This window comes from Nuphar pumila, chromosome 4, assembly GCF_984573655.1.
Source record: "Nuphar pumila chromosome 4, dmNupPumi1.hap1.1, whole genome shotgun sequence".
Taxonomy (NCBI): domain Eukaryota; kingdom Viridiplantae; phylum Streptophyta; class Magnoliopsida; order Nymphaeales; family Nymphaeaceae; genus Nuphar; species Nuphar pumila.
In genome coordinates this window covers 125,966,864-126,038,952 of record NC_143252.1, presented here as the reverse complement: position 1 = coordinate 126,038,952, position 72,089 = coordinate 125,966,864, and positions in this window count along the sequence as shown.

The window sequence follows — 72,089 nt, the reverse complement described above, 5'->3', positions numbered from 1 at the left end:
AGTGGTTCATACGGGTATAGGTCTGCATAGTCTGCGTTAAAAAAATTTCTTTTGTTTGCTGCGTTTTTAATTCTGTTAGTAACCTAAACTTCAAACGGTGCCAAACATGCTATTCAGCATGATTAACTCTATTTGATGCCCAAGCCATCATTTATTTCATAAGTTGTGCATTGTATTAGTTGTTTTAATTTACACGTTAGTTCATATTAATGAGTCAATTGATTTCACATAGGTTAGTTAATGTTTTTACACAAGTTAGTCGATTAACATTTGGTAAGTTAGATGCAGATGATATGCTGACGTTGAGTTAGTTAGCTAGATGTGTTAAGAATAGGGTAAAGTTGTTTTCTTTATCTGCGTGAATTACTAGTTCTTATTGATGTTTTTTTTTTTCTTTCTCTTTTGATAGCCGATCTTTCCTTTACTTGGGTTACTATACAAGCATCCATCAGCAAAATATTTTATTAAGTGTGCTCTACCGTGTATAGTTGCATTTTTAGTTAGTTCTTTCATTAGCCTAGATTTCATTAGTGGTTATTTGCTTTTGTTTGTTTGTTTTGTGTATTTATTTCATGGTTGCATTAGTTTAATTAACGTATTTTTGTTTTAGGTAGTTTATCATGTGTTGCAGTTTGAAATAGTGGTGTTACATGTGATTTATTATTTTTTTCTTGTCAATTTTAGCTAATTAACAATTTACTAATCGGTTTCTCAATTGATGTCTTTCATTTTATTTTCCTAGTTGCCATTCAATTAACATATTATCCCATTAGAATGTTAGTTCATAACTGTACCTTATGAGTTGATTATTCATGGCTAAACACATATACCAGTAGCTAGACGTTTGTTTCAAGTTAAGGAATTAGAGTATTAATTAGGTTTAGATTCATATTATTATTTTTTATTTAGTATACTTAGCTTGCTTTAATTTATAGTATGTTTAGTTAGTGTGTCGTTAATTCTAAATTCACATTTTTCTAGAGATTAATTATTTGCCTTCTAGTTTTACTTTCATTAACCTAAGTTCATAGTATTATTGTTAATTCAGTTAGTCATCTTACGTCTTCACATGTTGGTAGTCAGTTTCATCCTTCTTTGATTTGAATTCATTAGTTGCCTAATTGATTTAAATAGTTAGTTTCGTCAATTGTTACTAGTTTGTTAGTTAGTTTTCCTATTTCATCGTCTAGTGCTTTAGTTCCTGTTTAGCTTTTTTTTGTTTTGTTTTGTCATTTGTGCTTCATCCTGCTGTGTTTTATTTTATGATTTTTGCAAGAAAGCGTTTGGACGTGCAGTGAGCCCTTTTCGTGCCCTCTGAGGTCCCTTCAGACCCTCAGAAAGGCTCTTCAAGCCCCTTAGGGGAGAGCTCTCTCTCTCTGATTTATCAAACCATACAAAAATATACAAAGAGGGAAGGCAATGAGGGAAGCAGATCAATTCAAGCAGGGACTAAAAGACTCAAGCACTAAAGACCTTTTTTCTTTATTTTTAGATTAGGATTTTATTTCTTTTATTTATTCATTCAATTGGATTTGTAATAAGGCCGTTAATTATTGTTAAAGTCCTCCGCAGCGGGTTGTACTCTATTCCTTATTTTACTCAATTAATTATTTTTTTTTTCATTTTTTGGCAATAAAGCGTAGTTAAATTGTGTGATTGAATACAAAGTATTTTTTGTTCCCTGAGATCGACTCAGACTCCACCACTCGTGCAAGCCAGTTTTTATTATTTGGAGTCTGGCTTTCATACTTGTTTTCATTAAAAATATTGTTTTAAAAACCATTTTTATAAAACTCACACCACTAACTCAACAATTAAAACACACTTTTGGGGGTTCATAATGAGCTTGTATTTTTTAAAACATTCAAAAACTCTTCTTAGTGACTCTAGGTGATCTTTCATAGTCTTAGATTTGGCCAAGATATCATCCACATAGACCTCTATGCAGTCATAGATTTGGTCATTAAAGATAACAATTGAGAGATGGGAAACCTAGTTTGGGCATCCTTTATATCACTGACCCAACATTCAGTTAGTCCAACCAGTGTGGGCCCTAGGACGGTATCCTGATTTTTTTAATAGGGTGAGCTCTTGTCATGAGTGAGTTTTGATTGTTCCCTAATGACTCGAGCTTCAACCACTTTCACCATGTAATCAGCTACGACCGATGGCTGATCAGGTCAAGCAAGAAAAGACTCAGTTCGAGTGTTAGGTGCACTCGATAGTGTGCTTATCACGATTGGTAGGGAACCCTAGTCTATTGCTGCACACAAGGGTGTTTCCCTACTGCGCACGGGGGCATCGTCCACAGGTGCAGTGCTGCTGAAATCTTGGTTGTTGTCATCATGACTGCAACCATGTGTTGTGGGCTGGTTGAGCTGCTAGCCTAACTAGACATGCTCTCGGCCCATGGTGCATGGCTAGGACATCAGTGTTAGTGACGTTGGGGGAGGAATAACCACCGGTAAAAAATCTAGTGGCAGGATATTCGACTCCATAAAACTGTTGTGCTAGGATTGGGGCCTCTAAAGGCCACTACCGCGGGAGGCACACGAGCTGCACACAGACTGAGTATCGATCATTTGGTTAGCAAGACATCACCCACAAATGATCAATACTCATTCATCATCCTTCTCCATTCAAATTCTCTTTGTTCAAACAGACACAGTAAGGATTCAAAGTGCATCTTGGGCACCTTATTATGGAGTGTACACAATAAGTTTCTCAAAGACTGATCTATGCTTCACACATGTATTCCCTCCATTGGATCAACTATGCTTGCAATACAGTCTTTTGTATAGTGTTTAAGCTTCTTGACCATTTTTATCAGTGCATATCTCATCCTTTCATTTGAACTGAATCCCATATCATGCATTTATTTCACGATTGCAACTATATTTTCATGTAATGTTTGGAACAAGTCATGAAATTCATACTTGTCCTTAATTCAGGTCTTGCGACTTAATGAAAACCATGGTCTAGGTCACCTAAACTCCATCGTGACATTTTGGGGTACCCTGAGAGGCTATGAACACAACTTTTGAAACATTGTGCTAGGTTTACATGGGTTTAGGAGGTAAAAAATGGAAACTTGTCAGGTCTAACAGATTTAGGCTTACTTGATTTTGGAATCAATAGGTTTTATTAAAACAATTTATATCTCAACATAAGGACCACAAAAAATCAAGTTAACTGACCAAAATTCTGGTTTAGACTCTCAAGGACTTGGGAGTAATGATTTTTTAGCCTTTGACCTTTTTTACAGGGTGAGGTGCATGCTAGGGTGTGGACAAGACAATCAAACAGTATGTTCTAGAATTTTTATCTCTCAGTAGATATGTTCAAAAATTCTAAAATTTGAATAGTAGGTAGTGGATGGGTGTAAGAAGGGATGATACATATTTCAGGGCTAAACTCCATAAATTTTATGAGATGTGGATTTGTCCACATGGATGAAAGAAGTAGGCTCAAATTCTGTTTGGTACAGAATGGGATAGCAGGGTCTGGGTAAAAAATAATTATCTTTCAATTGGGAACTCAATAAATTCCAAAAAATTGCCAAGACAAGGAAACATGTGAGGCTAAGTACATACCAAAAATCATTGATTACCTACTCACAAATTAGAAGAACCAGATTTTTGAATCTTGGCTAAAATTCAGGACTAACAATATATAGCTCAATGGATCCAATGAATACACATGGATTCAATCTTTGAGAAGCAATCACTTGATCTTGCTCTGCTCTCATTTGCTTTGATGGGTGAGGAATGTTCACTCTTATACAAATTTATTAAACCCTTTATAATTTGGATTTGAGTTGGTGTTGGATGCACCAAAGTCAGATTCAAAATTGGGCCCAATGGGTAGATCCAGATTTGCAACTAACATAGACTTTAATCAAATAGCGTGGATGTGAGCAGATCGAACCGGCTAGACTATCCATGGGCATGTGGGTTATGGGAATTATGGTATGCATCCTTGTATATACGGTGGTTAGGAGCCCGATGAATTCTTAGGGTTATGGAAGAAGAAGTACTTATAGGTTTAGGACAAATCGACTAGCCAGATAAGGGTGGATTAGGCTCAATGAGTAGCTTAGGTATGAGTTTCAATTCAAAATGGATAAGGTCTAGTCTAGGTGTTTTTAGGCTGCCTAGAAACATGTGTAGAGATCTAGTACATGTTCTAGAGGTCTGGGGTACTAGGGTTGGCTTTAGAGAGGGTTTGTAAAGTCGAATGGTCAAAACTGCATAGGGTTTCCTAATCAGTAAGGCTATTTTTTGGGAGATCTGCTCTAAGGGTCGTTATTGGGGTTCAATAGAACTTCCTGAGGTTAGGTGATACTATCTAGGATGTGAGGGAAGGTTTGGACAATGCTTGGATTGCTGGAGAGGCCGTTGGCAATCCAGGATTGTTAGAACTGTCTAAACGGGTAGGACAGGTTATCGACTGGATGCAGTTTCAGACTTTCAGTTTTGAAAAATAAGTAAATGCTTAACTAAGGCTAGGATCAGGGGTTGAAGACTATTTATAAGTATGCAGCAGGTTGGGGAGAGCTCTCCCACATTCTGGAATGCTAGTTCTTGATATGCAATAATGAAATATTGTTTGGATCGCTAGAAAAATAGGGTTGCACTCGTCAAGCACTAGAAATGCTTGGGCTCTTCATAAGGGATGACTAACCAACCTATGGATAACTGATCTTCATGTGAATCAGGGGGTAAAGGGGAAGAGAGGGATCAACAAAACCATGGCTGAGAATCCTCTCTATGGAGACCTTTGAAGACTAGGTGGCGTTAGGGAAGCACCAGGTACGAATTTGGTTGTGGGGCAACCTAGACCAACTTGGGCTAGGTCCTCTGGCTTGGCTAGGATGGATCCTAGGAGAATGAAAAGAAAATGAGAGGATGTCAAAGAGGTAGGGATATCATAGGAAGAGAAGAGAATAGAAAGAAACTCAACTCATAACTTCATTCCATAAAATGTCATAAACCAAAACAAGGGGACCCTATGCCTTTATTTATAGTGCTTGGTCTGGGTTTGGGTCCAGCTTCAATCCAAAAACTAAACCTATCCCATTTAACCCATACACCCTCTAACTGTCAAAACTGGGTCCTAACAGACAATTAAACTACACTAAGAAAGTGGTCAATTGCACTGACTGAAGTCCCTCCCCAACTAAATCCTAACTAGATATAAGACTTACCAAAAAGAAATAATTAAAAAATAGAATGTTTGACTTTTTTGACCCTAGATACTAATTTAGAAAGTAGGAAAAGAGGGAAAAGTGATCGGAGGTGTTTGCTGCAAAAGTGCATAATTAGGTTCACTAAAAGATATGTAGAACTGATGTTGCACTAAATGGTGGGAGGTGTCAGTGGTGAAAAACCAAGTTCACACATGAGATAGCCAACCAAGTTACTTCAACAACAGCGTTGGTCAGAGCATAGTATTTTGCTTCCATGCTAGACTGAGCAACAACTGATTGCTTCTAAGAGCTCCAAGAAACTAAATTGCACCTAATGAAGATAGTATAGGCGCCAATTGATTTGTGATCATTAGGGCACCCAGCCCAATCAACATCAGTGCAGACTGTAGGAACAAGAGAAGAAGAAGCCAATAGAACTCCATAATGAATGGTACCATTCAAATACCATAGAATTTGCTCGACAACAAGCCAATGGTCATAAGTGAGACGATGCATAAATTGGCAGATCTTATTTACCACAAAGGCCAAGTCAGGATGAGTGAGTCAAGTATTGAAGAGAACCAACAACACTACAATACAAAGTAGGATCTTTAAAGGTGTAGCTCATAAGTGTTGACAACCATGAATTAATGGCTAGAGGAGTCAACACCACTTTGGTGCCTAGCATATTTGTATAAGATAGCAAGTCCAAGGTATATTTCTTCTGAGTAAGAAGTAACTTAATGGAGTGAAACAATGGTTTAATGCCTAAAAAGAAATGAAAGCAACTTAAATCCTTTAAAGCAAAGAATGCAAAGGCTTTATTGAGGCAATCAATTAAGGAATGAAGTCATTGGGATGAAATTTTGGTAACAAAGATATCATGAACATAAACAAGTATAAACATGACAAGAGAGCCATTATTAAAGATAGAGAGGAGTCTGACTTGGATCCTTGAAATCCCATACAGAGAAGGCAAGAACTAAGTTGTTGGAATAAGGCACATGGAGTGTTTATAAAGCTATATAGGCCTTGAGCATGCGACAAACATAGTGAGAGCACTGAGGATCTTGAAAGCCTGGTGGTTGATCCATATAACTTTTTCTTCAAGTGGCCCATTCAAGAAAACATTATGAATATAAAGTTGATGAACTTCCCACCCAAAACTGATAGCAAGAGACATGACTAACTAAATGGTAGTGGGTTTGACGATATGACTAAATGTTTTAAAGTAGTCAATGCCCTCTTATTGATGAAAATTCTTTGCAATTAAGCACACTTTGTAGCGTTTAAGAGAGCCATCAACCTTCTTTTTTGCTTTATAAATCCATTTGCAACCAATCACATTTTGGGCAGAATGCGGAGGCACAAGAGACCATGTTTTATTCTTGAGCATGCCAGCATATTCGTCAGCCATGGCATTGCACCAGTTGGGATCTTTATTGGCAATTGAGAATGTGGTAGGTTCAGTATCAATGCAAAGTTTGGTCAGAAGGGTCTATGGAAGTGGGTACTTAGTGGAAGGAAAGCATTTAGGTTTTAATGTGTCATCCTGAAGGCAAGTTATCATATGGTGAGTACGACAGGGATAAGGGGAACAAGTGCAGCAAACTGGGTCCACTAGGCTCTCCTGTAGGGAACACGATAGAAGGAGAGGAGGGTTCAAATAGAGTTGTGGGAATCTCATCGGTAGGTAAGTCCAGTGGTTGGTTAGCAGTTAGACTAGAACTAGGAGGGAAGCTTACCGGTCCAGTCACAAAAATGGGAAACATTAGGCGATCAACAATGCTAGGAGGTTTACCTGAGTGTGTGGGTTGTTTGCATGAGAAGTAGGATTGAACAAACACAACATGCTAGGAAATAAAAAATTTCTTAGTTTACGGGTCAAGGCGGTAATATCCCTTATGTCGATTACTATATCCCATGAACACGTAGTGGACTTCAAATCCAATTTATGAATTTTATATAGGCATAGACATGGATCACAACCACATCCATTTTTTTTAGAAATTTGTAATAAGAAGGATTCTTTAATAACACCTCAAGAGGACACTTTTTACCTGTGGTTGGTGATGGGAGTCTATTTGTAAGACCCATAAATTTTATGAAATTTTAATACAATGAAGAAAAAATTTAATGTAGAAAATCAAAGTTATGAAAATATTTATTTAATGTTTAACTTAGCCAATTAATGTTGTTTATATTTTTAGAATATATAATTTTTGTATTAATTGACCAAACAGATTAAACCAATGATTATTTATTAAATAATCTTAATTGATTAGAAACAATGTCTAATTAACCTTAGAGTAGCTAATTACTTTTGAATTATTCCTTAAGCTATGATTTTAATTAAGGAAAAATATATTAAGGTACGAATGTAGAGTTCGGACCTAATTGGATCGGATCCAACTAGAAGATCCAAAGTAAAAAAGAAAAAGTAGTGAAATAGAATTTTAAGAAAAAAATAAGGACTAAAATAGAATTTTAATAAAAATAAAGACTAATATGGAATTTCAAGAAAAATAAAGACTAATATGGAATTTTAAGAAAATTAAAGACTAATATAGAATTTCAAGAAGAATAGGAACTAATATGGAATTTTCATAAATTGAGGTTCCTAAAAGGAATATCAATAAATAATAAAAATAATAAATAATAAAATATGATAAAAAGGTAACTAGGTAGTTAAGATAGTTGAATTAGAACTAAACTTGAGGACAAACAAGGGGAGGGGGCGGGGGGCAATTTTTGCTAATCATGACCTTGGGATTTGCAATCTAAGTGAGATCTACTAAATTCCAAGTATAATCTCTACAAAATACATGAGAAATTTTTTTTGGGAGTTGGGTTAGACAAATCCCAACCTTCCAAGTCCTCCAAATAATCTAAGCCACACATCTTTGTTGTAATCATTATCTCTTGCCTATAAATACTACCCTAAATTGAGAAGGAGAGGCATCCAAGAGTTCTTCAACTCTTATCTCTCTGTTGTTCTCTTCCTCTCTAACGATTTTAGTATTTTTCTCATCTTCTCCACTTTAGTGTAGTATAGGGTGTCATTGAGGAACTCTACTCTACACCATTAGTGAGTTGAAGGTCCAAAGGTGAAGTAGTTTAAGCTACTTGCAACCACAAGATAAGGTAAGTAGATTTATGTTTTATGCACTTTGATATTTATTCAAACTCTTCTCTCTCTTATTCTTTCTCTCCTCAACCATATAAACATGTGTTTTCATAATACATGTGGATATAGTGAAAGGATTCTCATAATATGAACCATGAATATTTTCTTATGAGTATTGTTTTTAATGGATAATGATTTTCTTGATGTCTCGACATTAGGTGACGATTTTTAATGTCTCGATAGATGGTGATGAATCCTGATATCAGTAAGGAAACAAGTATAAAACTCAGTAATTAAAATACAAATTATGTGTTAAGCTATGACTGAGAACTGCCTTGAACCTCATAAACTCTATTCGTTTTGAGTATTCGCGGGTTTATAAGAAAGTAAAAATTAAATTTGTGTGCATTTAAATAGGAACATACATGTAAAAGTAATTCTGATAATTAGCTTAAAAAGTTATTCATAAATGTTGAATTTACTCATGCATCCTTAAATGTTTAGTATTAATTTTATGCATCCTTGAATGTTTGATCTAGCATGAAATTGTTGAATGCTTGCTTGAATTGCTTAGATGGTAGGTTGTTATGATATTATGTTACTTATGATTCCACTTAAGTCTATGTGTGATTTACCTTATGCTATTTTTCCTACTGTTGAAAAGTTAGAGGATTTTGTAGGAGAACTTTGGTTTTTACCTGTTTTCTAAAAATGTTTTTTAGGCACTAAGGCCCATAATGAGAGGGACTGGCTGGCTAGAGGACTCAAGGTTTATGGTTTGGTGGTCCGGGTTCTGATGTGCATAGGATTGGCTAGAGTGGATGTTTGAATTTATGAACTTTATTGACATATTTGATTTAATAAATAAAGTTCAGTTCATGGTTTAAATTTACTCTGTATCTGATATGGTTGATGAGTTGTGAATATTTAATCAGTAATGCGCCCCTAGTCCTTCAGAGATTTTTTCATAATTGTTTTAAAACAAAAAATTCTGCATTTTTTGAGAGTCAGTTTGGGGTCATTACACTATGTACCTTGATTTATCGCATGTCTTGGACCTTTTTCATTGTCAGCCTATCACGTGTTCAAGAAATTAAGTTGAGCTTGTGTTACTCTAAGAAATAAGTTGATGCAAAGGTCGACCTGTTCAGATTTATTTTTTCCTGAAATCTGCCATCTTTAGTATGATTCAAACCTTAATTATATATATATATATATATAAAGTATTGCAGATAATACATGAAAAAAAACTTTTTGATGTATAATTCTTTTTATCTAATGATTTTGTTATGCATATTTTGTTTTACTTTCTATTTTAGTCCAGGCATGCATAAACTCAATTAAGTGAATTACTATGTTGCAAATCTGTTTTCAATATTTTTGTCTGTCATGCCTTTAGAAATATGACTATAGTAATCTTGGCATTGCATATATGATGATTTGTTTGCTTTCTTAAATATGAGTATTGTTTTGTTAAATAAATTAGAAATCAGAGTTTGAAATGGGTTTTTAAATAACTGAAATTTACTTATGTTATATCTAAAATCTGAATTCTTTTAGAATCAAGAAATCTGGTTGGTCATGAATATTTTATTGAATCTGAACCTAATGAGTGCCGAAATTGGTCGGTCTCAAAAAGTTTGGATTCGAGACCAACATGATTGATCTAATTGTGCTTTATAAAGTTTGTATTCACTCACTGGCCTTGTATATTTTTTTGATATCATGTTCTAAACTATGAACAATAAATTGTTCTCGTCTATGGATGCTTGATGTTATTGTGAGATGTGCAATGCTATTTAATTCACGTAGTGGTTATGTGTGAACCACTGATAGGCCTTTGAAGGCCAGAAGCATGTGTTGCTCATGAGATAGTAAACTGTAAATGCATTGCAAACTAATTTTGTTTGAAATTGTTTTTGAATTAATTACACTATTAAATTGATAGGGCAAAGACCCGAATTTGCTATTGCATGTTGATTTCTGTAAGTGTTTTTGTATAAATAACTCTTAATTAATTAAGATGGTAAATGTGACCAAACAATATAATAATTTTCTTCCCTGATGTCTCTCTAAAAGGGTGAGAACCTTGGATGGCGGTCATGAGGGACTGTGAGGATACTAAACACCGTGTGCATTTGTTGTTCCCAAGAACCCGATGTGTGGTTCATGTTCTTAGCCACGGTTGTAGGAAACTTTCAGTTACTTTGCAAGGGGTGCTGTTGTTGACTCAATAATAGTTATTGGTATACCAAGAAAGTGGCATCAATGGATAATAATGTTTTTGATGTTTCGACATTAGGTGATGATTCTTAATATTTTAATTGATAGTGATGATTCCTGATATTGGTCCGAGAATAGTGTAGAACCCAATAATTAAAATAAAATTATGTGTTAAGTTACGGTTGAGAACTGCCTTGAACCTCAGAAACCTTGCCCATTTTGAGTATCCGTAGGTTTATAAAAAAATGAAAATTAAATTTGTGTGCATTAAATAGGGATATGCATGCAAAAGCAATTCTGATAATTTAACTTAAAAAGTAATTCATGCATGTTGCATTAATTCATACATCTCTAAATGTTTAGCATTGATTTTATGCATCCCTAAATGTTTGATTTAGCATGAAATTGTTGAGCGTTTGCTTGAACTGCTTAGATGATAAGTTTGTTATCATGATATATTACCTATGATTCCTCTTAAACTTACATTTGATTTGATCTATGCTAAATTCTTTACTATTGGATTTTAAGAGGTTCTCATACAAGAAGTTCATTCTTACCCATTTTCTAAAAATATTTTTTAGGTAATGAGGCTCCGTGATGATGGGACTGTCTAGATGGAGGACTCAAGGTTTATGGTCTAGTGGCCTGGGTTCTGACGTACACGGGATTTGATTTGAACATTTATTTGGAATCTTATTGACATTATTTAATTAAATAAATAAATTTCAGTTCATGGTTTAAATTTATGCTATGTCTGAAATGGTTGATGGGTTGTGAATATTAAATCTGTAATGTGCCCTTGGTCCTTGGGAGGTTTTCTATAATTGTATAAAAAATTTATATTTTTCGAGGGTCAGTTTGGGGTCATTATAGAGTTGGTATCAGAGCTAGTCAGAACCACCACAAAGATCATAAACTCGCACTCTAGAAGCAGTCTCTACATCATTTATAAGGGGTATCTTGTGAATTTTTATTTCCTTACTGTCTTGAAATTATAAAAAAACTCATTTCTAACTGTATGGAAAGTTATGTTTAAACCAATGTGTGATGATTTAAATTGCATGCTTGATATGATTATATTGTTTAAATGAGATCAATCCTAAGGGGTTAGGGTTGGTCTAGGGGTATAAATTTACCGATAATTTTTTGTTGATTTTTTTTTATAGATGTATACTCATGGTCATGCTAGTACTCTTACAAATTGGCAAGAGCAGAGACATTTTCTAACGAATGCTCTCAATAGTCTGGCTGAGACTATGACAATACATATTCAGACGTAGACTTTTCAACCTATGACTTGTGTACACCCTACATCGGTTGTGATCGAGAACATTGATGCAGTGACCTACAAGAAGTTTCTGAAGTTGGATCCACCAATTTTCTTCAGAAAGACCAACCCTGAAGTTGTTGAGAGTTGGGTTGAGGAGATCGAACACACTTTTCATGTTCTGCCTATACCAGAGGATAGAGTGACTGATTTTGTCACGTACCGACTAAAGGGCGATGCTAAGAAATGATGGGACATAATACGGAGGGTGAAGTATGGCACTGAGGAGATCATTCCTTGGGAGATCTTTTAAGAGGAGTTTTTGGAGACCTACTTCCCTTCCTTCACCAGGGAAAGAATGCAACAATAGTTCCTCGAGCAGACACAAGGGAACATGAGTTTGGTGGACTACACCACCAAATTTAGGAGCCTGGAGAGATATTGTCCCACCTTGTTTGCTGACGATAAGGCGAGGGTAGTTAAGTATGTGAGAGGAGTCAAGGATGGGCTACATGTTCGGGTAATGACTAGGCGTCCTACAACGTTTAGCGATGCCATTGAATCAACTTCCATCATGAATGATGAGTGACGGTGATTCAAGGGAGGGCAGTCGAAGAAGGGTGGTAATGACAATGGTGGAGCTCAAAAGAACCCACCTAGTGGTGGAAAGACACAGAGGGCAAAGAATACGAAATAGAAAACCCAACATGGGAACCACCAGAACCGTCCTTAGCAGAGACAATAGTAGGGGAAGACACAACCGATATGCAAGAGATGTAGTAAGAATCATCCTTTTGGTTCTTGTCCTCTCTTCAAGGGGCTCTTCTAATAGTGCAAGCAACTCAATTATATCACACAATAGTGCCACAACAAGTCAGGAGCATAGGATAGCCAGCAGCAGTAGAGACCTCAACAGCAGCTGGCGCAGAGAAAGACAAACGAGCGGGTGTACACTAGCACGACCATGGAGCAAAATGATTAGACTGACCTAATCGAAGGTATTATCATAGTTGTTGACCATCTTGCTTGTGTCATGCATGATTTGAGGGCAACTCATTCTTTTATATCTGCTTCTTTTGTTGTATTACTTGACATTGCACCATCTAGCTTAGAGAATACACTAGATGTTATGTCTCAGATGGGTGCGTCCACTCGATGTGTAAAGTATCTCCCTACAGTTTGAGTAGTCACAGAGGGACACAAGTTATCCACAGACCGTATCATACTCGATATGACATTTTACGATGTCATTCTGTGTAACGCCCTCAAAATTTTAACCTTAATTATTGTTCAAATAGTGAAATTTTGAGACCAATTCTTTTTTATAAGTAAATCAGATCTTATAATGTGAAAATGATTTTAAAAAATGGTTAAAACTTTGGGTGGGGTTACACTAAAGATAAGAATCAAATCAAAATGTATGGGATATACGCATTTCAAACCATGTACAATATAAGACTAAAATATGAAGATTTTTAATTCTATTTCAAATCAGAGTATAAAAATAATAGTTCAGTCTCTACATGATCAAGTACTTAAAATGAAAATATTATATCTACCAAGATTGCAAGGTAAGAGTGTACCACAATCAAATACCTTATCAATGTTTTCTCACACAGGGGTACGTTTGTCTTTCTATCCTGCCTCACTGTAGCCAACATATTTTTCTTATTTCACCTAGTCAATCACCAAAAGATTTGTTCTCGAACATCAACCCCTATCATGTAGGTTTCCGATTTCTCGTACTGAACATTGTCACTCAAAGTTTCATATTTCATCTTGTTGAAGACGGCATTATGAATGTCTTGCCGTTTTCTCACATAAGGGTAGGTTTGTCATTCAACCCTGCCATCATTTAGCTCACCTTTTTTTATTTCATAAGGCCAAGCTCTTATTGTAGCCATGACCAGAGTACCAGTCATTGAACATCTTATCTTGTGATTCACACTTCTACACGATCTTGCTGAACACGAAAACATGTATGCATCAACATACATATTTATTCCAAGGGTAGTCTTATCTTCTTATACCTCCACTCTGTAGTCGTGGTATTTATATCTTTGCGCAGACCCTTTTCTCTTCAAATTATTATAAGAGAACTTGTTGGAGTAAAAAGTCACACTCAATTCGCATTACCAAATTAAAGTATGCTCAAAACCCACATGGTTTATGTTGTTAGAGCTTCATTGATTAAAACTAACAAAACATTATATCTTGTCACAAAATTTCAGATTTTGTCAACAGAATATAGTGCCTTGTCACACAATTTCACATTCCGTCTTGTTGAAAATGACATCATGAATACCCTATTATTGTTTTCTCACACATGGATACCTTTGTTTTTCTATCCCGCCTTCGAGTATCCACCTTATTTCTCTCGTTTCGCCTGATCAATCACTAACAGCAGCCATCACCATAATACTTGTTTTCGAACACCATCTCTTATTATTCACACTTTTACGCTTTATCTTGTTGAAAATGATGACACGCAATACATGTTGCGTTGTTATTGTGTTGTCATATCGGGATATGTTTGTCTTCTTACCAAACCAACATGTAGTTGTCCAATTTCTCTAATTTCATCGGGTCAATCTCTAACAATATCAAACAACCACGTAATTGTTGTTTAACATTATATCGTGTCATCAACATTTTCAAACAGGTTCTTACTGACCACAACACCATGTATACGTCAAAATAGAAATCTACTTTTGGGGTAGTTTTGTCTTTTTCCCAAACAATCGTGTAGTCTTTGTTAGAGACGACAGACCCTGGAGGTTCGCAAATGATAATTAAAGTTTGGTGAAAACCCACAAACATTATATAGTTAATGTTTTAAGGATAACAACTAATTGAACATCCTATTTTGAGAGTCACACCTTCATATTCTATCTTGTTGAAGATAGAATTATGAATGTTTTATTGTTGTTTTCTCATGTAAGGGTAGGTTTGTTTTTATACCCCACCATCGTGTAGATCTCTTATTTCTCTTATTTCATATGGTCATCATTTCATTGTAGTCCTCATGAGAGTACTAGTTGTTGAACATCATACCTTGTGATTCAGATTTTCACATGATCTTGTTGAACATGACACCATGTATACATCAACATATATATCTATTTCAAGGGTAGTTTTGTCTTCCGACCCCTCCACTTTATAGTCGTGGTATTTATATCTTTCTGCGGACCGTCTACTCATAAAACTTATTATAAAAGTGCTTGTTGTAGTCGATAGTCTCACTCAATTCGCACTAGGAGATTAAAGTATGTTCAAAACGCACATGGGTTATGTCGTTAGAGTTTTTTTTATTATAACTAACAGAACATTGTTTTGTGTCACACAATTTCACATTCGTCAATAGAACATCGTGTCTTGTCGCACACAATTTCATATTTTGTCTTGTTGAGGATCATATCATCAATACCCCATCATTGTTTTCTCATATAAGGGTACATTTGTCTTTCTACACCGCATTCGTGTAGCCACCTTATTTCTCTCATTTCGCCTGGTCAATCGCTAACAGCAGCCATCACCAAAATACTTGTTCTCGAACTTCATCTCCAATCATTTACACTTTTATGCTTTATTTTGTTGAACATGGCATCATATAAACATCAACATCCTTTTTGAATTTGGGTGTATTGTATTTTTACCCCACCAGTTTATAGACTTGCTATTTATCACTTTTTGCATACTAGCCATCAATAAAAGTACTCGTTGGAAATGATCGCATCAAAATTAAAGTATCGTGAATACCCACATGCATTATATTGTTAAAGTGTCAAGTTATAGGTAACTGAACATCGTACCTTGTCAATGACACTTCCACATTTCACCTTGTTGTACATGGGATTATGAATGCCTTCCTTAATGTTTTGTCAAACACGGATAGGTTTGTCTTTTTACCCTGCCATCATGTACTTTTCCAATTTCTCTGATTTCATGTGATCAAGCTCTAACAATATTCATCACCAACATGTACTTGAAGGATAGATTGGTCTTTTTACACTCACTATCGTGAAGTCCTTGTTGGAGACGATAGAAACGCCTAGTTCGCTAATGATAATTAAAGTTTAGTGAAAACCCACAAACATTATATAGTTAAAGAATTAAGGACAATAACTAAATGAACATCGTATCTTGTCAAACAGGGACAGGTTTGTGTTTTTATCCTGGCACCATGTACCATTCTAATTTCGCTCAATTGATTTGGTCAAACTCTAACAATATCCATCACCAACGTATGTGTTGGTCAACATCATATCGTGCCATCCATATTTTCAAACTTTTTCTTGTTGACCACAACGCCTTGTACACCCCGACATAGATATCTACTTCAAGGGAAATTTTCGGTTTTTTCCCCCACCATCGTGAAGTCCTTGTTCAAGACAATAGACCTGCTTAGTTCGCTAATGATAATTAATGTTGGTGAAAACCCACAAACATCGTATAGTTAGAGTTAGAACGACAATAAGTAATTGAACATCGTATCTTGTCACTCACACTTTCATATTCCATCTGGTTGAAGATGGCGCTATGAATAGCTTTATGTTGATTTCTAATATAAGAATAGGTTCGTCTTATCACACTACCACCATAAGGTTAGGTTTGTCAATGCCTTGTTGCTTAAAATCATATTGTGTCATCAACATTTTCACAATTGTTCTTGTTGCCGACAATTTTGGTTGTGGTGAAGATGACATCATAAATACCCTATCACAGTTTTCTCACAAAGGGGTACGTTTGTATTTCTATCCCGCCTTCGTGTAGCCAACTTATTTCTCTTATTTCGCCTAGTCAATCACTAACTACAACGATTACCAAAAGATTTGTTCTCGAACATCATCCCCTATCATGTAGGTTTCCAATTTCTCTTACTGAATATTGTCACTCACAGTTTCATATTTCATCCTGTTGAAGATGGCATTATGAATGTCTTATTGCTTTCTCACATAAGGGTAGGTTTGTTATTCTACCCTGCCATTGAGTAGCTCTCCTACTTTTTTTATTTGATATGGTCAAGCTCTTGTTGTAGCCATCACCAGAGTACTAGCCGTTGAACATATTTTCTTGAGATGTCACTTCCAATGAACATCTTATCTTGTGATTCACACTTCCACACGATCTTGTTGAACACGACACCAAGCATGCATCAACATACAAATTTATTTCAGGGGTAGTTTTGTCTTCCTATACCTCCACTCTGTAATCGTGGTATTTATATATTTTCGCAGACCCTTTTCTTGTGCAACTTATTATAAAAGTACTTGTAAGAATCGAATGTCACACACAATTCACATTACCAAATTAATGTATCCTCAAAACCCACATGGTTTATGTTGTTAGAGTTTCATTGATTATAACTAACAGAACATTGTGTCTTGTCACACAATTTCAGATTTCATCCATAGAACACCATGTCTTGTCAGTTGTCACACACAATTTCACATTCTGTCTTGTTGAAGATGACATCATGAATGCCCTATTATTGTTTTTCCATGTAGGGGTACGTTTGTCTTTCTAGCCTACCTTCATGTAGCTACCTTATTTCTCTCGCTTCGCCCGGTTAATCACTAACAGCAGCCATCACCAAAATACTTGTTTTTGAACATCATATCCTATCATTCACACTTTTACGCTTTATCTTGTTGAACATGACGTCAACCAATACTTGTTGCCTTGTTATTGTGTTGTCATACCGGGATAGCTTTGTCTTCTTACCCTGCTAACATGTAGGTTTCAAATTTCTCTAATTTCATCGGGTCAATCTATAACAATATCCAACAACCACGTAATTGTTGTTTAACATTATATCGTGTCATCCACATTTTCAAACTGGTTCTTACTGACCACAACACCATGTATACATCAAAATAGAAATCTACTTTTAGGGTAGTTTTGTCTTTTTGCCCAAACCATCATGTAGTCTTCATTAGAGACGAGAGACCCTGGAGGTTCGCTAATGATAATTAAAGTTTGGTGAAAACCCACAAACATTAAGGATAATAACTAATTGAGCATCCTATCTTGAGACTCACATCTTCATTTTCCATCTTCTTGAAGATAGAATTATGAATGTTTTTTTGTTCTTTTCTCATGTAAGGGTAGGTTTGTTTTTATACCCCACCATCGTGTAGATCTCTTATTTTTCTTATTTCATATGGCCAGCATCTTATTGTAGTCCTCATGAGAGTACTAGTTGTTAAACATCATACCTTGTGATTTAGATTTTCACATGATCTTGTTGAACACGACACCATGTATACATCAACATATATATCCATTTCAAGCGTAGTTTTGTCTTCCTACCCCTCCACTTTATAGTCATGGTATTTATATCTTTCTACGGACCGTTTACTCATAAAACTTATTATAAAAGTACTTGTTGTAGTCAAAAGTCTCACTCAATTCACACTACCAGATTAAAGTAAGTTCAAAACCCACATAGTTTATGTTGTAAGAGTTTCATTGATTATAACTAACAGAACATTGTTTCGTGTCACATACAATTTCATATTCCGTCAATAGAACATCGTGTCTTGTCACACACAATTTCACACTTTGTCTTATTGAACATGATATCATCAATACACTATCATTGTTTTCTCAGATAAGAGTATGTTTGTCTTTCTACATCGCATTCGTGTTGCCACCTTATTTCTCTCATTTCGCCCAATTAATCACTAACAGCAGCCATCACCATAATACTTTTTCTTGAACATCATCTCCTACCATTCATACTTTTACGCTTTATCTTGTTGAACATGGCGTCATATAAACATGAGCATCATTTTTCAGCTCGAGGCAGTTTTGTATTTTTACCCCACCGGTGTGTAGACTTGCTATTTATCACTTTTTGCATACTAGCCATCAATAAAAGTACTCGTTGAAAATCATAGCATCAAAATTAAAGTATCGTGAATACCCACATGCGTTATATTGCTAAAGTTTCAAGTTATAGGTAATTGAACATCGTACCTTGTCAACGACACTTCCAAATTTCATCTTGTTGTACATAAGATTATGAATGCCTACCTTAATGTTTTGTCATACAAGGATAGGTTTGTCTTTTTACCCTGCCATCATGTACTTTTTCAATTTTTCTTATTTCATGTGATCAATCTCTAACAATATTCATCACCAACGTACGCGTTGCATAACATCATATCGTGTAATCCACATTTTCAAACTTGTTCTTGTTGACAACAATGCCTTGTATACATCGAAATAGATATCTACTTGAGGGATAGTTTTGTCTTTTTAAACTCACTATCGTGAAGTCCTTGTTGAAGACGATAGAAACGCCTAGTTCGCTAATGATAATTAAAATTTGGTGAAAACCCAAAAATATCGTTTAGTTAAAGTCACTAGGATAAAAAGTAATTGATCATCGTATCTTGTCACACAGTTTCAAATTTCATCTTGTTGAAGAAGGTATTATGGATGTCTTGTTGTTTTCTCACGTAAGGGTAGGTTCGTCTTTCTACCTCGCCATCGTGTTGCTCTCCTATTTTACTTATTTCATATGGACAAATTTTTATTGTAGCCATCACGAGAGTACTACCTATTGAACATCTTATCTTCTGATTCGCACTTCCACACCATCTTGTTCAACACAACACCATCTATGCATCAACATACATATTTATTTCATGGGTAGTTTTGTCTTCCTACCCCAAAACTCGGTAGTCGTGGTATTGTAAACTTTATTGGAGACGAGAGACCCACTAAGTTTGGTAATGATGTGAAAACTCACAAACAACATATAGATAGAGTTTCAAGGATAACAAGTAACTTGACCTCAAAACCTGTCATTCACACTTTTATATTTCATATTGTTGAAGATGACATTACGAGTGGCTTGTTGTTTTCTTACGTAAGGGTAGGTTTGTCATTTTACACCACCATCGTATAGCTCTCCTATTTTTCTTATTTTATATGGTCACATAATTGTCAATGACATTTGCATTTCATATTGTGTAAGGTTTTGTCAAAATCTTATTGAAGATGGCATTATGAATGGCTTGTTGTTTTATCACATAAGGGTAGGTTTGTCTTTCTACCCCGCCATCGTGTAACTTTCCTATTTTTTTTTATTTCATATGATCAACCTCTTATTGTAGCCATCACCAAAGTAATGGCCGTTGAACAACGTATCTTGTGATTCACACTTCCACACGATCTTGTTGAACATGACACCATGTATGCATCAACATATATATTTATTTTTGGGGTTGTTTTGTCTTCCTATACCTCAACCATGTAGTCGTGGTATTTATACATTTTCGCAGACCCTTTTCTCATGCAACTTATTATAAAAGTACTTGTTGGAGTCGAAAGTCACACTCAATTTGCATTACCAGATTAAAATATGCTCAAAACCCACAATGGTTTATATTGTTAGTTTCATTGATTATAACTAACAGAACATTGTGCCTTGTCACAATTTCATATTTCGTCAACAGAACATCATGTCTTGTAACACATAATTTCAGGGGCAGTTTTGTCTTCCTATCCCACCACTCTCTAATCGTGGTATTTATACCTTTCGGCAAACCCTCCTCTCATGCAACTTATTATAAAAGTACTTGTTCGAGTCCAAAGTCCCACACAATTGGCAGTACCAAAATAAAGTATCTTTATAGCCCACGTGTTATGTAGTTTGAGTTTCACTGATTATAACTAACAGAACATTGTGTCTTGTCACACAATTTCAGATTTCATCCATAGAACATTGTGTCTTGTCACACACAATTTCACATTTCGTCTTGTTGAAGATGACCCCATGAATACACTATTATTGTTTTGTCTTTCTAGCCTATAGCCACCTTATTTCTCTCGTTTCGCCAAGTTAATCACTAACAGCAGCCATCACCAAAATACTTGTTTTCGAACATCATCTCCTATCATTCACACTTTTACGCTTTATCTTGTTGAACATGACGTCACCCAATACTTGTAGCCTTGTTATTGCGTTGTCATACCGGGATAGGTTCGTCTTCTTACCCAACTAACATGTAGCTTTCCAATTTCTCTAATTTCATTGGGTCAATCTATAACAATATCCAACAACCACGTAATTGTTGTTTAACATTATATCGTGTCATCCACATTTTCAAACTGGTTCTTACTGACCACAACACCATGTATGCGTCAAAATAGAAACCTACTTTTGGGATAGTTTTGTCTTTTTGCCCAAACCATCGTGTAGTCCTTGTTAGAGACGACAGACCCAGGAGGTTCGCTAATGATAATTAAAGTTTGGTGAAAACCTAAAAATATTATATAGTTAATGTTTCAAGGATAATAACTAATTGAACATCCTATTTTGAGAGTCACAGCTTCATATTTCATCTTGTTGAAGATAGAATTATGAATGTTTTTTTGTAGTTTTCTCATGTAAGGGTAGGTTTGTTTTTATACCCCACCATCTTGTAGATCTCTTATTTTTCTTATTTCATATGGTCATCATCTTATTGTAGTCCTCATGAGATTACTAGTTGTTGAACATCATACCTTGTGATTCAGATTTTCACATGATCTTGTTGAACACGACACCAAGTATACATCAACATATATATCTATTTCAAGGATAGTTTTGTCTTCCTAGCCCTCCACTTTATAGTCGTGGTATTTATATCTTTCTGCGGACCGTTTACTCATAAAAGTTATTATAAAAGTACTTGTTGTAGTCGAAAGTCTCACTCAATTCGCACTAACAGATTAAAGTATGTTCAAAACCCACATGGGTCACATAATTATTAAAGACATTTGCATTTCATCTTATCGTAAACTGCATTATTAATGCACGTTATTCTTTTTTCATACAGGGATAGGATTGTCATTTAACTCGAAAGTCATGTAGCACTCACATTTCTCTCATTTCATTTATTTAATCTCTAACAAAATCCACAGACAATGTACTTCTTGCTCAACAATATAGAATATCATCCACATTTTCACACTTGTTCTTGTTGACCACAACAACATGCATATATCGACATAGATATCTCTTCCAGGGGTAGTTTTGTCATTTTACCCCTACCATCATGTAGTGCTCGTTAGAGATGAGAGACAGACTAAATTCGTTAATGAAAATTAAAGCTTGGTGAAAATCCACAAACATATTATATAGTTAGAGTTTAAAAGATAATAAATAACTTATCGTATCTTGTCACTCACACTTTCATATTTCATCTTGTTGGTTCAAAGATGGCATTATGAAAGTGTTTTTTCAAACAGAACGATCGGTTAGTCAATTTACCTTGCCATCGTGTAGCTCTCCTATTTTTCTTATTTCATATGATCAACCTCTTACTGAAGTTATCACGAGAGTACTAGTCATTCAACATCATACCTTGTGATTCACACTTAGACATGATCATGTTGAACACGACTCCAATGAATATAGCAACATACATATCTAATTTCAATGGTAGTTTTGTCTTCTTATACCACCACTCTGTACTCATGGTATTTATATCTTTTTGCAAACCCTTCTCTCAGGCAATTTATTATAAAAGTACTTGTTCGAGTCGAAAGTCCCACGCAATTGGCACCACCAAATTAAAGTATGTTAAAAACCCACATGCGTTAGGTAATTTGAGTTTCACATATTATAATTAATAGAACATTGTGTCTTCTCATACACAATTTCAAATTCCGCCAATAGAACATCATGTCTTTTAATAGACAATTTCACATTTTGTCTTGTGGAAGATGATATCATGAATACCCTATCATTGTTTTCTCACATAAGGTTAAGTTTGTCTTTCTACCAAGTATTAGTGTAGCCACCTTATTTCTCTCATTTCGCCCGGTCAATCACTAACATCAACAAAATACTTGTTCTCGGACATCATCTCCTATCATTCACACGTTTATGCTTTATCTTGTTGAACATGGCGTCATGTAAACATCAGCATCGTTTTACAGTTCGGGGGTAGTTTTGTATTTTTACCCCACTGGTGAATAGACTTGTTGTTTATCACTTCTTGTATGTTTTTTCGCATACTAATCATCAATAAGAGTACTCGCTGTAAACGATCGCATCAAAATTAAGGTATGGTGAATACCCACATGCATTATATTGTTAAAGTTTCAAGTTATAACTTAACATGGTACCTTGTCAATGACACTTTCATATTTCATCTTGTGGTACATGGCATTATGAATGCTTTATTGTTTTGTCATACAAGAATGGGTTTATGTTTTTACCCTGCCACCGTTTACCTTTCTAATTTCCTTCAATTCATTTGGTTAATCTCTAACAATATCCATCACAAACGTAAGTGTTGGTTAACATCATATCGTGCAATCTACATTTTCAAACTTGTTCTTGCTGACCACAATGCCTTTTATACCTCGACATAGATATCTACTTCAAGGGTAGTTTTCATTTTTTACCCCCACCATCGTGAAGTCCTTGTTGGAGACAATAGACCCGCTTAGTTCGCTAATGATAATTAAAGTTTGGTGAAAACCCAAAAACATCGTATAGTTAGAGTTACAACGATAATAAGTAACTGAACATCGTATCTTGTCACTCACACTTTCATATTCCAGCTAGTTGAAGATGGCATTATAAATGGATTTATGTTGATTTCTCATATAAGGATAGATTCATCTTTTTACACTACCAACATAAGGTTGGGTTTGTCGATGTCTTGTTGCTTAAATCATATTGTGTCATCAACATTTTCACAATTGTGCTTGTTGACGACAATTTCGGTGTACGTGAAATTGACATCATGAATACCTTATCAATGTTTTCTCACACAGGGGTACGTTTGTCTTTCTATCCTGCCTCACTGTAGCCAACATATTTTTCTTATTTCACCTAGTCAATCACTAACTAGAGCGATCACCAAAAGATTTGTTCTCGAACATCAACCCCTATCATGTAGGTTTCCGATTTCTCGTACTGAACATTGTCACTCAAAGTTTCATATTTCATCTTGTTGAAGACGGCATTATGAATGTCTTGCCGTTTTCTCACATAAGGGTAGGTTTGTCATTCAACCCTGCCATCATTTAGCTCACCTTTTTTTATTTCATAAGGCCAAGCTCTTATTGTAGCCATGACCAGAGTACCAGTCATTGAACATCTTATCTTGTGATTCACACTTCTACACGATCTTGCTGAACACGAAAACATGTATGCATCAACATACATATCTATTCCAAGGGTAGTCTTATCTTCTTATACCTCCACTCTGTAGTCGTGGTATTTATATCTTTTCGCAGACCCTTTTCTCTTCAAATTATTATAAGAGAACTTGTTGGAGTAAAAAGTCACACTCAATTCGCATTACCAAATTAAAGTATGCTCAAAACCCACATGGTTTATGTTGTTAGAGCTTCATTGATTAAAACTAACAGAACATTATATCTTGTCACAAAATTTCAGATTTTGTCAACAGAATATCGTGCCTTGCCACACAATTTCACATTCCGTCTTGTTGAAAATGACATCATGAATACCCTATTATTGTTTTCTCACACATGGATACCTTTGTTTTTCTATCCCGCCTTCGAGTATCCACCTTATTTCTCTCGTTTCGCCTGATCAATCACTAACAGCAGCCATCACCATAATACTTGTTTTCGAACACCATCTCTTATTATTCACACTTTTACGCTTTATCTTGTTGAAAATGATGACACGCAATACATGTTGCGTTGTTATTGTGTTGTCATATCGGGATATGTTTGTCTTCTTACCAAACCAACATGTAGTTGTCCAATTTCTCTAATTTCATCGGGTCAATCTCTAACAATATCAAACAACCACGTAATTGTTGTTTAACATTATATCGTGTCATCAACATTTTCAAACAGGTTCTTACTGACCACAACACCATGTATACGTCAAAATAGAAATCTACTTTTGGGGTAGTTTTGTCTTTTTCCCAAACAATCGTGTAGTCTTTGTTAGAGACGACAGACCCTGGAGGTTCGCAAATGATAATTAAAGTTTGGTGAAAACCCACAAACATTATATAGTTAATGTTTTAAGGATAACAACTAATTGAACATCCTATTTTGAGAGTCACACCTTCATATTCTATCTTGTTGAAGATAGAATTATGAATGTTTTATTGTTGTTTTCTCATGTAAGGGTAGGTTTGTTTTTATACCCCACCATCGTGTAGATCTCTTATTTCTCTTATTTCATATGGTCATCATTTCATTGTAGTCCTCATGAGAGTACTAGTTGTTGAACATCATACCTTGTGATTCAGATTTTCACATGATCTTGTTGAACATGACACCATGTATACATCAACATATATATCTATTTCAAGGGTAGTTTTGTCTTCCGACCCCTCCACTTTATAGTCGTGGTATTTATATCTTTCTGCGGACCGTCTACTCATAAAACTTATTATAAAAGTGCTTGTTGTAGTCGATAGTCTCACTCAATTCGCACTAGGAGATTAAAGTATGTTCAAAACGCACATGGGTTATGTCGTTAGAGTTTTTTTTATTATAACTAACAGAACATTGTTTTGTGTCACACAATTTCACATTCGTCAATAGAACATCGTGTTTTGTCGCACACAATTTCATATTTTGTCTTGTTGAGGATCATATCATCAATACCCCATCATTGTTTTCTCATATAAGGGTACATTTGTCTTTCTACACCGCATTCGTGTAGCCACCTTATTTCTCTCATTTCGCCTGGTCAATCGCTAACAGCAGCCATCACCAAAATACTTGTTCTCGAACTTCATCTCCAATCATTTACACTTTTATGCTTTATTTTGTTGAACATGGCATCATATAAACATCAACATCCTTTTTGAATTTGGGTGTATTGTATTTTTACCCCACCAGTTTATAGACTTGCTATTTATCACTTTTTGCATACTAGCCATCAATAAAAGTACTCGTTGGAAATGATCGCATCAAAATTAAAGTATCGTGAATACCCACATGCATTATATTGTTAAAGTGTCAAGTTATAGGTAACTGAACATCGTACCTTGTCAATGACACTTCCACATTTCACCTTGTTGTACATGGGATTATGAATGCCTTCCTTAATGTTTTGTCAAACACGGATAGGTTTGTCTTTTTACCCTGCCATCATGTACTTTTCCAATTTCTCTGATTTCATGTGATCAAGCTCTAACAATATTCATCACCAACATGTACTTGAAGGATAGATTGGTCTTTTTACACTCACTATCGTGAAGTCCTTGTTGGAGACGATAGAAACGCCTAGTTCGCTAATGATAATTAAAGTTTAGTGAAAACCCACAAACATTATATAGTTAAAGAATTAAGGACAATAACTAAATGAACATCGTATCTTGTCAAACAGGGACAGGTTTGTGTTTTTATCCTGGCACCATGTACCATTCTAATTTCGCTCAATTGATTTGGTCAAACTCTAACAATATCCATCACCAACGTATGTGTTGGTCAACATCATATCGTGCCATCCATATTTTAAAACTTTTTCTTGTTGACCACAACGCCTTGTACACCCCGACATAGATATCTACTTCAAGGGAAATTTTCGGTTTTTTCCCCCACCATCGTGAAGTCCTTGTTCAAGACAATAGACCTGCTTAGTTCGCTAATGATAATTAATGTTGGTGAAAACCCACAAACATCGTATAGTTAGAGTTAGAACGACAATAAGTAATTGCACATCGTATCTTGTCACTCACACTTTCATATTCCATCTGGTTGAAGATGGCGCTATGAATAGCTTTATGTTGATTTCTAATATAAGAATAGGTTCGTCTTATCACACTACCACCATAAGGTTAGGTTTGTCAATGCCTTGTTGCTTAAAATCATATTGTGTCATCAACATTTTCACAATTGTTCTTGTTGCCGACAATTTTGGTTGTGGTGAAGATGACATCATAAATACCCTATCACAGTTTTCTCACAAAGGGGTACGTTTGTATTTCTATCCCGCCTTCGTGTAGCCAACTTATTTCTCTGATTTCGCCTAGTCAATCACCAACTACAACGATTACCAAAAGATTTGTTCTCGAACATCATCCCCTATCATGTAGGTTTCCAATTTCTCTTACTGAATATTGTCACTCACAGTTTCATATTTCATCCTGTTGAAGATGGCATTATGAATGTCTTATTGCTTTCTCACATAAGGGTAGGTTTGTTATTCTACCCTGCCATTGAGTAGCTCTCCTACTTTTTTTATTTGATATGGTCAAGCTCTTGTTGTAGCCATCACCAGAGTACTAGCCGTTGAACATATTTTCTTGAGATGTCACTTCCAATGAACATCTTATCTTGTGATTCACACTTCCACACGATCTTGTTGAACACGACACCAAGCATGCATCAACATACAAATTTATTTCAGGGGTAGTTTTGTCTTCCTATACCTCCACTCTGTAATCGTGGTATTTATATATTTTCGCAGACCCTTTTCTTGTGCAACTTATTATAAAAGTACTTGTAAGAATCGAATGTCACACACAATTCACATTACCAAATTAATGTATCCTCAAAACCCACATGGTTTATGTTGTTAGAGTTTCATTGATTATAACTAACAGAACATTGTGTCTTGTCACACAATTTCAGATTTCATCCATAGAACACCATGTCTTGTCAGTTGTCACACACAATTTCACATTCTGTCTTGTTGAAGATGACATCATGAATGCCCTATTATTGTTTTTCCATGTAGGGGTACGTTTGTCTTTCTAGCCTACCTTCATGTAGCTACCTTATTTCTCTCGCTTCGCCCGGTTAATCACTAACAGCAGCCATCACCAAAATACTTGTTTTTGAACATCATATCCTATCATTCACACTTTTACGCTTTATCTTGTTGAACATGACGTCAACCAATACTTGTTGCCTTGTTATTGTGTTGTCATACCGGGATAGCTTTGTCTTCTTACCCTGCTAACATGTAGGTTTCAAATTTCTCTAATTTCATCGGGTCAATCTATAACAATATCCAACAACCACGTAATTGTTGTTTAACATTATATCGTGTCATCCACATTTTCAAACTGGTTCTTACTGACCACAACACCATGTATACATCAAAATAGAAATCTACTTTTAGGGTAGTTTTGTCTTTTTGCCCAAACCATCATGTAGTCTTCATTAGAGACGAGAGACCCTGGAGGTTCGCTAATGATAATTAAAGTTTGGTGAAAACCCACAAACATTAAGGATAATAACTAATTGAGCATCCTATCTTGAGACTCACATCTTCATTTTCCATCTTCTTGAAGATAGAATTATGAATGTTTTTTTGTTCTTTTCTCATGTAAGGGTAGGTTTGTTTTTATACCCCACCATCGTGTAGATCTCTTATTTTTCTTATTTCATATGGCCAGCATCTTATTGTAGTCCTCATGAGAGTACTAGTTGTTAAACATCATACCTTGTGATTTAGATTTTCACATGATCTTGTTGAACACGACACCATGTATACATCAACATATATATCCATTTCAAGCGTAGTTTTGTCTTCCTACCCCTCCACTTTATAGTCATGGTATTTATATCTTTCTACGGACCGTTTACTCATAAAACTTATTATAAAAGTACTTGTTGTAGTCAAAAGTCTCACTCAATTCACACTACCAGATTAAAGTAAGTTCAAAACCCACATAGTTTATGTTGTAAGAGTTTCATTGATTATAACTAACAGAACATTGTTTCGTGTCACATACAATTTCATATTCCGTCAATAGAACATCGTGTCTTGTCACACACAATTTCACACTTTGTCTTATTGAACATGATATCATCAATACACTATCATTGTTTTCTCAGATAAGAGTATGTTTGTCTTTCTACATCGCATTCGTGTTGCCACCTTATTTCTCTCATTTCGCCCAATTAATCACTAACAGCAGCCATCACCATAATACTTTTTCTTGAACATCATCTCCTACCATTCATACTTTTACGCTTTATCTTGTTGAACATGGCGTCATATAAACATGAGCATCATTTTTCAGCTCGAGGCAGTTTTGTATTTTTACCCCACCGGTGTGTAGACTTGCTATTTATCACTTTTTGCATACTAGCCATCAATAAAAGTACTCGTTGAAAATCATAGCATCAAAATTAAAGTATCGTGAATACCCACATGCGTTATATTGCTAAAGTTTCAAGTTATAGGTAATTGAACATCGTACCTTGTCAACGACACTTCCAAATTTCATCTTGTTGTACATAAGATTATGAATGCCTACCTTAATGTTTTGTCATACAAGGATAGGTTTGTCTTTTTACCCTGCCATCATGTACTTTTTCAATTTTTCTTATTTCATGTGATCAATCTCTAACAATATTCATCACCAACGTACGCGTTGCATAACATCATATCGTGTAATCCACATTTTCAAACTTGTTCTTGTTGACAACAATGCCTTGTATACATCGAAATAGATATCTACTTGAGGGATAGTTTTGTCTTTTTAAACTCACTATCGTGAAGTCCTTGTTGAAGACGATAGAAACGCCTAGTTCGCTAATGATAATTAAAATTTGGTGAAAACCCAAAAATATCGTTTAGTTAAAGTCACTAGGATAAAAAGTAATTGATCATCGTATCTTGTCACACAGTTTCAAATTTCATCTTGTTGAAGAAGGTATTATGGATGTCTTGTTGTTTTCTCACGTAAGGGTAGGTTCGTCTTTCTACCTCGCCATCGTGTTGCTCTCCTATTTTACTTATTTCATATGGACAAATTTTTATTGTAGCCATCACGAGAGTACTACCTATTGAACATCTTATCTTCTGATTCGCACTTCCACACCATCTTGTTCAACACAACACCATCTATGCATCAACATACATATTTATTTCATGGGTAGTTTTGTCTTCCTACCCCAAAACTCGGTAGTCGTGGTATTGTAAACTTTATTGGAGACGAGAGACCCACTAAGTTTGGTAATGATGTGAAAACTCACAAACAACATATAGATAGAGTTTCAAGGATAACAAGTAACTTGACCTCAAAACCTGTCATTCACACTTTTATATTTCATATTGTTGAAGATGACATTACGAGTGGCTTGTTGTTTTCTTACGTAAGGGTAGGTTTGTCATTTTACACCACCATCGTATAGCTCTCCTATTTTTCTTATTTTATATGGTCACATAATTGTCAATGACATTTGCATTTCATATTGTGTAAGGTTTTGTCAAAATCTTATTGAAGATGGCATTATGAATGGCTTGTTGTTTTATCACATAAGGGTAGGTTTGTCTTTCTACCCCGCCATCGTGTAACTTTCCTATTTTTTTTTATTTCATATGATCAACCTCTTATTGTAGCCATCACCAAAGTAATGGCCGTTGAACAACGTATCTTGTGATTCACACTTCCACACGATCTTGTTGAACATGACACCATGTATGCATCAACATATATATTTATTTTTGGGGTTGTTTTGTCTTCCTATACCTCAACCATGTAGTCGTGGTATTTATACATTTTCGCAGACCCTTTTCTCATGCAACTTATTATAAAAGTACTTGTTGGAGTCGAAAGTCACACTCAATTTGCATTACCAGATTAAAATATGCTCAAAACCCACAATGGTTTATATTGTTAGTTTCATTGATTATAACTAACAGAACATTGTGCCTTGTCACAATTTCATATTTCGTCAACAGAACATCATGTCTTGTAACACATAATTTCAGGGGCAGTTTTGTCTTCCTATCCCACCACTCTCTAATCGTGGTATTTATACCTTTCGGCAAACCCTCCTCTCATGCAACTTATTATAAAAGTACTTGTTCGAGTCCAAAGTCCCACACAATTGGCAGTACCAAAATAAAGTATCTTTATAGCCCACGTGTTATGTAGTTTGAGTTTCACTGATTATAACTAACAGAACATTGTGTCTTGTCACACAATTTCAGATTTCATCCATAGAACATTGTGTCTTGTCACACACAATTTCACATTCCGTCTTGTTGAAGAAGACCCCATGAATACACTATTATTGTTTTGTCTTTCTAGCCTATAGCCACCTTATTTCTCTCGTTTCGCCAAGTTAATCACTAACAGCAGCCATCACCAAAATACTTGTTTTCGAACATCATCTCCTATCATTCACACTTTTACGCTTTATCTTGTTGAACATGACGTCACCCAATACTTGTAGCCTTGTTATTGCGTTGTCATACCGGGATAGGTTCGTCTTCTTACCCAACTAACATGTAGCTTTCCAATTTCTCTAATTTCATTGGGTCAATCTATAACAATATCCAACAACCACGTAATTGTTGTTTAACATTATATCGTGTCATCCACATTTTCAAACTGGTTCTTACTGACCACAACACCATGTATGCGTCAAAATAGAAACCTACTTTTGGGATAGTTTTGTCTTTTTGCCCAAACCATCGTGTAGTCCTTGTTAGAGACGACAGACCCAGGAGGTTCGCTAATGATAATTAAAGTTTGGTGAAAACCTAAAAATATTATATAGTTAATGTTTCAAGGATAATAACTAATTGAACATCCTATTTTGAGAGTCACAGCTTCATATTTCATCTTGTTGAAGATAGAATTATGAATGTTTTTTTGTAGTTTTCTCATGTAAGGGTAGGTTTGTTTTTATACCCCACCATCGTGTAGATCTCTTATTTTTCTTATTTCATATGGTCATCATCTTATTGTAGTCCTCATGAGATTACTAGTTGTTGAACATCATACCTTGTGATTCAGATTTTCACATGATCTTGTTGAACACGACACCAAGTATACATCAACATATATATCTATTTCAAGGATAGTTTTGTCTTCCTAGCCCTCCACTTTATAGTCGTGGTATTTATATCTTTCTGCGGACCGTTTACTCATAAAAGTTATTATAAAAGTACTTGTTGTAGTCGAAAGTCTCACTCAATTCGCACTAACAGATTAAAGTATGTTCAAAACCCACATGGGTCACATAATTATTAAAGACATTTGCATTTCATCTTATCGTAAACTGCATTATTAATGCACGTTATTCTTTTTTCATACAGGGATAGGATTGTCATTTAACTCGAAAGTCATGTAGCACTCACATTTCTCTCATTTCATTTATTTAATCTCTAACAAAATCCACAGACAATGTACTTCTTGCTCAACAATATAGAATATCATCCACATTTTCACACTTGTTCTTGTTGACCACAACAACATGCATATATCGACATAGATATCTCTTCCAGGGGTAGTTTTGTCATTTTACCCCTACCATCATGTAGTGCTCGTTAGAGATGAGAGACAGACTAAATTCGTTAATGAAAATTAAAGCTTGGTGAAAATCCACAAACATATTATATAGTTAGAGTTTAAAAGATAATAAATAACTTATCGTATCTTGTCACTCACACTTTCATATTTCATCTTGTTGGTTCAAAGATGGCATTATGAAAGTGTTTTTTCAAACAGAACGATCGGTTAGTCAATTTACCTTGCCATCGTGTAGCTCTCCTATTTTTCTTATTTCATATGATCAACCTCTTACTGAAGTTATCACGAGAGTACTAGTCATTCAACATCATACCTTGTGATTCACACTTAGACATGATCATGTTGAACACGACTCCAATGAATATAGCAACATACATATCTAATTTCAATGGTAGTTTTGTCTTCTTATACCACCACTCTGTACTCATGGTATTTATATCTTTTTGCAAACCCTTCTCTCAGGCAATTTATTATAAAAGTACTTGTTCGAGTCGAAAGTCCCACGCAATTGGCACCACCAAATTAAAGTATGTTAAAAACCCACATGCGTTAGGTAATTTGAGTTTCACATATTATAATTAATAGAACATTGTGTCTTCTCATACACAATTTCAAATTCCGCCAATAGAACATCATGTCTTTTAATAGACAATTTCACATTTTGTCTTGTGGAAGATGATATCATGAATACCCTATCATTGTTTTCTCACATAAGGTTAAGTTTGTCTTTCTACCAAGTATTAGTGTAGCCACCTTATTTCTCTCATTTCGCCCGGTCAATCACTAACATCAACAAAATACTTGTTCTCGGACATCATCTCCTATCATTCACACGTTTATGCTTTATCTTGTTGAACATGGCGTCATGTAAACATCAGCATCGTTTTACAGTTCGGGGGTAGTTTTGTATTTTTACCCCACTGGTGAATAGACTTGTTGTTTATCACTTCTTGTATGTTTTTTCGCATACTAATCATCAATAAGAGTACTCGCTGTAAACGATCGCATCAAAATTAAGGTATGGTGAATACCCACATGCATTATATTGTTAAAGTTTCAAGTTATAACTTAACATGGTACCTTGTCAATGACACTTTCATATTTCATCTTGTGGTACATGGCATTATGAATGCTTTATTGTTTTGTCATACAAGAATGGGTTTATGTTTTTACCCTGCCACCGTTTACCTTTCTAATTTCCTTCAATTCATTTGGTTAATCTCTAACAATATCCATCACAAACGTAAGTGTTGGTTAACATCATATCGTGCAATCTACATTTTCAAACTTGTTCTTGCTGACCACAATGCCTTTTATACCTCGACATAGATATCTACTTCAAGGGTAGTTTTCATTTTTTACCCCCACCATCGTGAAGTCCTTGTTGGAGACAATAGACCCGCTTAGTTCGCTAATGATAATTAAAGTTTGGTGAAAACCCAAAAACATCGTATAGTTAGAGTTACAACGATAATAAGTAACTGAACATCGTATCTTGTCACTCACACTTTCATATTCCAGCTAGTTGAAGATGGCATTATAAATGGATTTATGTTGATTTCTCATATAAGGATAGATTCATCTTTTTACACTACCAACATAAGGTTGGGTTTGTCGATGTCTTGTTGCTTAAATCATATTGTGTCATCAACATTTTCACAATTGTGCTTGTTGACGACAATTTCGGTGTACGTGAAATTGACATCATGAATACCTTATCAATGTTTTCTCACACAGGGGTACGTTTGTCTTTCTATCCTGCCTCACTGTAGCCAACATATTTTTCTTATTTCACCTAGTCAATCACTAACTAGAGCGATCACCAAAAGATTTGTTCTCGAACATCAACCCCTATCATGTAGGTTTCCGATTTCTCGTACTGAACATTGTCACTCAAAGTTTCATATTTCATCTTGTTGAAGACGGCATTATGAATGTCTTGCCGTTTTCTCACATAAGGGTAGGTTTGTCATTCAACCCTGCCATCATTTAGCTCACCTTTTTTTATTTCATAAGGCCAAGCTCTTATTGTAGCCATGACCAGAGTACCAGTCATTGAACATCTTATCTTGTGATTCACACTTCTACACGATCTTGCTGAACACGAAAACATGTATGCATCAACATACATATCTATTCCAAGGGTAGTCTTATCTTCTTATACCTCCACTCTGTAGTCGTGGTATTTATATCTTTTCGCAGACCCTTTTCTCTTCAAATTATTATAAGAGAACTTGTTGGAGTAAAAAGTCACACTCAATTCGCATTACCAAATTAAAGTATGCTCAAAACCCACATGGTTTATGTTGTTAGAGCTTCATTGATTAAAACTAACAGAACATTATATCTTGTCACAAAATTTCAGATTTTGTCAACAGAATATCGTGCCTTGCCACACAATTTCACATTCCGTCTTGTTGAAAATGACATCATGAATACCCTATTATTGTTTTCTCACACATGGATACCTTTGTTTTTCTATCCCGCCTTCGAGTATCCACCTTATTTCTCTCGTTTCGCCTGATCAATCACTAACAGCAGCCATCACCATAATACTTGTTTTCGAACACCATCTCTTATTATTCACACTTTTACGCTTTATCTTGTTGAAAATGATGACACGCAATACATGTTGCGTTGTTATTGTGTTGTCATATCGGGATATGTTTGTCTTCTTACCAAACCAACATGTAGTTGTCCAATTTCTCTAATTTCATCGGGTCAATCTCTAACAATATCAAACAACCACGTAATTGTTGTTTAACATTATATCGTGTCATCAACATTTTCAAACAGGTTCTTACTGACCACAACACCATGTATACGTCAAAATAGAAATCTACTTTTGGGGTAGTTTTGTCTTTTTCCCAAACAATCGTGTAGTCTTTGTTAGAGACGACAGACCCTGGAGGTTCGCAAATGATAATTAAAGTTTGGTGAAAACCCACAAACATTATATAGTTAATGTTTTAAGGATAACAACTAATTGAACATCCTATTTTGAGAGTCACACCTTCATATTCTATCTTGTTGAAGATAGAATTATGAATGTTTTATTGTTGTTTTCTCATGTAAGGGTAGGTTTGTTTTTATACCCCACCATCGTGTAGATCTCTTATTTCTCTTATTTCATATGGTCATCATTTCATTGTAGTCCTCATGAGAGTACTAGTTGTTGAACATCATACCTTGTGATTCAGATTTTCACATGATCTTGTTGAACATGACACCATGTATACATCAACATATATATCTATTTCAAGGGTAGTTTTGTCTTCCGACCCCTCCACTTTATAGTCGTGGTATTTATATCTTTCTGCGGACCGTCTACTCATAAAACTTATTATAAAAGTGCTTGTTGTAGTCGATAGTCTCACTCAATTCGCACTAGGAGATTAAAGTATGTTCAAAACGCACATGGGTTATGTCGTTAGAGTTTTTTTTATTATAACTAACAGAACATTGTTTTGTGTCACACAATTTCACATTCGTCAATAGAACATCGTGTTTTGTCGCACACAATTTCATATTTTGTCTTGTTGAGGATCATATCATCAATACCCCATCATTGTTTTCTCATATAAGGGTACATTTGTCTTTCTACACCGCATTCGTGTAGCCACCTTATTTCTCTCATTTCGCCTGGTCAATCGCTAACAGCAGCCATCACCAAAATACTTGTTCTCGAACTTCATCTCCAATCATTTACACTTTTATGCTTTATTTTGTTGAACATGGCATCATATAAACATCAACATCCTTTTTGAATTTGGGTGTATTGTATTTTTACCCCACCAGTTTATAGACTTGCTATTTATCACTTTTTGCATACTAGCCATCAATAAAAGTACTCGTTGGAAATGATCGCATCAAAATTAAAGTATCGTGAATACCCACATGCATTATATTGTTAAAGTGTCAAGTTATAGGTAACTGAACATCGTACCTTGTCAATGACACTTCCACATTTCACCTTGTTGTACATGGGATTATGAATGCCTTCCTTAATGTTTTGTCAAACACGGATAGGTTTGTCTTTTTACCCTGCCATCATGTACTTTTCCAATTTCTCTGATTTCATGTGATCAAGCTCTAACAATATTCATCACCAACATGTACTTGAAGGATAGATTGGTCTTTTTACACTCACTATCGTGAAGTCCTTGTTGGAGACGATAGAAACGCCTAGTTCGCTAATGATAATTAAAGTTTAGTGAAAACCCACAAACATTATATAGTTAAAGAATTAAGGACAATAACTAAATGAACATCGTATCTTGTCAAACAGGGACAGGTTTGTGTTTTTATCCTGGCACCATGTACCATTCTAATTTCGCTCAATTGATTTGGTCAAACTCTAACAATATCCATCACCAACGTATGTGTTGGTCAACATCATATCGTGCCATCCATATTTTCAAACTTTTTCTTGTTGACCACAACGCCTTGTACACCCCGACATAGATATCTACTTCAAGGGAAATTTTTGGTTTTTTCCCCACCATCGTGAAGTCCTTGTTCAAGACAATAGACCTGCTTAGTTCGCTAATGATAATTAATGTTGGTGAAAACCCACAAACATCGTATAGTTAGAGTTAGAACGACAATAAGTAATTGAACATCGTATCTTGTCACTCACACTTTCATATTCCATCTGGTTGAAGATGGCGCTATGAATAGCTTTATGTTGATTTCTAATATAAGAATAGGTTCGTCTTATCACACTACCACCATAAGGTTAGGTTTGTCAAAGCCTTGTTGCTTAAAATCATATTGTGTCATCAACATTTTCACAATTGTTCTTGTTGCCGACAATTTTGGTTGTGGTGAAGATGACATCATAAATACCCTATCACAGTTTTCTCACAAAGGGGTACGTTTGTATTTCTATCCCGCCTTCGTGTAGCCAACTTATTTCTCTTATTTCGCCTAGTCAATCACTAACTACAACGATTACCAAAAGATTTGTTCTCGAACATCATCCCCTATCATGTAGGTTTCCAATTTCTCTTACTGAATATTGTCACTCACAGTTTCATATTTCATCCTGTTGAAGATGGCATTATGAATGTCTTATTGCTTTCTCACATAAGGGTAGGTTTGTTATTCTACCCTGCCATTGAGTAGCTCTCCTACTTTTTTTATTTGATATGGTCAAGCTCTTGTTGTAGCCATCACCAGAGTACTAGCCGTTGAACATATTTTCTTGAGATGTCACTTCCAATGAACATCTTATCTTGTGATTCACACTTCCACACGATCTTGTTGAACACGACACCAAGCATGCATCAACATACAAATTTATTTCAGGGGTAGTTTTGTTTTCCTATACCTCCACTCTGTAATCGTGGTATTTATATATTTTCGCAGACCCTTTTCTTGTGCAACTTATTATAAAAGTACTTGTAAGAATCGAATGTCACACACAATTCACATTACCAAATTAATGTATCCTCAAAACCCACATGGTTTATGTTGTTAGAGTTTCATTGATTATAACTAACAGAACATTGTGTCTTGTCACACGATTTCAGATTTCATCCATAGAACACCATGTCTTGTCAGTTGTCACACACAATTTCACATTCTGTCTTGTTGAAGATGACATCATGAATGCCCTATTATTGTTTTTCCATGTAGGGGTACGTTTGTCTTTCTAGCCTACCTTCATGTAGCTACCTTATTTCTCTCGCTTCGCCCGGTTAATCACTAACAGCAGCCATCACCAAAATACTTGTTTTTGAACATCATATCCTATCATTCACACTTTTACGCTTTATCTTGTTGAACATGACGTCAACCAATACTTGTTGCCTTGTTATTGTGTTGTCATACCGGGATAGCTTTGTCTTCTTACCCTGCTAACATGTAGCTTTCAAATTTCTCTAATTTCATCGGGTCAATCTATAACAATATCCAACAACCACGTAATTGTTGTTTAACATTATATCGTGTCATCCACATTTTCAAACTGGTTCTTACTGACCACAACACCATGTATACATCAAAATAGAAATCTACTTTTAGGGTAGTTTTGTCTTTTTGCCCAAACCATCATGTAGTCTTTATTAGAGACGAGAGACCCTGGAGGTTCGCTAATGATAATTAAATTTTGGTGAAAACCCACAAACATTAAGGATAATAACTAATTGAGCATCCTATCTTGAGACTCACATCTTCATTTTCCATCTTCTTGAAGATAGAATTATGAATGTTTTTTTGTTCTTTTCTCATGTAAGGGTAGGTTTGTTTTTATACCCCACCATCGTGTAGATCTCTTATTTTTCTTATTTCATATGGCCAGCATCTTATTGTAGTCCTCATGAGAGTACTAGTTGTTAAACATCATACCTTGTGATTTAGATTTTCACATGATCTTGTTGAACACGACACCATGTATACATCAACATATATATCCATTTCAAGCGTAGTTTTGTCTTCCTACCCCTCCACTTTATAGTCATGGTATTTATATCTTTCTACGGACCGTTTACTCATAAAACTTATTATAAAAGTACTTGTTGTAGTCAAAAGTCTCACTCAATTCACACTACCAGATTAAAGTAAGTTCAAAACCCACATAGTTTATGTTGTAAGAGTTTCATTGATTATAACTAACAGAACATTGTTTCGTGTCACATACAATTTCATATTCCGTCAATAGAACATTGTGTCTTGTCACACACAATTTCACACTTTGTCTTATTGAACATGATATCATCAATACACTATCATTGTTTTCTCAGATAAGAGTATGTTTGTCTTTCTACATCGCATTCGTGTTGCCACCTTATTTCTCTCATTTCGCCCAATTAATCACTAACAGCAGCCATCACCATAATACTTTTTCTTGAACATCATCTCCTACCATTCATACTTTTACGCTTTATCTTGTTGAACATGGCGTCATATAAACATGAGCATCATTTTTCAGCTCGAGGCAGTTTTGTATTTTTACCCCACCGGTGTGTAGACTTGCTATTTATCACTTTTTGCATACTAGCCATCAATAAAAGTACTCGTTGAAAATCATAGCATCAAAATTAAAGTATCGTGAATACCCACATGCGTTATATTGCTAAAGTTTCAAGTTATAGGTAATTGAACATCGTACCTTGTCAACGACACTTCCAAATTTCATCTTGTTGTACATAAGATTATGAATGCCTACCTTAATGTTTTGTCATACAAGGATAGGTTTGTCTTTTTACCCTGCCATCATGTACTTTTTCAATTTCTCTTATTTCATGTGATCAATCTCTAACAATATTCATCACCAACGTACGCGTTGCATAACATCATATCGTGTAATCCACATTTTCAAACTTGTTCTTGTTGACAACAATGCCTTGTATACATCGAAATAGATATCTACTTGAGGGATAGTTTTGTCTTTTTAAACTCACTATCGTGAAGTCCTTGTTGAAGACGATAGAAACGCCTAGTTCGCTAATGATAATTAAAATTTGGTGAAAACCCAAAAATATCGTTTAGTTAAAGTCACTAGGATAAAAAGTAATTGATCATCGTATCTTGTCACACAGTTTCAAATTTCATCTTGTTGAAGAAGGTATTATGGATGTCTTGTTGTTTTCTCACGTAAGGGTAGGTTCGTCTTTCTACCTCGCCATCGTGTTGCTCTCCTATTTTACTTATTTCATATGGACAAATTTTTATTGTAGCCATCACGAGAGTACTACCTATTGAACATCTTATCTTCTGATTCGCACTTCCACACCATCTTGTTCAACACAACACCATCTATGCATCAACATACATATTTATTTCATGGGTAGTTTTGTCTTCCTACCCCAAAACTCGGTAGTCGTGGTATTGTAAACTTTATTGGAGACGAGAGACCCACTAAGTTTGGTAATGATGTGAAAACTCACAAACAACATATAGATAGAGTTTCAAGGATAACAAGTAACTTGACCTCAAAACCTGTCATTCACACTTTTATATTTCATATTGTTGAAGATGACATTACGAGTGGCTTGTTGTTTTCTTACGTAAGGGTAGGTTTGTCATTTTACACCACCATCGTATAGCTCTCCTATTTTTCTTATTTTATATGGTCACATAATTGTCAATGACATTTGCATTTCATATTGTGTAAGGTTTTGTCAAAATCTTATTGAAGATGGCATTATGAATGGCTTGTTGTTTTATCACATAAGGGTAGGTTTGTCTTTCTACCCCGCCATCGTGTAACTTTCCTATTTTTTTTTATTTCATATGATCAACCTCTTATTGTAGCCATCACCAAAGTAATGGCCGTTGAACAACGTATCTTGTGATTCACACTTCCACACGATCTTGTTGAACATGACACCATGTATGCATCAACATATATATTTATTTTTGGGGTTGTTTTGTCTTCCTATACCTCAACCATGTAGTCGTGGTATTTATACATTTTCGCAGACCCTTTTCTCATGCAACTTATTATAAAAGTACTTGTTGGAGTCGAAAGTCACACTCAATTTGCATTACCAGATTAAAATATGCTCAAAACCCACAATGGTTTATATTGTTAGTTTCATTGATTATAACTAACAGAACATTGTGCCTTGTCACAATTTCATATTTCGTCAACAGAACATCATGTCTTGTAACACATAATTTCAGGGGCAGTTTTGTCTTCCTATCCCACCACTCTCTAATCGTGGTATTTATACCTTTCGGCAAACCCTCCTCTCATGCAACTTATTATAAAAGTACTTGTTCGAGTCCAAAGTCCCACACAATTGGCAGTACCAAAATAAAGTATCTTTATAGCCCACGTGTTATGTAGTTTGAGTTTCACTGATTATAACTAACAGAACATTGTGTCTTGTCACACAATTTCAGATTTCATCCATAGAACATTGTGTCTTGTCACACACAATTTCACATTTCGTCTTGTTGAAGATGACCCCATGAATACACTATTATTGTTTTGTCTTTCTAGCCTATAGCCACCTTATTTCTCTCGTTTCGCCAAGTTAATCACTAACAGCAGCCATCACCAAAATACTTGTTTTCGAACATCATCTCCTATCATTCACACTTTTACGCTTTATCTTGTTGAACATGACGTCACCCAATACTTGTAGCCTTGTTATTGCGTTGTCATACCGGGATAGGTTCGTCTTCTTACCCAACTAACATGTAGCTTTCCAATTTCTCTAATTTCATTGGGTCAATCTATAACAATATCCAACAACCACGTAATTGTTGTTTAACATTATATCGTGTCATCCACATTTTCAAACTGGTTCTTACTGACCACAACACCATGTATGCGTCAAAATAGAAACCTACTTTTGGGATAGTTTTGTCTTTTTGCCCAAACCATCGTGTAGTCCTTGTTAGAGACGACAGACCCAGGAGGTTCGCTAATGATAATTAAAGTTTGGTGAAAACCTAAAAATATTATATAGTTAATGTTTCAAGGATAATAACTAATTGAACATCCTATTTTGAGAGTCACAGCTTCATATTTCATCTTGTTGAAGATAGAATTATGAATGTTTTTTTGTAGTTTTCTCATGTAAGGGTAGGTTTGTTTTTATACCCCACCATCTTGTAGATCTCTTATTTTTCTTATTTCATATGGTCATCATCTTATTGTAGTCCTCATGAGATTACTAGTTGTTGAACATCATACCTTGTGATTCAGATTTTCACATGATCTTGTTGAACACGACACCAAGTATACATCAACATATATATCTATTTCAAGGATAGTTTTGTCTTCCTAGCCCTCCACTTTATAGTCGTGGTATTTATATCTTTCTGCGGACCGTTTACTCATAAAAGTTATTATAAAAGTACTTGTTGTAGTCGAAAGTCTCACTCAATTCGCACTAACAGATTAAAGTATGTTCAAAACCCACATGGGTCACATAATTATTAAAGACATTTGCATTTCATCTTATCGTAAACTGCATTATTAATGCACGTTATTCTTTTTTCATACAGGGATAGGATTGTCATTTAACTCGAAAGTCATGTAGCACTCACATTTCTCTCATTTCATTTATTTAATCTCTAACAAAATCCACAGACAATGTACTTCTTGCTCAACAATATAGAATATCATCCACATTTTCACACTTGTTCTTGTTGACCACAACAACATGCATATATCGACATAGATATCTCTTCCAGGGGTAGTTTTGTCATTTTACCCCTACCATCATGTAGTGCTCGTTAGAGATGAGAGACAGACTAAATTCGTTAATGAAAATTAAAGCTTGGTGAAAATCCACAAACATATTATATAGGTAGAGTTTAAAAGATAATAAATAACTTATCGTATCTTGTCACTCACACTTTCATATTTCATCTTGTTGGTTCAAAGATGGCATTATGAAAGTGTTTTTTCAAACAGAACGATCGGTTAGTCAATTTACCTTGCCATCGTGTAGCTCTCCTATTTTTCTTATTTCATATGATCAACCTCTTACTGAAGTTATCACGAGAGTACTAGTCATTCAACATCATACCTTGTGATTCACACTTAGACATGATCATGTTGAACACGACTCCAATGAATATAGCAACATACATATCTAATTCCAATGGTAGTTTTGTCTTCTTATCCCACCACTCTGTACTCATGGTATTTATATCTTTTTGCAAACCCTTCTCTCATGCAACTTATTATAAAAGTACTTGTTCGAGTCGAAAGTCCCACGCAATTGGCACCACCAAATTAAAGTATGTTAAAAACCCACATGCGTTAGGTAATTTGAGTTTCACATATTATAATTAATAGAACATTGTGTCTTCTCATACACAATTTCAAATTCCGCCAATAGAACATCATGTCTTTTAATAGACAATTTCACATTTTGTCTTGTGGAAGATGATATCATGAATACCCTATCATTGTTTTCTCACATAAGGTTAGGTTTGTCTTTCTACCAAGTATTAGTGTAGCCACCTTATTTCTCTCATTTCGCCCGGTCAATCACTAACATCAACAAAATACTTGTTCTCGGACATCATCTCCTATCATTCACACGTTTATGCTTTATCTTGTTGAACATGGCGTCATGTAAACATCAGCATCGTTTTACAGTTCGGGGGTAGTTTTGTATTTTTACCCCACTGGTGTATAGACTTGTTGTTTATCACTTCTTGTATGTTTTTTCGCATACTAATCATCAATAAGAGTACTCGCTGTAAACGATCGCATCAAAATTAAGGTATGGTGAATACCCACATGCATTATACTGTTAAAGTTTCAAGTTATAACTTAACATGGTACCTTGTCAATGACACTTTCATATTTCATCTTGTGGTACATGGCATTATGAATGCTTTATTGTTTTGTCATACAAGAATGGGTTTATGTTTTTACCCTGCCACCGTTTACCTTTCTAATTTCCTTCAATTCATTTGGTTAATCTCTAACAATATCCATCACAAACGTAAGTGTTGGTTAACATCATATCGTGCAATCTACATTTTCAAACTTGTTCTTGTTGACCACAATGCCTTTTATACCTCGACATAGATATATACTTCAAGGGTAGTTTTCATTTTTTACCCCCACCATCGTGAAGTCCTTGTTGGAGACAATAGACCCGCTTAGTTCGCTAATGATAATTAAAGTTTGGTGAAAACCCAAAAACATCGTATAGTTAGAGTTACAACGATAATAAGTAACTGAACATCGTATCTTGTCACTCACACTTTCATATTCCAGCTAGTTGAAGATGGCATTATAAATGGATTTATGTTGATTTCTCATATAAGGATAGATTCGTCTTTTTACACTACCAACATAAGGTTGGGTTTGTCGATGTCTTGTTGCTTAAATCATATTGTGTCATCAACATTTTCACAATTGTGCTTGTTGACGACAATTTCGGTGTACGTGAAATTGACATCATGAATACCTTATCAATGTTTTCTCACACAGGGGTACGTTTGTCTTTCTATCCTGCCTCACTGTAGCCAACATATTTTTCTTATTTCACCTAGTCAATCACTAACTAGAGCGATCACCAAAAGATTTGTTCTCGAACATCAACCCCTATCATGTAGGTTTCCGATTTCTCGTACTGAACATTGTCACTCAAAGTTTCATATTTCATCTTGTTGAAGACAGCATTATGAATGTCTTGCCGTTTTCTCACATAAGGGTAGGTTTGTCATTCAACCCTGCCATCATTTAGCTCACCTTTTTTTATTTCATAAGGCCAAGCTCTTATTGTAGCCATGACCAGAGTACCAGTCATTGAACATCTTATCTTGTGATTCACACTTCTACACGATCTTGCTGAACACGAAAACATGTATGCATCAACATACATATCTATTCCAAGGGTAGTCTTATCTTCTTATACCTCCACTCTGTAGTCGTGGTATTTATATCTTTTCGCAGACCCTTTTCTCTTCAAATTATTATAAGAGAACTTGTTGGAGTAAAAAGTCACACTCAATTCGCATTACCAAATTAAAGTATGCTCAAAACCCACATGGTTTATGTTGTTAGAGCTTCATTGATTAAAACTAACAGAACATTATATCTTGTCACAAAATTTCAGATTTTGTCAACAGAATAGCGTGCCTTGTCACACAATTTCACATTCCGTCTTGTTGAAAATGACATCATGAATACCCTATTATTGTTTTCTCACACATGGATACCTTTGTTTTTCTATCACGCCTTCGAGTATCCACCTTATTTCTCTCGTTTCGCCTGATCAATCACTAACAGCAGCCATCACCATAATACTTGTTTTCGAACACCATCTCTTATTATTCACACTTTTACGCTTTATCTTGTTGAAAATGATGACACGCAATACATGTTGCGTTGTTATTGTGTTGTCATATCGGGATATGTTTGTCTTCTTACCAAACCAACATGTAGTTGTCCAATTTCTCTAATTTCATCGGGTCAATCTCTAACAATATCAAACAACCACGTAATTGTTGTTTAACATTATATCGTGTCATCAACATTTTCAAACAGGTTCTTACTGACCACAACACCATGTATACGTCAAAATAGAAATCTGCTTTTGGGGTAGTTTTGTCTTTTTCCCAAACAATCGTGTAGTCTTTGTTAGAGACGACAGACCCTGGAGGTTCGCAAATGATAATTAAAGTTTGGTGAAAACCCACAAACATTATATAGTTAATGTTTTAAGGATAACAACTAATTGAACATCCTATTTTGAGAGTCACAGCTTCATATTCTATCTTGTTGAAGATAGAATTATGAATGTTTTATTGTTGTTTTCTCATGTAAGGGTAGGTTTGTTTTTATACCCCACCATCGTGTAGATCTCTTATTTCTCTTATTTCATATGGTCATCATTTCATTGTAGTCCTCATGAGAGTACTAGTTGTTGAACATCATACCTTGTGATTCAGATTTTCACATGATCTTGTTGAACATGACACCATGTATACATCAACATATATATCTATTTCAAGGGTAGTTTTGTCTTCCGACCCCTCCACTTTATAGTCGTGGTATTTATATCTTTCTGCGGACCGTCTACTCATAAAACTTATTATAAAAGTGCTTGTTGTAGTCGATAGTCTCACTCAATTCGCACTAGGAGATTAAAGTATGTTCAAAACGCACATGGGTTATGTCGTTAGAGTTTTTTTTTATTATAACTAACAGAACATTGTTTTGTGTCACACAATTTCACATTCGTCAATAGAACATCGTGTCTTGTCGCACACAATTTCATATTTTGTCTTGTTGAGGATCATATCATCAATACCCCATCATTGTTTTCTCATATAAGGGTACATTTGTCTTTCTACACCGCATTCGTGTAGCCACCTTATTTCTCTCATTTCGCCTGGTCAATCGCTAACAGCAGCCATCACCAAAATACTTGTTCTCGAACTTCATCTCCAATCATTTACACTTTTATGCTTTATTTTGTTGAACATGGCATCATATAAACATCAACATCCTTTTTGAATTTGGGTGTATTGTATTTTTACCCCACCAGTTTATAGACTTGCTATTTATCACTTTTTGCATACTAGCCATCAATAAAAGTACTCGTTGGAAATGATCGCATCAAAATTAAAGTATCGTGAATACCCACATGCATTATATTGTTAAAGTGTCAAGTTATAGGTAACTGAACATCGTACCTTGTCAATGACACTTCCACATTTCACCTTGTTGTACATGGGATTATGAATGCCTTCCTTAATGTTTTGTCAAACACGGATAGGTTTGTCTTTTTACCCTGCCATCATGTACTTTTCCAATTTCTCTGATTTCATGTGATCAAGCTCTAACAATATTCATCACCAACATGTACTTGAAGGATAGATTGGTCTTTTTACACTCACTATCGTGAAGTCCTTGTTGGAGACGATAGAAACGCCTAGTTCGCTAATGATAATTAAAGTTTAGTGAAAACCCACAAACATTATATAGTTAAAGAATTAAGGACAATAACTAAATGAACATCGTATCTTGTCAAACAGGGACAGGTTTGTGTTTTTATCCTGGCACCATGTACCATTCTAATTTCGCTCAATTGATTTGGTCAAACTCTAACAATATCCATCACCAACGTATGTGTTGGTCAACATCATATCGTGCCATCCATATTTTCAAACTTTTTCTTGTTGACCACAACGCCTTGTACACCCCGACATAGATATCTACTTCAAGGGAAATTTTCGGTTTTTTCCCCCACCATCGTGAAGTCCTTGTTCAAGACAATAGACCTGCTTAGTTCGCTAATGATAATTAATGTTGGTGAAAACCCACAAACATCGTATAGTTAGAGTTAGAACGACAATAAGTAATTGAACATCGTATCTTGTCACTCACACTTTCATATTCCATCTGGTTGAAGATGGCGCTATGAATAGCTTTATGTTGATTTCTAATATAAGAATAGGTTCGTCTTATCACACTACCACCATAAGGTTAGGTTTGTCAATGCCTTGTTGCTTAAAATCATATTGTGTCATCAACATTTTCACAATTGTTCTTGTTGCCGACAATTTTGGTTGTGGTGAAGATGACATCATAAATACCCTATCACAGTTTTCTCACAAAGGGGTACGTTTGTATTTCTATCCCGCCTTCGTGTAGCCAACTTATTTCTCTTATTTCGCCTAGTCAATCACTAACTACAACGATTACCAAAAGATTTGTTCTCGAACATCATCCCCTATCATGTAGGTTTCCAATTTCTCTTACTGAATATTGTCACTCACAGTTTCATATTTCATCCTGTTGAAGATGGCATTATGAATGTCTTATTGCTTTCTCACATAAGGGTAGGTTTGTTATTCTACCCTGCCATTGAGTAGCTCTCCTACTTTTTTTATTTGATATGGTCAAGCTCTTGTTGTAGCCATCACCAGAGTACTAGCCGTTGAACATATTTTCTTGAGATACACACTTCCAATGAACATCTTATCTTGTGATTCACACTTCCACACGATCTTGTTGAACACGACACCAAGTATGCATCAACATACAAATTTATTTCAGGGGTAGTTTTGTCTTCCTATACCTCCACTCTGTAATCGTGGTATTTATATATTTTCGCAGACCCTTTTCATGTGCAACTTATTATAAAAGTACTTGTAAGAATCGAATGTCACACACAATTCACATTACCAAATTAATGTATCCTCAAAACCCACATGGTTTATGTTGTTAGAGTTTCATTGATTATAACTAACAGAACATTGTGTCTTGTCACACAATTTCAGATTTCATCCATAGAACACCATGTCTTGTCAGTTGTCACACACAATTTCACATTCTGTCTTGTTGAAGATGACATCATGAATGCCCTATTATTGTTTTTCCATGTAGGGGTACGTTTGTCTTTCTAGCCTACCTTCATGTAGCTACCTTATTTCTCTCGCTTCGCCCGGTTAATCACTAACAGCAGCCATCACCAAAATACTTGTTTTTGAACATCATATCCTATCATTCACACTTTTACGCTTTATCTTGTTGAACATGACGTCAACCAAAAATTGTTGCCTTGTTATTGTGTTGTCATACCGGGATAGCTTTGTCTTCTTACCCTGCTAACATGTAGCTTTCAAATTTCTCTAATTTCATCGGGTCAATCTATAACAATATCCAACAACCACGTAATTGTTGTTTAACATTATATCGTGTCATCCACATTTTCAAACTGGTTCTTACTGACCACAACACCATGTATACATCAAAATAGAAATCTACTTTTAGGGTAGTTTTGTCTTTTTGCCCAAACCATCATGTAGTCTTTATTAGAGACGAGAGACCCTGGAGGTTCGCTAATGATAATTAAAGTTTGGTGAAAACCCACAAACATTAAGGATAATAACTAATTGAGCATCCTATCTTGAGACTCACATCTTCATTTTCCATCTTCTTGAAGATAGAGTTATGAAAGTTTTTTTGTTCTTTTCTCATGTAAGGGTAGGTTTGTTTTTATACCCCACCATCGTGTAGATCTCTTATTTTTCTTATTTCATATGGCCAGCATCTTATTGTAGTCCTCATGAGAGTACTAGTTGTTAAACATCATACCTTGTGATTTAGATTTTCACATGATCTTGTTGAACACGACACCATGTATACATCAACATATATATCCATTTCAAGCGTAGTTTTGTCTTCCTACCCCTCCACTTTATAGTCATGGTATTTATATCTTTCTACGGACCGTTTACTCATAAAACTTATTATAAAAGTACTTGTTGTAGTCAAAAGTCTCACTCAATTCACACTACCAGATTAAAGTAAGTTCAAAACCCACATAGTTTATGTTGTAAGAGTTTCATTGATTATAACTAACAGAACATTGTTTCGTGTCAAATACAATTTCATATTCCGTCAATAGAACATCGTGTCTTGTCACACACAATTTCACACTTTGTCTTATTGAACATGATATCATCAATACACTATCATTGTTTTCTCAGATAAGAGTATGTTTGTCTTTCTACATCGCATTCGTGTTGCCACCTTATTTCTCTCATTTCGCCCAATTAATCACTAACAGCAGCCATCACCATAATACTTTTTCTTGAACATCATCTCCTACCATTCATACTTTTACGCTTTATCTTGTTGAACATGGCGTCATATAAACATGAGCATCATTTTTCAGCTCGAGGCAGTTTTGTATTTTTACCCCACCGGTGTGTAGACTTGCTATTTATCACTTTTTGCATACTAGCCATCAATAAAAGTACTCGTTGGAAATCATAGCATCAAAATTAAAGTATCGTGAATACCCACATGCGTTATATTGCTAAAGTTTCAAGTTATAGGTAATTGAACATCGTACCTTGTCAACGACACTTCCAAATTTCATCTTGTTGTACATAAGATTATGAATGCCTACCTTAATGTTTTGTCATACAAGGATAGGTTTGTCTTTTTACCCTGCCATCATATACTTTTTCAATTTCTCTTATTTCATGTGATCAATCTCTAACAATATTCATCACCAACGTACGCGTTGCATAACATCATATCGTGTAATCCACATTTTCAAACTTGTTCTTGTTGACAACAATGCCTTGTATACATCGAAATAGATATCTACTTGAGGGATAGTTTTGTCTTTTTAAACTCACTATCGTGAAGTCCTTGTTGAAGACGATAGAAACGCCTAGTTCGCTAATGATAATTAAAATTTGGTGAAAACCCAAAAATATCGTTTAGTTAAAGTCACTAGGATAAAAAGTAATTGATCATCGTATCTTGTCACACAGTTTCAAATTTCATCTTGTTGAAGAAGGTATTATGGATGTCTTGTTGTTTTCTCACGTAAGGGTAGGTTCGTCTTTCTACCTCGCCATCGTGTTGCTCTCCTATTTTACTTATTTCATATGGACAAATTTTTATTGTAGCCATCACGAGAGTACTACCTATTGAACATCTTATCTTCTGATTCGCACTTCCACACCATCTTGTTCAACACAACACCATCTATGCATCAACATACATATTTATTTCATGGGTAGTTTTGTCTTCCTACCCCAAAACTCGGTAGTCGTGGTATTGTAAACTTTATTGGAGACGAGAGACCCACTAAGTTTGGTAATGATGTGAAAAATCACAAACAACATATAGATAGAGTTTCAAGGATAACAAGTAACTTGACCTCAAAACCTGTCATTCACACTTTTATATTTCATATTGTTGAAGATGACATTACGAGTGGCTTGTTGTTTTCTTACGTAAGGGTAGGTTTGTCATTTTACACCACCATCGTATAGCTCTCCTATTTTTCTTATTTTATATGGTCACATAATTGTCAATGACATTTGCATTTCATATTGTGTAAGGTTTTGTCAAAATCTTATTGAATATGGCATTATGAATGGCTTGTTGTTTTATCACATAAGGGTAGGTTTGTCTTTCTACCCCGCCATCGTGTAACTTTCCTATTTTTTTTTATTTCATATGATCAACCTCTTATTGTAGCCATCACCAAAGTAATGGCCGTTGAACAACGTATCTTGTGATTCACACTTCCACACGATCTTGTTGAACATGACACCATGTATGCATCAACATATATATTTATTTTTGGGGTTGTTTTGTCTTCCTATACCTCAACCATGTAGTCGTGGTATTTATACATTTTCGCAGACCCTTTTCTCATGCAACTTATTATAAAAGTACTTGTTGGAGTCGAAAGTCACACTCAATTTGCATTACCAGATTAAAATATGCTCAAAACCCACAATGGTTTATATTGTTAGTTTCATTGATTATAACTAACAGAACATTGTGCCTTGTCACAATTTCATATTTCGTCAACAGAACATCATGTCTTGTAACACATAATTTCAGGGGCAGTTTTGTCTTCCTATCCCACCACTCTCTAATCGTGGTATTTATACCTTTCGGCAAACCCTCCTCTCATGCAACTTATTATAAAAGTACTTGTTCGAGTCCAAAGTCCCACACAATTGGCAGTACCAAAATAAAGTATCTTTATAGCCCACGTGTTATGTAGTTTGAGTTTCACTGATTATAACTAACAGAACATTGTGTCTTGTCACACAATTTCAGATTTCATCCATAGAACATCGTGTCTTGTCACACACAATTTCACATTCCGTCTTGTTGAAGATGACCCCATGAATACACTATTATTGTTTTGTCTTTCTAGCCTATAGCCACCTTATTTCTCTCGTTTCGCCAAGTTAATCACTAACAGCAGCCATCACCAAAATACTTGTTTTCGAACATCATCTCCTATCATTCACACTTTTACGCTTTTTCTTGTTGAACATGACGTCACCCAATACTTGTAGCCTTGTTATTGCGTTGTCATACCGGGATAGGTTCGTCTTCTTACCCAACTAACATGTAGCTTTCCAATTTCTCTAATTTCATTGGGTCAATCTATAACAATATCCAACAACCACGTAATTGTTGTTTAACATTATATCGTGTCATCCACATTTTCAAACTGGTTCTTACTGACCACAACACCATGTATGCGTCAAAATAGAAATCTACTTTTGGGATAGTTTTGTCTTTTTGCCCAAACCATCGTGTAGTCCTTGTTAGAGACGACAGACCCAGGAGGTTCGCTAATGATAATTAAAGTTTGGTGAAAACCTAAAAATATTATATAGTTAATGTTTCAAGGATAATAACTAATTGAACATCCTATTTTGAGAGTCACAGCTTCATATTTCATCTTGTTGAAGATAGAATTATGAATGTTTTTTTGTAGTTTTCTCATGTAAGGGTAGGTTTGTTTTTATACCCCACCATCGTGTAGATCTCTTATTTTTCTTATTTCATATGGTCATCATCTTATTGTAGTCCTCATGAGATTACTAGTTGTTGAACATCATACCTTGTGATTCAGATTTTCACATGATCTTGTTGAACACGACACCAAGTATACATCAACATATATATCTATTTCAAGGATAGTTTTGTCTTCCTAGCCCTCCACTTTATAGTCGTGGTATTTATATCTTTCTGCGGACCGTTTACTCATAAAAGTTATTATAAAAGTACTTGTTGTAGTCGAAAGTCTCACTCAATTCGCACTAACAGATTAAAGTATGTTCAAAACCCACATGGGTCACATAATTATTAAAGACATTTGCATTTCATCTTATCGTAAACTGCATTATTAATGCACGTTATTCTTTTTTCATACAGGGATAGGATTGTCATTTAACTCGAAAGTCATGTAGCACTCACATTTCTCTCATTTCATTTATTTAATCTCTAACAAAATCCACAGACAATGTACTTCTTGCTCAACAATATAGAATATCATCCACATTTTCACACTTGTTCTTGTTGACCACAACAACATGCATATATCGACATAGATATCTCTTCCAGGGGTAGTTTTGTCATTTTACCCCTACCATCATGTAGTGCTCGTTAGAGATGAGAGACAGACTAAATTCGTTAATGAAAATTAAAGCTTGGTGAAAATCCACAAACATATTATATAGGTAGAGTTTAAAAGATAATAAATAACTTATCGTATCTTGTCACTCACACTTTCATATTTCATCTTGTTGGTTCAAAGATGGCATTATGAAAGTGTTTTTTCAAACAGAACGATCGGTTAGTCAATTTACCTTGCCATCGTGTAGCTCTCCTATTTTTCTTATTTCATATGATCAACCTCTTACTGAAGTTATCACGAGAGTACTAGTCATTCAACATCATACCTTGTGATTCACACTTAGACATGATCATGTTGAACACGACTCCAATGAATATAGCAACATACATATCTAATTCCAATGGTAGTTTTGTCTTCTTATCCCACCACTCTGTACTCATGGTATTTATATCTTTTTGCAAACCCTTCTCTCATGCAACTTATTATAAAAGTACTTGTTCGAGTCGAAAGTCCCACGCAATTGGCACCACCAAATTAAAGTATGTTAAAAACCCACATGCGTTAGGTAATTTGAGTTTCACATATTATAATTAATAGAACATTGTGTCTTCTCATACACAATTTCAAATTCCGCCAATAGAACATCATGTCTTTTAATAGACAATTTCACATTTTGTCTTGTGGAAGATGATATCATGAATACCCTATCATTGTTTTCTCACATAAGGTTAGGTTTGTCTTTCTACCAAGTATTAGTGTAGCCACCTTATTTCTCTCATTTCGCCCGGTCAATCACTAACATCAACAAAATACTTGTTCTCGGACATCATCTCCTATCATTCACACGTTTATGCTTTATCTTGTTGAACATGGCGTCATGTAAACATCAGCATCGTTTTACAGTTCGGGGGTAGTTTTGTATTTTTACCCCACTGGTGTATAGACTTGTTGTTTATCACTTCTTGTATGTTTTTTCGCATACTAATCATCAATAAGAGTACTCGCTGTAAACGATCGCATCAAAATTAAGGTATGGTGAATACCCACATGCATTATATTGTTAAAGTTTCAAGTTATAACTTAACATGGTACCTTGTCAATGACACTTTCATATTTCATCTTGTGGTACATGGCATTATGAATGCTTTATTGTTTTGTCATACAAGAATGGGTTTATGTTTTTACCCTGCCACCGTTTACCTTTCTAATTTCCTTCAATTCATTTGGTTAATCTCTAACAATATCCATCACAAACGTAAGTGTTGGTTAACATCATATCGTGCAATCTACATTTTCAAACTTGTTCTTGTTGACCACAATGCCTTTTATACCTCGACATAGATATCTACTTCAAGGGTAGTTTTCATTTTTTACCCCCACCATCGTGAAGTCCTTGTTGGAGACAATAGACCCGCTTAGTTCGCTAATGATAATTAAAGTTTGGTGAAAACCCAAAAACATCGTATAGTTAGAGTTACAACGACAATAAGTAACTGAACATCGTATCTTGTCACTCACACTTTCATATTCCAGCTAGTTGAAGATGGCATTATAAATGGATTTATGTTGATTTCTCATATAAGGATAGATTCGTCTTTTTACACTACCAACATAAGGTTGGGTTTGTCGATGTCTTGTTGCTTAAATCATATTGTGTCATCAACATTTTCACAATTGTGCTTGTTGACGACAATTTCGGTGTACGTGAAATTGACATCATGAATACCTTATCAATGTTTTCTCACACAGGGGTACGTTTGTCTTTCTATCCTGCCTCATTGTAGCCAACATATTTTTCTTATTTCACCTAGTCAATCACTAACTAGAGCGATCACCAAAAGATTTGTTCTCGAACATCAACCCCTATCATGTAGGTTTCCGATTTCTCGTACTGAACATTGTCACTCAAAGTTTCATATTTCATCTTGTTGAACACGGCATTATGAATGTCTTGCCGTTTTCTCACATAAGGGTAGGTTTGTCATTCAACCCTGCCATCATTTAGCTCACCTTTTTTTATTTCATAAGGCCAAGCTCTTATTGTAGCCATGACCAGAGTACCAAACATCTTATCTTGTGATTCACACTTCTACACGATCTTGCTGAACACGAAAACATGTATGCATCAACATACATATCTATTCCAAGGGTAGTCTTATCTTCTTATACCTCCACTCTGTAGTCGTGGTATTTATATCTTTTCGCAGACCCTTTTCTCTTCAAATTATTATAAGAGAACTTGTTGGAGTAAAAAGTAACACTCAATTCGCATTACCAAATTAAAGTATGCTCAAAACCCACATGGTTTATGTTGTTAGAGCTTCATTGATTAAAACTAACAGAACATTATATCTTGTCACAAAATTTCAGATTTTGTCAACAGAATAGCGTGCCTTGTCACACAATTTCACATTCCGTCTTGTTGAAAATGACATCATGAATACCCTATTATTGTTTTCTCACACATGGATACCTTTGTTTTTCTATCACGCCTTCGAGTATCCACCTTATTTCTCTCGTTTCGCCTGATCAATCACTAACAGCAGCCATCACCATAATACTTGTTTTCGAACACCATCTCTTATTATTCACACTTTTACGCTTTATCTTGTTGAAAATGATGACACGCAATACATGTTGCGTTGTTATTGTGTTGTCATATCGGGATATGTTTGTCTTCTTACCAAACCAACATGTAGTTGTCCAATTTCTCTAATTTCATCGGGTCAATCTCTAACAATATCAAACAACCACGTAATTGTTGTTTAACATTATATCGTGTCATCAACATTTTCAAACAGGTTCTTACTGACCACAACACCATGTATACGTCAAAGTAGAAATCTACTTTTGGGGTAGTTTTGTCTTTTTCCCAAACAATCGTGTAGTCTTTGTTAGAGACGACAGACCCTGGAGGTTCGCAAATGATAATTAAAGTTTGGGGAAAACCCACAAACATTATATAGTTAATGTTTTAAGGATAACAACTAATTGAACATCCTATTTTGAGAGTCACAGCTTCATATTCTATCTTGTTGAAGATAGAATTATGAATGTTTTATTGTTGTTTTCTCATGTAAGGGTAGGTTTGTTTTTATACCCCACCATCGTGTAGATCTCTTATTTCTCTTATTTCATATGGTCATCATTTCACTGTAGTCCTCATGAGAGTACTAGTTGTTGAACATCATACCTTGTGATTCAGATTTTCACATGATCTTGTTGAACATGACACCATGTATACATCAACATATATATTTATTTCAAGGGTAGTTTTGTCTTCCGACCCCTCCACTTTATAGTCGTGGTATTTATATCTTTCTGCGGACCGTCTACTCATAAAACTTATTATAAAAGTGCTTGTTGTAGTCGATAGTCTCACTCAATTCGCACTAGAAGATTAAAGTATGTTCAAAACGCACATGGGTTATGTCGTTAGAGTTTTTTTTTATTATAACTAACAGAACATTGTTTTGTGTCACACAATTTCACATTCGTCAATAGAACATCGTGTCTTGTCGCACACAATTTCATATTTTGTCTTGTTGAGGATCATATCATCAATACCCCATCATTGTTTTCTCATATAAGGGTACATTTGTCTTTCTACACCGCATTCGTGTAGCCACCTTATTTCTCTCATTTCGCCTGGTCAATCGCTAACAGCAGCCATCACCAAAATACTTGTTCTCGAACTTCATCTCCAATCATTTACACTTTTATGCTTTATTTTGTTGAACATGGCATCATATAAACATCAACATCCTTTTTGAATTTGGCTGTATTGTATTTTTACCCCACGAGTTTATAGACTTGCTATTTATCACTTTTTGCATACTAGCCATCAATAAAAGTACTCGTTGGAAATTATCGCATCAAAATTAAAGTATCGTGAATACCCACATGCATTATATTGTTAAAGTGTCAAGTTATAGGTAACTGAACATCGTACCTTGTCAATGACACTTCCACATTTCACCTTGTTGTACATGGGATTATGAATGCCTTCCTTAATGTTTTGTCAAACACGGATAGGTTTGTCTTTTTACCCTGCCATCATGTACTTTTCCAATTTCTCTGATTTCATGTGATCAAGCTCTAACAATATTCATCACCAACATGTACTTGAAGGATAGATTGGTCTTTTTACACTCACTATCGTGAAGTCCTTGTTGGAGACGATAGAAACGCCTAGTTCGCTAATGATAATTAAAGTTTAGTGAAAACCCACAAACATTATATAGTTAAAGAATTAAGGACAATAACTAAATGAACATCGTATCTTGTCAAACAGGGACAGGTTTGTGTTTTTATCCTGGCACCATGTACCATTCTAATTTCGCTCAATTGATTTGGTCAAACTCTAACAATATCCATCACCAACGTATGTGTTGGTCAACATCATATCGTGCCATCCATATTTTCAAACTTTTTCTTGTTGACCACAACGCCTTTACACCCCGACATAGATATCTACTTCAAGGGAAATTTTCGGTTTTTTCCCCCACCATCGTGAAGTCCTTGTTCAAGACAATAGACCTGCTTAGTTCGCTAATGATAATTAATGTTGGTGAAAACCCACAAACATCGTATAGTTAGAGTTAGAACGACAATAAGTAATTGAACATCGTATCTTGTCACTCACACTTTCATATTCCATCTGGTTGAAGATGGCGCTATGAATAGCTTTATGTTGATTTCTAATATAAGAATAGGTTCGTCTTATCACACTACCACCATAAGGTTAGGTTTGTCAATGCCTTGTTGCTTAAAATCATATTGTGTCATCAACATTTTCACAATTGTTCTTGTTGCCGACAATTTTGGTTGTGGTGAAGATGACATCATAAATACCCTATCACAGGTTTCTCACAAAGGGGTACGTTTGTATTTCTATCCCGCCTTCGTGTAGCCAACTTATTTCTCTGATTTCGCCTAGTCAATCACCAACTACAACGATTACCAAAAGATTTGTTCTCGAACATCATCCCCTATCATGTAGGTTTCCAATTTCTCTTACTGAATATTGTCACTCACAGTTTCATATTTCATCCTGTTGAAGATGGCATTATGAATGTCTTATTGCTTTCTCACATAAGGGTAGGTTTGTTATTCTACCCAGCCATTGAGTAGCTCTCCTACTTTTTTTATTTGATATGGTCAAGCTCTTGTTGTAGCCATCACCAGAGTACTAGCCGTTGAACATATTTTCTTGAGATACACACTTCCAATGAACATCTTATCTTGTGATTCACACTTCCACACGATCTTGTTGAACACGACACCAAGTATGCATCAACATACAAATTTATTTCAGGGGTAGTTTTGTCTTCCTATACCTCCACTCTGTAATCGTGGTATTTATATATTTTCGCAGACCCTTTTCTTGTGCAACTTATTATAAAAGTACTTGTAAGAATCGAATGTCACACACAATTCACATTACCAAATTAATGTATCCTCAAAACCCACATGGTTTATGTTGTTAGAGTTTCATTGATTATAACTAACAGAACATTGTGTCTTGTCACACAATTTCAGATTTCATCCATAGAACACCAGGTCTTGTCAGTTGTCACACACAATTTCACATTCTGTCTTGTTGAAGATGACATCATGAATGCCCTATTATTGTTTTTCCATGTAGGGGTACGTTTGTCTTTCTAGCCTACCTTCATGTAGCCACCTTATTTCTCTCGCCTCGCCCCGTTAATCACTAACAGCAGCCATCACCAAAATACTTGTTTTTGAACATCATATCCTATCATTCACACTTTTACGCTTTATCTTGTTGAACATGACGTCAACCAAAAATTGTTGCCTTGTTATTGTGTTGTCATACCGGGATAGCTTTGTCTTCTTACCCTGCTAACATGTAGCTTTCAAATTTCTCTAATTTCATTGGGTCAATCTATAACAATATCCAACAACCACGTAATTGTTGTTTAACATTATATCGTGTCATCCACATTTTCAAACTGGTTCTTACTGACCACAACACCATGTATACATCAAAATAGAAATCTACTTTTAGGGTAGTTTTGTCTTTTTGCCCAAACCATCATGTAGTCTTTATTAGAGACGAGAGACCCTGGAGGTTCGCTAATGATAATTAAAGTTTGGTGAAAACCCACAAACATTAAGGATAATAACTAATTGAGCATCCTATCTTGAGACTCACATCTTCATTTTCCATCTTCTTGAAGATAGAGTTATGAAAGTTTTTTTGTTCTTTTCTCATGTAAGGGTAGGTTTGTTTTTATACCCCACCATCGTGTAGATCTCTTATTTTTCTTATTTCATATGGCCAGCATCTTATTGTAGTCCTCATGAGAGTACTAGTTGTTAAACATCATACCTTGTGATTTAGATTTTCACATGATCTTGTTGAACACGACACCATGTATACATCAACATATATATCCATTTCAAGCGTAGTTTTGTCTTCCTACCCCTCCACTTTATAGTCATGGTATTTATATCTTTCTACGGACCGTTTACTCATAAAACTTATTATAAAAGTACTTGTTGTAGTCAAAAGTCTCACTCAATTCACACTACCAGATTAAAGTAAGTTCAAAACCCACATAGTTTATGTTGTAAGAGTTTCATTGATTATAACTAACAGAACATTGTTTCGTGTCACATACAATTTCATATTCCGTCAATAGAACATCGTGTCTTGTCACACACAATTTCACACTTTGTCTTATTGAACATGATATCATCAATACACTATCATTGTTTTCTCATATAAGAGTATGTTTGTCTTTCTACATCGCATTCGTGTTGCCACCTTATTTCTCTCATTTCGCCCAATTAATCACTAACAGCAGCCATCACCATAATACTTTTTCTTGAACATCATCTCCTACCATTCATACTTTTACGCTTTATCTTGTTGAACATGGCGTCATATAAACATGAGCATCATTTTTCAGCTCGAGGCAGTTTTGTATTTTTACCCCACCGGTGTGTAGACTTGCTATTTATCACTTTTTGCATACTAGCCATCAATAAAAGTACTCGTTGGAAATCATAGCATCAAAATTAAAGTATCGTGAATACCCACATGCGTTATATTGCTAAAGTTTCAAGTTATAGGTAATTGAACATCGTACCTTGTCAACGACACTTCCAAATTTCATCTTGTTGTACATAAGATTATGAATGCCTACCTTAATGTTTTGTCATACAAGGATAGGTTTGTCTTTTTACCCTGCCATCATATACTTTTTCAATTTCTCTTATTTCATGTGATCAATCTCTAACAATATTCATCACCAACGTACGCGTTGCATAACATCATATCGTGTAATCCACATTTTCAAACTTGTTCTTGTTGACAACAATGCCTTGTATACATCGAAATAGATATCTACTTGAGGGATAGTTTTGTCTTTTTAAACTCACTATCGTGAAGTCCTTGTTGAAGACGATAGAAACGCCTAGTTCGCTAATGATAATTAAAATTTGGTGAAAACCCAAAAATATCGTTTAGTTAAAGTCACTAGGATAAAAAGTAATTGATCATCGTATCTTGTCACACAGTTTCAAATTTCATCTTGTTGAAGAAGGTATTATGGATGTCTTGTTGTTTTCTCACGTAAGGGTAGGTTCGTCTTTCTACCTCGCCATCGTGTTGCTCTCCTATTTTACTTATTTCATATGGACAAATTTTTATTGTAGCCATCACGAGAGTACTACCTATTGAACATCTTATCTTCTGATTCGCACTTCCACACCATCTTGTTCAACACAACACCATCTATGCATCAACATACATATTTATTTCATGGGTAGTTTTGTCTTCCTACCCCAAAACTCGGTAGTCGTGGTATTGTAAACTTTATTGGAGACGAGAGACCCACTAAGTTTGGTAATGATGTGAAAACTCACAAACAACATATAGATAGAGTTTCAAGGATAACAAGTAACTTGACCTCAAAACCTGTCATTCACACTTTTATATTTCATATTGTTGAAGATGACATTACGAGTGGCTTGTTGTTTTCTTACGTAAGGGTAGGTTTGTCATTTTACACCACCATCGTATAGCTCTCCTATTTTTCTTATTTTATATGGTCACATAATTGTCAATGACATTTGCATTTCATATTGTGTAAGGTTTTGTCAAAATCTTATTGAAGATGGCATTATGAATGGCTTGTTGTTTTATCACATAAGGGTAGGTTTGTCTTTCTACCCCGCCATCGTGTAACTTTCCTATTTTTTTATTTCATATGATCAACCTCTTATTGTAGCCATCACCAAAGTAATGGCCGTTGAACAACGTATCTTGTGATTCACACTTCCACACGATCTTGTTGAACATGACACCATGTATGCATCAACATATATATTTATTTTTGGGGTTGTTTTGTCTTCCTATACCTCAACCATGTAGTCGTGGTATTTATACATTTTCGCAGACCCTTTTCTCATGCAACTTATTATAAAAGTACTTGTTGGAGTCGAAAGTCACACTCAATTTGCATTACCAGATTAAAATATGCTCAAAACCCACAATGGTTTATATTGTTAGTTTCATTGATTATAACTAACAGAACATTGTGCCTTGTCACAATTTCATATTTTGTCAACAGAACATCATGTCTTGTAACACATAATTTCAGGGGCAGTTTTGTCTTCCTATCCCACCACTCTCTAATCGTGGTATTTATACCTTTCGGCAAACCCTCCTCTCATGCAACTTATTATAAAAGTACTTGTTCGAGTCCAAAGTCCCACACAATTGGCAGTACCAAAATAAAGTATCTTTATAGCCCACGTGTTATGTAGTTTGAGTTTCACTGATTATAACTAACAGAACATTGTGTCTTGTCACACAATTTCAGATTTCATCCATAGAACATTGTGTCTTGTCACACACAATTTCACATTCCGTCTTGTTGAAGATTACCCCATGAATACACTATTATTGTTTTGTCTTTCTAGCCAATAGCCACCTTATTTCTCTCGTTTCGCCAAGTTAATCACTAACAGCAGCCATCACCAAAATACTTGTTTTCGAACATCATCTCCTATCATTCACACTTTTACGCTTTATCTTGTTGAACATGACGTCACCCAATACTTGTAGCCTTGTTATTGCGTTGTCATACCGGGATAGGTTCGTCTTCTTACCCAACTAACATGTAGCTTTCCAATTTCTCTAATTTCATTGGGTCAATCTATAACAATATCCAACAACCACGTAATTGTTGTTTAACATTATATCGTGTCATCCACATTTTCAAACTGGTTCTTACTGACCACAACACCATGTATGCGTCAAAATAGAAATCTACTTTTGGGATAGTTTTGTCTTTTTGCCCAAACCATCGTGTAGTCCTTGTTAGAGACGACAGACCCAGGAGGTTCGCTAATGATAATTAAAGTTTGGTGAAAACCTAAAAATATTATATAGTTAATGTTTCAAGGATAATAACTAATTGAACATCCTATTTTGAGAGTCACAGCTTCATATTTCATCTTGTTGAAGATAGAATTATGAATGTTTTTTTGTAGTTTTCTCATGTAAGGGTAGGTTTGTTTTTATACCCCACCATCGTGTAGATCTCTTATTTTTCTTATTTCATATGGTCATCATCTTATTGTAGTCCTCATGAGATTACTAGTTGTTGAACATCATACCTTGTGATTCAGATTTTCACATGATCTTGTTGAACACGACACCAAGTATACATCAATATATATATCTATTTCAAGGATAGTTTTGTCTTCCTAGCCCTCCACTTTATAGTCGTGGTATTTATATCTTTCTGCGGACCGTTTACTCATAAAAGTTATTATAAAAGTACTTGTTGTAGTCGAAAGTCTCACTCAATTCGCACTAACAGATTAAAGTATGTTCAAAACCCACATGGGTCACATAATTATTAAAGACATTTGCATTTCATCTTATCGTAAACTGCATTATTAATGCACGTTATTCTTTTTTCATACAGGGATAGGATTGTCATTTAACTCGAAAGTCATGTAGCACTCACATTTCTCTCATTTCGTTTATTTAATCTCTAACAAAATCCACAGACAATATACTTCTTGCTCAACAATATAGAATATCATCCACATTTTCACACTTGTTCTTGTTGACCACAACAACATGCATATATCGACATAGATATCTCTTCCAGGGGTAGTTTTGTCATTTTACCCCTACCATCATGTAGTGCTCGTTAGAGATGAGAGACAGACTAAATTCGTTAATGAAAATTAAAGCTTGGTGAAAATCCACAAACATATTATATAGGTAGAGTTTAAAAGATAATAAATAACTTATCGTATCTTGTCACTCACACTTTCATATTTCATCTTGTTGGTTCAAAGATGGCATTATGAAAGTGTTTTTTCAAACAGAACGATCGGTTAGTCAATTTACCTTGCCATCGTGTAGCTCTCCTATTTTTCTTATTTCATATGATCAACCTCTTACTGAAGTTATCACGAGAGTACTAGTCATTCAACATCATACCTTGTGATTCACACTTAGACATGATCATGTTGAACACGACTCCAATGAATATAGCAACATACATATCTAATTCCAATGGTAGTTTTGTCTTCTTATCCCACCACTCTGTACTCATGGTATTTATATCTTTTTGCAAACCCTTCTCTCATGCAACTTATTATAAAAGTACTTGTTCGAGTCGAAAGTCCCACGCAATTGGCACCACCAAATTAAAGTATGTTAAAAACCCACATGCGTTAGGTAATTTGAGTTTCACATATTATAATTAATAGAACATTGTGTCTTCTCATACACAATTTCAAATTCCGCCAATAGAACATCATGTCTTTTAATAGACAATTTCACATTTTGTCTTGTGGAAGATGATATCATGAATACCCTATCATTGTTTTCTCACATAAGGTTAGGTTTGTCTTTCTACCAAGTATTAGTGTAGCCACCTTATTTCTCTCATTTCGCCCGGTCAATCACTAACATCAACAAAATACTTGTTCTCGGACATCATCTCCTATCATTCACACGTTTATGCTTTATCTTGTTGAACATGGCGTCATGTAAACATCAGCATCGTTTTACAGTTCGGGGGTAGTTTTGTATTTTTACCCCACTGGTGTATAGACTTGTTGTTTATCACTTCTTGTATGTTTTTTCGCATACTAATCATCAATAAGAGTACTCGCTGTAAACGATCGCATCAAAATTAAGGTATGGTGAATACCCACATGCATTATATTGTTAAAGTTTCAAGTTATAACTTAACATGGTACCTTGTCAATGACACTTTCATATTTCATCTTGTGGTACATGGCATTATGAATGCTTTATTGTTTTGTCATACAAGAATGGGTTTATGTTTTTACCCTGCCACCGTTTACCTTTCTAATTTCCTTCAATTCATTTGGTTAATCTCTAACAATATCCATCACAAACGTAAGTGTTGGTTAACATCATATCGTGCAATCTACATTTTCAAACTTGTTCTTGTTGACCACAATGCCTTTTATACCTCGACATACATATCTACTTCAAGGGTAGTTTTCATTTTTTACCCCCACCATCGTGAAGTCCTTGTTGGAGACAATAGACCCGCTTAGTTCGCTAATGATAATTAAAGTTTGGTGAAAACCCAAAAACATCGTATAGTTAGAGTTACAACGACAATAAGTAACTGAACATCGTATCTTGTCACTCACACTTTCATATTCCAGCTAGTTGAAGATGGCATTATAAATGGATTTATGTTGATTTCTCATATAAGGATAGATTCGTCTTTTTACACTACCAACATAAGGTTGGGTTTGTCGATGTCTTGTTGCTTAAATCATATTGTGTCATCAATATTTTCACAATTGTGCTTGTTGATGACAATTTCGGTGTACGTGAAATTGACATCATGAATACCTTATCAATGTTTTCTCACACAGGGGTACGTTTGTCTTTCTATCCTGCCTCACTGTAGCCAACATATTTTTCTTATTTCACCTAGTCAATCACTAACTAGAGCGATCACCAAAAGATTTGTTCTCGAACATCAACCCCTATCATGTAGGTTTCCGATTTCTCGTACTGAACATTGTCACTCAAAGTTTCATATTTCATCTTGTTGAACACGGCATTATGAATGTCTTGCCGTTTTCTCACATAAGGGTAGGTTTGTCATTCAACCCTGCCATCATTTAGCTCACCTTTTTTTATTTCATAAGGCCAAGCTCTTATTGTAGCCAGGACCAGAGTACCAAACATCTTATCTTGTGATTCACACTTCTACACGATCTTGCTGAACACGAAAACATGTATGCATCAACATACATATCTATTCCAAGGGTAGTCTTATCTTCTTATACCTCCACTCTGTAGTCGTGGTATTTATATATTTTCGCAGACCCTTTTCTCTTCAAATTATTATAAGAGAACTTGTTGGAGTAAAAAGTAACACTCAATTCGCATTACAAAATTAAAGTATGCTCAAAACCCACATGGTTTATGTTGTTAGAGCTTCATTGATTAAAACTAACAGAACATTATATCTTGTCACAAAATTTCAGATTTTGTCAACAGAATATCGTGCCTTGTCACACAATTTCACATTCCGTCTTGTTGAAAATGACATCATGAATACCCTATTATTGTTTTCTCACACATGAATACCTTTGTTTTTCTATCACGCCTTCGAGTATCCACCTTATTTCTCTCGTTTCGCCTGATCAATCACTAACAGCAGCCATCACCATAATACTTGTTTTCGAACACCATCTCTTATTATTCACACTTTTACGCTTTATCTTGTTGAAAATGATGACACGCAATACATGTTGCGTTGTTATTGTGTTGTCATATCGGGATATGTTTGTCTTCTTACCAAACCAACATGTAGTTGTCCAATTTCTCTAATTTCATCGGGTCAATCTCTAACAATATCAAACAACCACGTAATTGTTGTTTAACATTATATCGTGTCATCAACATTTTCAAACAGGTTCTTACTGACCACAACACCATGTATACGTCAAAATAGAAATCTACTTTTGGGGTAGTTTTGTCTTTTTCCCAAACAATCGTGTAGTCTTTGTTAGAGACGACAGACCCTGGAGGTTCGCAAATGATAATTAAAGTTTGGGGAAAACCCACAAACATTATATAGTTAATGTTTTAAGGATAACAACTAATTGAACATCCTATTTTGAGAGTCACAGCTTCATATTCTATCTTGTTGAAGATAGAATTATGAATGTTTTATTGTTGTTTTCTCATGTAAGGGTAGGTTTGTTTTTATACCCCACCATCGTGTAGATCTCTTATTTCTTATGGTCATCATTTCATTGTAGTCCTCATGAGAGTACTAGTTGTTGAACATCATACCTTGTGATTCAGATTTTCACATGATCTTGTTGAACATGACACCATGTATACATCAACATATATATCTATTTCAAGGGTAGTTTTGTCTTCCGACCCCTCCACTTTATAGTTGTGGTATTTATATCTTTCTGCGGACCGTCTACTCATAAAACTTATTATAAAAGTGCTTGTTGTAGTCGATAGTCTCACTCAATTCGCACTAGGAGATTAAAGTATGTTCAAAACGCACATGGGTTATGTCGTTAGAGTTTTTTTTTATTATAACTAACAGAACATTGTTTTGTGTCACACAATTTCACATTCGTCAATAGAACATCGTGTCTTGTCGCACACAATTTCATATTTTGTCTTGTTGAGGATCATATCATCAATACCCCATCATTGTTTTCTCATATAAGGGTACATTTGTCTTTCTACACCGCATTCGTGTAGCCACCTTATTTCTCTCATTTCGCCTGGTCAATCGCTAACAGCAGCCATCACCAAAATACTTGTTCTCGAACTTCATCTCCAATCATTTACACTTTTATGCTTTATTTTGTTGAACATGGCATCATATAAACATCAACATCCTTTTTGAATTTGGGTGTATTGTATTTTTACCCCACCAGTTTATAGACTTGCTATTTATCACTTTTTGCATACTACGCATCAATAAAAGTACTCGTTGGAAATGATCGCATCAAAATTAAAGTATCGTGAATACCCACATGCATTATATTGTTAAAGTGTCAAGTTATAGGTAACTGAACATCGTACCTTGTCAATGACACTTCCACATTTCACCTTGTTGTACATGGGATTATGAATGCCTTCCTTAATGTTTTGTCAAACACGGATAGGTTTGTCTTTTTACCCTGCCATCATGTACTTTTCCAATTTCTCTGATTTCATGTGATCAAGCTCTAACAATATTCATCACCAACATGTACTTGAAGGATAGATTGGTCTTTTTACACTCACTATCGTGAAGTCCTTGTTGGAGACGATAGAAACGCCTAGTTCGCTAATGATAATTAAAGTTTAGTGAAAACCCACAAACATTATATAGTTAAAGAATTAAGGACAATAACTAAATGAACATCGTATCTTGTCAAACAGGGACAGGTTTGTGTTTTTATCCTGGCACCATGTACCATTCTAATTTCGCTCAATTGATTTGGTCAAACTCTAACAATATCCATCACCAACGTATGTGTTGGTCAACATCATATCGTGCCATCCATATTTTAAAACTTTTTCTTGTTGACCACAACGCCTTGTACACCCCGACATAGATATCTACTTCAAGGGAAATTTTCGGTTTTTTCCCCCACCATCGTGAAGTCCTTGTTCAAGACAATAGACCTGCTTAGTTCGCTAATGATAATTAATGTTGGTGAAAACCCACAAACATCGTATAGTTAGAGTTAGAACGACAATAAGTAATTGAACATCGTATCTTGTCACTCACACTTTCATATTCCATCTGGTTGAAGTTGGCGCTATGAATAGCTTTATGTTATTTCTAATATAAGAATAGGTTCGTCTTATCACACTACCACCATAAGGTTAGGTTTGTCAAAGCCTTGTTGCTTAAAATCATATTGTGTCATCAACATTTTCACAATTGTTCTTGTTGCCGACAATTTTGGTTGTGGTGAAGATGACATCATAAATACCCTATCACAGTTTTCTCACAAAGGGGTACGTTTGTATTTCTATCCCGCCTTCGTGTAGCCAACTTATTTCTCTTATTTCGCCTAGTCAATCACTAACTACAACGATTACCAAAAGATTTGTTCTCGAACATCATCCCCTATCATGTAGGTTTCCAATTTCTCTTACTGAATATTGTCACTCACAGTTTCATATTTCATCCTGTTGAAGATGGCATTATGAATGTCTTATTGCTTTCTCACATAAGGGTAGGTTTGTTATTCTACCCTGCCATTGAGTAGCTCTCCTACTTTTTTTATTTGATATGGTCAAGCTCTTGTTGTAGCCATCACCAGAGTACTAGCCGTTGAACATATTTTCTTGAGATACACACTTCCAATGAACATCTTATCTTGTGATTCACACTTCCACACGATCTTGTTGAACACGACACCAAGTATGCATCAACATACAAATTTATTTCAGGGGTAGTTTTGTCTTCCTATACCTCCACTCTGTAATCGTGGTATTTATATATTTTCGCAGACCCTTTTCTTGTGCAACTTATTATAAAAGTACTTGTAAGAATCGAATGTCACACACAATTCACATTACCAAATTAATGTATCCTCAAAACCCACATGGTTTATGTTGTTAGAGTTTCATTGATTATAACTAACACAACATTGTGTCTTGTTACACAATTTCAGATTTCATCCATAGAACACCATGTCTTGTCAGTTGTCACACACAATTTCACATTCTGTCTTGTTGAAGATGACATCATGAATGCCCTATTATTGTTTTTCCATGTAGGGGTACGTTTGTCTTTCTAGCCTACCTTCATGTAGCTACCTTATTTCTCTCGCTTCGCCCGGTTAATCACTAACAGCAGCCATCACCAAAATACTTGTTTTTGAACATCATATCCTATCATTCACACTTTTACGCTTTATCTTGTTGAACATGACGTCAACCAAAAATTGTTGCCTTGTTATTGTGTTGTCATACCGGGATAGCTTTGTCTTCTTACCCTGCTAACATGTAGCTTTCAAATTTCTCTAATTTCATCGGGTCAATCTATAACAATATCCAACAACCACGTAATTGTTGTTTAACATTATATCGTGTCATCCACATTTTCAAACTGGTTCTTACTGACCACAACACCATGTATACATCAAAATAGAAATCTACTTTTAGGGTAGTTTTGTCTTTTTGCCCAAACCATCATGTAGTCTTTATTAGAGACGAGAGACCCTGGAGGTTCGCTAATGATAATTAAAGTTTGGTGAAAACCCACAAACATTAAGGATAATAACTAATTGAGCATCCTATCTTGAGACTCACATCTTTATTTTCCATCTTCTTGAAGATATAATTATGAATGTTTTTTTGTTCTTTTCTCATGTAAGGGTAGGTTTGTTTTTATACCCCACCATCGTGTAGATCTCTTATTTTTCTTATTTCATATGGCCAGCATCTTATTGTAGTCCTCATGAGAGTACTAGTTGTTAAACATCATACCTTGTGATTTAGATTTTCACATGATCTTGTTGAACACGACACCATGTATACATCAACATATATATCCATTTCAAGCGTAGTTTTGTCTTCCTACCCCTCCACTTTATAGTCATGGTATTTATATCTTTCTACGGACCGTTTACTCATAAAACTTATTATAAAAGTACTTGTTGTAGTCAAAAGTCTCACTCAATTCACACTACCAGATTAAAGTAAGTTCAAAACCCACATAGTTTATGTTGTAAGAGTTTCATTGATTATAACTAACAGAACATTGTTTCGTGTCACATACAATTTCATATTCCGTCAATAGAACATCGTGTCTTGTCACACACAATTTCACACTTTGTCTTATTGAACATGATATCATCAATACACTATCATTGTTTTCTCATATAAGAGTATGTTTGTCTTTCTACATCGCATTCGTGTTGCCACCTTATTTCTCTCATTTCGCCCAATTAATCACTAACAGCAGCCATCACCATAATACTTTTTCTTGAACATCATCTCCTACCATTCATACTTTTACGCTTGATCTTGTTGAACATGGCGTCATATAAACATGAGCATCATTTTTCAGCTCGAGGCAGTTTTGTATTTTTACCCCACCGGTGTGTAGACTTGCTATTTATCACTTTTTGCATACTAGCCATCAATAAAAGTACTCGTTGGAAATCATAGCATCAAAATTAAAGTATCGTGAATACCCACATGCGTTATATTGCTAAAGTTTCAAGTTATAGGTAATTGAACATCGTACCTTGTCAACGACACTTCCAAATTTCATCTTGTTGTACATAAGATTATGAATGCCTACCTTAATGTTTTGTCATACAAGGATAGGTTTGTCTTTTTACCCTGCCATCATGTACTTTTTCAATTTCTCTTATTTCATGTGATCAATCTCTAACAATATTCATCACCAACGTACGCGTTGCATAACATCATATCGTGTAATCCACATTTTCAAACTTGTTCTTGTTGACAACAATGCCTTGTATACATCGAAATAGATATCTACTTGAGGGATAGTTTTGTCTTTTTAAACTCACTATCGTGAAGTCCTTGTTGAAGACGATAGAAACGCCTAGTTCGCTAATGATAATTAAAATTTGGTCAAAACCCAAAAATATCGTTTAGTTAAAGTCACTAGGATAAAAAGTAATTAATCATCGTATCTTGTCACACAGTTTCAAATTTCATCTTGTTGAAGAAGGTATTATGGATGTCTTGTTGTTTTCTCACGTAAGGGTAGGTTCGTCTTTCTACCTCGCCATCGTGTTGCTCTCCTATTTTACTTATTTCATATGGACAAATTTTTATTGTAGCCATCACGAGAGTACTACCTATTGAACATCTTATCTTCTGATTCGCACTTCCACACCATCTTGTTCAACACAACACCATCTATGCATCAACATACATATTTATTTCATGGGTAGTTTTGTCTTCCTACCCCAAAACTCGGTAGTCGTGGTATTGTAAACTTTATTGGAGACGAGAGACCCACTAAGTTTGGTAATGATGTGAAAACTCACAAACAACATATAGATAGAGTTTCAAGGATAACAAGTAACTTGACCTCAAAACCTGTCATTCACACTTTTATATTTCATATTGTTGAAGATGACATTACGAGTGGCTTGTTGTTTTCTTACGTAAGGGTAGGTTTGTCATTTTACACCACCATCGTATAGCTCTCCTATTTTTCTTATTTTATATGGTCACATAATTGTCAATGACATTTGCATTTCATATTGTGTAAGGTTTTGTCAAAATCTTATTGAAGATGGCATTATGAATGGCTTGTTGTTTTATCACATAAGGGTAGGTTTGTCTTTCTACCCCGCCATCGTGTAACTTTCCTATTTTTTTATTTCATATGATCAACCTCTTATTGTAGCCATCACCAAAGTAATGGCCGTTGAACAACGTATCTTGTGATTCACACTTCCACACGATCTTGTTGAACATGACACCATGTATGCATCAACATATATATTTATTTTTGGGGTTGTTTTGTCTTCCTATACCTCAACCATGTAGTCGTGGTATTTATACATTTTCGCAGACCCTTTTCTCATGCAACTTATTATAAAAGTACTTGTTGGAGTCGAAAGTCACACTCAATTTGCATTACCAGATTAAAATATGCTCAAAACCCACAATGGTTTATATTGTTAGTTTCATTGATTATAACTAACAGAACATTGTGCCTTGTCACAATTTCATATTTCGTCAACAGAACATCATGTCTTGTAACACATAATTTCAGGGGCAGTTTTGTCTTCCTATCCCACCACTCTCTAATCGTGGTATTTATACCTTTCGGCAAACCCTCCTCTCATGCAACTTATTATAAAAGTGCTTGTTCGAGTCCAAAGTCCCACACAATTGGCAGTACCAAAATAAAGTATCTTTATAGCCCACGTGTTATGTAGTTTGAGTTTCACTGATTATAACTAACAGAACATTGTGTCTTGTCACACAATTTCAGATTTCATCCATAGAACATTGTGTCTTGTCACACACAATTTCACATTCCGTCTTGTTGAAGATGACCCCATGAATACACTATTATTGTTTTGTCTTTCTAGCCTATAGCCACCTTATTTCTCTCGTTTCGCCAAGTTAATCACTAACAGCAGCCATCACCAAAATACTTGTTTTCGAACATCATCTCCTATCATTCACACTTTTACGCTTTATCTTGTTGAACATGACGTCACCCAATACTTGTAGCCTTGTTATTGCGTTGTCATACCGGGATAGGTTCGTCTTCTTACCCAACTAACATGTAGCTTTCCAATTTCTCTAATTTCATTGGCTCAATCTATAACAATATCCAACAACCACGTAATTGTTGTTTAACATTATATCGTGTCATCCACATTTTCAAACTGGTTCTTACTGACCACAACACCATGTATGCGTCAAAATAGAAATCTACTTTTGGGATAGTTTTGTCTTTTTGCCCAAACCATCATGTAGTCCTTGTTAGAGACGACAGACCCAGGAGGTTCGCTAATGATAATTAAAGTTTGGTGAAAACCTAAAAATATTATATAGTTAATGTTTCAAGGATAATAACTAATTGAACATCCTATTTTGAGAGTCACAGCTTCATATTTCATCTTGTTGAAGATAGAATTATGAATGTTTTTTTGTAGTTTTCTCATG